We start from the raw sequence: 72,089 nt of genomic DNA, 5'->3' as shown, positions 1-72,089 counted from the left end.
GGCTAAGAGAAAAATGAGAGGAAGCAGCTTAGCAACTAAATCGAAAAATATCTTTCAGCGCTGTGGAAACAATCATTCTTCTAGCAATTGGCAATTTTAAAAAGTAGAATTTTATTTTTGCCACAGAAGTGGACACACAATGAGACATCGTAAAGTGAGATTTAAACAGGCTTCCAAACCAATGAGGTCTATAGTGTGGAAGAGCCTGAAGCAACCAATTCAGACATTTATTCACCATTCAACATGAAAGTTGGGAAGACAGAGCCAATACTTGTTACAGTGCAGGTGAATGGTAAATCATTAAAAATGGAAGAGAACACATTTTCAGATAGTTAAATAAAGGTGATCAACAATTAAATTTGGAACAAACATCTGCCAAGTTGAAAACGTACACAGGCGTGGAAATCCAAGTAAAAGGTATCACCAGAGCAACTGTTCATTATAGACGCCAGTCAGCACAGCTACCAGTGATGGTGGTAGAAGGTGAAGGGCCAAGCCTTCTAGGGCGTGATTGGTTAAAAGAGATCAAATTAAACTGGTCTGAAATCTTCCAGTTGAGAGCAGGTGGACTACTAGAGCTGCTAAAAAAAACGACACCGTCTTCAAGGATGAACTGGGAAAAATCCAAGGCCTACATACCAAGATTTACGCGGACCCAGAAGCAACCCCTCACTTCTTGAAAGCAAAACGGTGCCATACGCCCTGAGGGTGAAGGTTGGTGCTGAGCTGAACCGGCTAGAGAGGCTGGGTGTCATAAAAGCAGTTCAGTCGGCAGCACCCACAGTCCCTGTCCTTAAGCCAGACCAGATGGTCAGAATTTGCAGGGATTACAAACTAATGGTTAACAGAGCAGCCAATCTGGACAGGTACCCTAGTCCCAAGATTGAAGATCTATGTGTCAAAATAGCAGGAGGGACAACGTATACAAAGCTTGACATGAGTCATGCATATCAGCAACTGGGGCTGGATGGCACCTACTGGGAATTTGTCACTATAAATACCCACAAAGGGTTATATCAATATACACGCCTGCCCTTCAGTGTTTCCTTAGCCTGTGCCATTTTTCAGAGGACAATGGAGAGCTTACTACAGGGACTACCCCAGGTTATGGTCTACCTGGACGATGTACCGATAACTGGATTCACAGAGAAAGAACACTTGACAAACCTAGAGGAAATCCTGAAACAATTTTTACAAGCAGGAGTGCACCTGAAGAAGGGAAAATGCACTTTTCAGGCAGGTGAAGTCATCTGTTTGGGCCACCAGATAGATGCCCAAGGATTCCACCCAGTTGAATAGAATAAAAGAGGCGCCGGCACCCAAGAACACCTCTGAACTAAAATCATTTTTAGGGATGATAAATTATAATGGATAATATCTACCAAATTTATCCACAGCCCTGGCCCCTCTGCTAAGAAATAACTAGCATTGGTTTTGGGAGGCATCCCAAAAAGAGGCCTTCATGAAAGTAAAACAGCTCTTACACTCTTCAAATTTGTTAGTGCCAGACAAAGGAAATGGTGCTAACCTGTGATGGAGTGGGAGCAGTACTATCTCATAAAATGGATGAGGCCAATTGGCCTCACAGAGAGGCCAATAGGCTATGCGTCCAGAATGCTTACCACAGCTGAAAAAGGATATTCTCAGGTTGAAAAGGAAGGTCCGTTGATTATGTTTGGTGTAAAAAAATTTCGCCAATGTGTGCATGGGTGACATTTCATGATCATATCAGACCACAAGCCACTGTCTAGTGAGGAAAAGGCCAAACCTCCTATAGCTTCCACAAGAATACAAAGATGTGCCCTAATTCTGGCAACACATGAATGCACCTTTGTACATGGACCAGGGATTCACATAGCAAATGCCGATGCCCTGAGTCACCTTCCTTTGCAAAAGAATGATGGAAATGTCCCGTTTCCACAGGAACTCGTCTTAGTGATGAATTTTCTAGATTCCTCGCTAGTCTGTGCCAGACTGATAACGTGGCTCCTGATCCAGTCCTGTCTCGAGTGAGAGACCAAGTGTTACATGACTGGTCCCAGGAACTAGTCTCTGATGAAGTCAAGTCATTCTTCAATTGGCAACATGAGATGAGCAGTCAAGATGGTATTTTACTAATGGTGTGGACGGGGAGTAGTTCCTCCATAGGGGAAAGAATCACTTTTAGTAGAGCTACACAGTGCCCATTGTCATGAAAATATCATAATATTTATAATATTATTGTGATTTATTGTAGAAGTGGGTTAACAGCAGGGTTTGGATTAGTTTCTCTGTGTGGATTTGTGTGTTTGGGGGATTTAATTGAAGTTGCTCAATCAAGGACAGACATGCCTGATGTTTCTGTCAGAGTTGAAGACACTGAACTATATGTGCCTAATGAGGTGCCAGATGTTAAAGCGGTTCCAGAGAATGTGTTTCCTGCAAAAGAATCTGAAGTCATGGAGCTGCGACGTTCCACACGGACCAGGAAACAATCTGGAAAGACTGAATTTGTAATTTCATGACCTTTGTAAATGCTGTAATGTCATGAGATAGATATCCTTGTAAATACAAAATGTACAGAAAAGGTAAAGTGGGAGAATGTAGTAATTATAGTTTTGGAAATGTTGGACTGTAGCTTTAAGAATAATCCTGTGATGTAAGATCACATGATTTGTGTAAACCAATGTGTTAGTAGCGCGAGGTACCTCTGCAGTCAGGGTACTTCTTTAGTTATAAGAGCTTGATGCGTACTTGCTGCTGCTGTCTCATAAAAAAAGCCAAATGTTTCCACTAAGTAAAGTTGTCGCAAGATCGACTCTATAACAACGGATTAAATCATCTAACAAATTTGATTGAATTTTTCGAGGAGATGACTAGTTGTGTAGATGAGGGTAGTGCAGTTGATGTAGTCTACATGGTCTTCAGTAAGGCTTTTGACAAGGTCCCGCATGGGAGAATGGTCAAGAAGGTAAGAGCCCATGGGATCCAGGACAATTTGGCAAATTGGATCCAAAATTGACTTCGTGGCAGGAGGCAGAGGGTCATGGTCGAAGGTTGTTTTTGTGATTGGAAGCCTGTGATGAGTGGTGTACCACAGGGATCGGTGCTAGGACCCTTGTTGTTTGTAATGTACATTGATGATTTAGATGTGAATATAGGAGGTATGACCAGTAATTTTGCAGATGACACAAAAATTGGCAATGTTGTAAATAGTGAGAAGGAAAGCCTTTAGATTACAGGACTATATAAGTGGGCTGGTAAGATGGGCAAAGCAGTGGCAAATGGAATTGCATCCTGAGAAATGTGAGGTGATGCACTTTGGGAGGGCTAACACAGAAAGGGAATACATAATGAATGTTAGGACCCTAGAAAGTACAGGGGATCAGATGGATCTTGGTGTACATGTGCATAGATCCCTGAAGGCAGCAATACAGGTAGTTAAGAAGGCATATGGGATACTTGCCTTTATTAGCTGAAGCATAGAATAATAGAGCAGAGAGGTTATGTTGGAGCTGTATAAAACACTAGTTAGGCACAGTTGGTGTACTACGTGCAGTTCTGGTTGCCACACTATAGGAAGGATGTGATTGCACTGGAGAGGGTGCAGAGGAGATTCACCATGATGTTGCCTGGGCTGGAGTGTTTCAGCTATGAAGAGAGACTGGATAGGCTAGGGTTGTTTTCCTTAGAGCAGAGAAGGCTTGGGGGAGGGGGTTCCTGATAGAGGTACACGAAATTATGAGGGGCATAGATAAGGTAGATAGGAAGAAACTTTTCCCCTTAGCGGAGGTGTCATTAACCATGAGGGCATAGATTTAAGGTAAGGGGCAGGAGGTTTAGAGGGGATTTGAGGAAAAGATTTTTCACCCAGAGGGTGGTTGGAACCTGGAACCTGAGGGGTTGTAGAAGCAGGAACCCTCACAACATTTAAGAAGTATTTAGATAAGCACTTGAAACACCATAGTATTCAGGGCTATGGGCTAAGTGCTGGAAAATGGATTAGAATAGTTAAGTGTTTGATGGCTGTGCGGACACAATGGGATAAAGGGCGGCCTGTTTCTGTGCTGTATAGCTCTATGACTTTAAATACTCACAACCCTTTGAGAGAAAAGAGTTCCACATCTCTGTCTTAAACGAGTGACCCCTTATTTTTAAACTATGACCCCTAGTTCCAGATTCTCCCACAAGAGGAAACACCCTCTCCACATCCACCCTGTCAAGACCACTCTGGATAGTGAAGGTTTCAGTTAAGTCACCTCTTTCTTTTCTAAATTCCATAGATACAGGTCTAACCTGTCCAGCCTTTCCTCATAAGACAACCCATCTATTCCTGGTTTCTCTGAACTGCTTCTAACGCATTCACATCTTTCTTTAAATAAGGAGACCAGTACTGTACACAATACTCCAGATGTGGTTTTGTCAATGTCCTGTATAACTGAAGTACAATCTCCTTACTTTTGTAATCAATTCCCCTCACAATAAACGATAACATTCTAATAGTTTTTCTAATTACCTGCTGTACCTACATACTAACCTTCTGTGATTCATGCACTAGGACACCCAGATCCCTCTGAATCTCAGAGCTCTGCAACTTCTCACCATTTAGATAATAAACTTCTTTTTTATTCTTCCTGCCAAAATGAACAATTTCACATTTGCCCACATTATATTCAATTTTCCAGATCTTTGCCCACTTACCTAGCTTATCTATATCACTTTGTACACTTATGTAGTCTTCGCAATTTACTTTCTGACCTAGCTTTGTGTCATCAGCAAATTTAGCAACAATTCCTTCAGCCCCTTCATCCAAGTCATTTATATAAATTGTAAAACGTTGAGACCCCAGCACTGATCCCTGTGACACACCACTCATCACATCCTGCCAACTGGAAAAAGACCCATTTATGCCAACTCTCCGTTTTCTGTTAGCTAGCCGATCTTCTATCTATGCCAATATGTTACCCCCTTACACCATGAGCTTACACCTCTACCTCTGCTCTGGCCGCAAAAAGGACAGCAATATTACCGCTCCTGCTTGGAAAGCGATGGCAGCGGTGGTCAGTGCCAGTGCTGCACAGAAGAGGTTGGCCACCCAATGCAAATAGAGGATAAACGATCTCATCCGTGCTGCCACAGTAAGGCAATCATCTCATCACTCTAAACTCAAACACTCAAGTCCATCGCACATTCCCTGTCCTCTCACTCACTGCCAGCTCAAGGGATATCAGGATATCACCACTCATTCTCTTACACACTCCCTCACATCTCCATCTGACCTCATCTGCTCTGAAGACTGCCTCCTCAGCCCTCACCATCTTGAGGCCACTTGCCCAGATCAACATTTGTCCCCACACACACCCTGGAATACTCCCTTCTGAGTACACTCCTCACCCTGCAGCCTCTTCCCTTGCCAGAGGCCACTTCTCCCCATTCCCCAAGCAGGCGTTGAGAAACCACCCCCGCCTTATGGCTGGTCTGGTAGGTAGAGACCGACCCGGAGAGCCCCTAAAAGTAATGTGGTGCTGCCTGAAGAAGCCTGGCAGCTTGTGAGTGCTGCCCGAAGCAAGGTAGGCAAACAAATATAGAAATCCCAAGCGAAGTGCAGCTCGGCAGGTGCACATCGCTTATGTGCAGTTGTGAAACACATCATTGTGCAATCACGCCAACATGCTCAGATGATTCTGCGTGGCGGGGGGGTGGGTGGGTGGGGGGGTGGGGGTGGGGAGGGGGGGTGGGGGTTGGGGGGGTGTGATTCCAGTGAGCTGAGCTTATCGTGATATTGAGAGGTTCCCAGCATCTGACAGTCGGAAACACAGCCCATCATTGACGGGCTGAGCGGACGATTGCAAGCTGGTTTCACAACGTGGTGAAACCGATTTTTGGCCATCTCGCCATATTGTCAGCTCACACCGTCAAACACGCCCGACTCCAAAGGGCACAGAAAATTCTGTCCAGAGTTCCTACAAGTATTTGAAAAGGAAAATAGTAACTAAGTTAAACATGGGCCCTTTAGAGACCGAGTCTTGGGAATTAATAATGGGAAACAAGGAAATAGCACAAGTGTTGAGCTGATATTTTGTGCCTGTTGTCACTGGAATAGACAAAAATAAAATCTCAAAATACTTATAAATGAAGAATTGAAAAGGAGCGAGGAACTTAAAACAATTACAATCGCCAGGGAAAGGGTACTGAGAAAACTGTAAGATCTAAAGGCTGACAAGTTCCAAGGACCCGATGGATTTTATCCTAGGGTCTTAAAAGAAGTGGTTGCTGAATTAGTCGATACATTGGTTGTGATTTTACAAAATTCCCTAGATTCTGGAAAGGTCCCATCAATTTGGAAGATAGCAAATGTAACTCCAGAAGGGAGGGAGACAGAAAAACAGGAAGCTATAGGCCAGTTAGCCTAACGTCTGTCTTAGGGAAATTGCTAGAATCTATTATTAAGGAGGTTATAGCAGGGCACTTAGAAAATCTTAATGCAATCATACTGAGTAAACATGGTCTTGTGAACTAATTTATTAAAGTTCTTTGAGAAAGTAACAAGCAAGGTGGACAAAGGGGAACCTGTAGATATGGTGTACTTGGATTTCCAAATGGCATTTGATAAGGTGCCACATCAAAGGTTGCTACAGAAATTAATAGTTCATGGTGTTGGGGGTAACATATTAACATGGATAGAGAATTGATTAGCTAACAGGAAGCAGAGAGTAGGGATAAATGGGTCATTTTCAGGTTTGCACACTGTAACTAGTAGAGTGCCGCAGGGATCAGTGCTGGGGCCTCAGATATTTACAATATATATTAATGACTTGAATGAACGGACAAGATGTAAGTTTGCTAAATTTGCTGAGGACCCAAAGATAGCTAAGAGAGTAAGTTGTGAGAGGGACATAAGGAGTCTGCAAAAGAATATCGATAAGTTAAGTGACTGGACAAAAAAATTGGCAGACAGAGTATAATGTGGGCAAATGTGAACTTGTCAGCTTTGGTAAGAAGAATAGGAAAGCAGTATATTATTTAAATGGAGAGATATTGCAGAACTCTGAGGTACAGAGGGATCTGGCTATCCATGAATCACAAAAAGTTAGTATGCAAGTACAGCAAGTGATACAGAGGATAAATGGAATGTTGCTGTTTATTGCAAGGAGAATGGAATATAAAAGTAGAGACATTTTGCTTGAGTTGTACAGGGCATTGGTGAGACTACATCTGGAGTACAGTGTACAGTTTTGGTCTTCTTACTTAAGAGAGGATATAATTGCCTTAGAAGCATCCAGAGAAGGTTCGCTCGACTAATTCCTGGGATGAAGATGTGTCCTGATGAGGAAAGATTGGAAACTTTGGGCTTGTACCCATTGGAACTTAGAACAATGAGAGATAATCTTATTGAAACATAGAATATCTTATTTTTTATTCATTCATGGGATGTGGGCATTGCTGGCTAGGCCAGCATTTATTACCCATCCCTAACTGCCCTTGGTAAGTGGTGGTGAGCTGCCTTCTTGAACCACTGCAATCCAAGTGGTGTAGATACACCCACAGTGCTGTTAGGGAGGGAGTTCCAGAATTTTGACCGAGTGACAGTGAAGGAGCAGTGATATATTTCCAAGTTAGAACTGTGAGTGGTTTTCCCGTATATCTACTGCCCTTGTCCTTCTAGATGGTTGTGGTCGTGGGTTTGGAAGGTACTGTCTCCAGAGCTTTGGTCGGTTTCTGAGTTCCTGCAGTGCGTCGGTGGTGGAGGGAGTGAATGTTTGTAGATGGAGCGCTAATCAAGCGGGCTTTGTCCTGAATGATGACAAGCTCCTTGAGTGTTGTGGGAGCTGCACTCATCCAGGCAAGTGGAGAGCATTCTATCGTGCTCCAAACTTGTGCCTTGTAGATGGTGGACAGGCTTTGGGGAGCGAGTTACTCGCCGCACTATTCCTAGCCTCTGACCTGCTCTTGTGGCCACAGTATTTATAAGGCTAATCCAGATCACTATCTGGCTAATGCTGACCCCCAGGATGTTGAGGGGGCTTGAGGGAGTGGAAGCTAAGAGGATGCTTCCCCTTATGAGAGAGATGAGAACTAGGGGCACAGTTTAAAAATAAGGAGTCTCCATTTAAGACGGAGATGAAGATTTTTTTTCTCCCCAAGAGTCATTAGCCCATGGAATTCTCTTCCCAGAGAGCAGTGGGGGTTGTGTCATTGAACATTTTTCAGACTGAGTTAGATAGATTCCTGATTGGCAAGGGGGTCAACGGGTATGGGGTGGGAGGGTAGAGAGTAAAGGCCACAATCAAAACATGATCTTATGAAATGGTGATGCAGACTCAAGAGGCCAAATGGCCTACTCTTGCTCTTAATTCCTATGTTTGTCTACAACATGGATACAAAATTGGCTGAGCGACAGGAAACAGAAATAAGTGGTGCAAGGTTGTTTTTCAAATTGGAGGAAGGTTATAGTGGAGTTCCCCAGGGGTCAGTGTTGGGACCCCTGGTCTTCTTGATATATATTAATATGTATATTGATATACTAATTAGTGTGCAGGGCACAATTTCAAACTTTGTGGATGACACAAAACTTGGAAGTACTGGTGGTGGAATGGGCAGCAGGTGAAATTTAATGCTGAGAAGTGTGAAGTGATTCATTTTGGTGGGAAGAATGCAGAGAGACAATAGAAAATAAAGGGTATAATTCTAAACAGGGTGCAAGAGCAGAGGGAACTGGGTGTATACATGTATAAATCATTGGAGGTGGCAGGACAGTGTAAGAACATGGTTAAAAACGCATATGGGATCCTAGGCTTTATCAATTGGGGCATAGAGTACAAAAACAAGGAAGTCACCTTAAACCTGTAAAAAGTATTGTTTTGGCCTCAACTGGAGTACTGCATCCAGTTCTGGGCATCACACTTTAGGAAGGATGCGAAGGCACTAGCAATGGTGCAGCAAAGATTCAGGAGAATGGCTCCAGGGATGAGGAACTTCAGTTACGTAGGAAGATTGGAGAAGTTGGGAATGTTGGCCTTGGAGAAGACAAGGTTGAGAGGAGATTTGATAGAGGTGTTCAAAATGTTCTGAGATGGTCCATCTATCTTGGACTCTAGGCGTGGGACTTGGTTAGTAGACATAGTCACATAGTCATACTCTTGTATCTGCTTAATATTTGTTTATTAGTATGATATCTAAACAGGTTACAGAGTAGGCACATTTCTCCTAGGTGTGATTCCAACCTCTCTCTTGAGAGTCAAACTCATGACTGACTGATGTCAGTAGTACATCATCAATGTTCTGACCTCCACTCTACAGGGTAAAAGACTTTCAGCTGGAACTGGAAATATGGGTGCCAATTGACTTTCACCCTTGGAAGGCACTGGCTCTTTAGCAGTGTGATCCTCTATGGACTCTGACTTGGACCCAGGCAAGTCATACTCTCTGGGAGATTTTTCAAGAACAACAAGAGGTAAACTAGACAATACATTGGTAGATGCAGTGGAGGCTTTCAAGAGAGCATTAGATGATAATTTGAATAGAAACAATGTATATAGGTATGGGGAAAAAGCAAGGCAATGGCACTAGGTCATAATGCTCATTGGGACAGCCAGTACAGACACAATGGGCTGAATGGCCTCCTTCTGTGCCATTCAAATTCTGTGATTCTGTGACTCTGTGAACTAAGATCTAAATGCAGCTCAGTCACGAAAAGCACAGCTGATTCCTCTAAAAAGACATACAGACTTCATATGGTGCATCCATCAATGGGAAAGGCTCTTGGACCTCTACCTCCAAGAGGTCACTCAGTGCTGCAAAGGTTTCTTCCTCATCACTCTCTAGGAAGAGTCAACTCAAGTCCAGCAGGTCTTCATGGGGATGACCACTGTGTGCTGCAGTGCCTTTTGTATCTATCACCTCTGGCCTTACTTTATAAAGAACTGAGAGATTCATAGCTTCATCCTTTACCTGGGGTCCAGTTGATGGTGTCTCTGTGAAAGAAAGGAACTTGCTGCTGATTGTGTAAACTTCCTCAGCTTCTGATGGCTGAAGTTCCACTGGTTATAAAGAAAAGGCTGAAGATTGTTGCATGTAAGTCAGTGAGTCATTCAAATGATGAGCATCACCTGGTTTTTCTAAGATTGCTGGAAGTATGCCAACATCGTCACTCAATAAGAATGTACAATAATTGTGAAGAACATAGAGAGAATCAATGATCTGTTGCTCCTTGTTGCGAAGAAAAGCAACAATCCTGCCCTTGATTGGTAGGTTTATACCACCTGGAACTTGCAGTTTGATGTCTGATGGATGAACGGTCAGTGGCTGAAGCCAGTCGAGGTCATCTGCCAATATATTCACAGCAGCTCCAGTATTAATTTTCAAAATAGTATCAAAGTCTTGAACTTGGACTATAGTTTACCAATAGTCTGGATTAAGGCTATCAACCTCCCCTGGGAGCCCAGTAATTTTGTCGTATTCTTGACTTCCCATTTCTTGGATGGAATGTGTTTCATAAATACTCCCTTGTCTTCGGCTTCAATTAAAATTGTTGGATTTTCAGAAATTTGAAGTTTCCAACTTTCCTACACTAGAAGCATTCCGCAGCCCCTCCTGGGCAGTCCTTGTGACTGTGCTGATTTTTCTTTCATGCTCTTTTGTCTGATTTGATGGGCCTTTTGTTGGTGGGGCCGCTGCCCATGGGCCTTACCCAGTCAATGGAGTAATACTGAACTGCTCACTCGATAACGGGGTCCTGTGGCAAGCTAAAATATGTGTTAAGGGCCTTAAGAACAGACTCAAAGTCCATGGTGGACTCCTGCACCCCCTGCCTTAGGAGATCATCTGCTATTGGGCCTACTGCATAAAGAAAAGAACTAACGTGAAGCTTTGTCTCTTTATCATGAAGACCTGATGCTGTGCTCGGTACCGGAGAAACTGGCGTTTCCATATCTCCCAGTGCCGGCCTCTCTGCGGGCACTCATGGCAGTCAAAAGGGCAAGGGCAAGGACCGCTTGCCAGGTACTATTGTTACTGCTCTCCAGTGTGCCTCCTTCTTCCTCTGGTTTCCTATAAGCTGCTATCAAAGTTTTCTTCATTCTGTGGCTCCTTTGATAACACTGATGTATATTTTACACCAATACCTCCACTGCTGCCACCATGTTATGAGATGGTCCATCTATCGTGGACTCTAGGCATGGGACTTGGTTAGTAGACAGACTGTAGACACACTCTGGTATCTGTTTAACACTTGTTTTTTAATACTACATCTAAACAGGTTACAGAGTAGGCATGTTGCTCCTAGGCATGATTCCAACCTCTTTCTCGAGAGAGAGTCTAACACATGACTGACTGATGTCAGTGGTACATCATCATCTATGGCATATATTAGCATGTCCCACCTGTAAAACCTTTATACTACATAACCTTTCTATGATTCAATGGGAGTGAGAATGCTAACTGACTTCAATCATGCTCACCCAGGGACACTGAGGTCAATTAGACTTCTAACTCAGCACCAGATTGAAACTAGGCCTTGCTGGTGTGTTTACCTCAGTACCATACCAGGTACTGTACTTAACTGCTAGAAAGCATCAGGGAAAGCTGACTGTGAGAATTTAGTGTTATCTTTTTCTAACGGGTATTGGCAGAATGATTAATGTTAACTGATATATTGCTGATACTGAGCAACCCTCATTTGTAAAGTCAGGATTCCCATTTTGGTGTATCTGAGATCTAGTGTTTAATCTGCACATGTTCATCCCGAGCAAAACTAAATCTCCTCAACCAGCAAGTAGCTCCCTGCAAAAATGAGATGACATTCTCTGTCTCCTTCAACCTTGAAAGATGAACAATGAGAAGGTGACAATTAAAGTTATCAGCAGGATCCCCATCAAGCCCGTGAATTTTTTTAGGCAGAAATAATTTTTGGCTTTGGCCCCCACCCATTGCTCTCATCTCCCTCTTAAGCAGGAGTCATCAAAGGGCTTAGCTAATAGAACAATGGATACAGTGCCAGTCAACAATTATTTGAGGTTATTGACACCTGAAGACAGCTTGACAGCATCGTTGCTAGTTTGTTGTTGCTATCTTCTTACACTCAAAGCCATTTTAGGTTTAGAAGCTTTATTCCTACAGTGATAGGTCACGTACTGGAGTTCAACAATAGTTCAGTGAAACCGTCCAAACACTTTGGATTTTCAGATCAATGGAAAGTTTTTATTCCACTATCTTGCCCGTTGGTTTATTTTTAGAGCTGTCACCAAGCAGCAGGGGTGTCTGATCAAATCCCAGAGACCTAACGCGGGGAGTTTGAGTATAAAACATGACTGTAAATTGAGCATTGGAACAGTCACGGAGGCACACAAAGATTTCACTTGGTCGGTGGTCTTCTTCAGACTGTACGTGTAAAATCTGAGGTATATGTCGAGTATTCCTTGTGATCACTACTGGCTTCTACCGACCAGATTCCTCATGGCATTGCTCACGGTGGGTCAATCATAGGATACAATTGTTTATAATGATGTGAGCATTATACCACGGAGTGCACAATGTGCTGCTCTGCTGCTGATGTGACTGCTGTGTACATTTGATCATAATGCATAATTGTTGCACTTTTGTGGGTCACTTAGAAGCTAAATTATTCAGAGCTTTTCATAATTTGGTGCATCTGTTTTTAAAAATATTACTGTCCAGGTAAACAAAAGTGAATTTTTGTATCAGTTAGAAAAAATTGTGCGTTGGGATATGACTGTCTTTTTGCTGTTTTTAAAGTGTGACAGGAAAATGGGCGTGCCACTTGATAGTACAGAACTTGAATGCTGATGAAAAGAGAGACATGTTGTCAAGTTTTTCATCTTGTACTCAGCATGACAAATGCAAGAATGCCAAATTTCAAACAATCACAACAAACTATACAGCAGGAGAAAAGGAATGAAGTTGATCCTGATTGGCCGAGGCCAACTTGCTGCTGTAGTATAAATTGCTGTGATCATTTGAAATTTGGCATTCTTGCATTTGTCCTGAAGAGTGGAAGATAAGAAGTTTCAGCAACATGTCTCTCTTTTCAGCAATATTCAAATTTACATGTGTGCGACGCCTTAACTGTGACAGTTGAAACTTTTGCATATAGATTTATATTATGAAAAGCTCTTGCAGAAGGTATCTTAAAAATACCAGGAGGCTTTTAACTCCTGGGAAGCCCAGTCAAGACTGGTAACAGGCGCCCCGGCAAATTTTAACATGTTACTTCCCGCCGGTCAAATGCCTACCCACAGTGGCAGAAGGAGGCAATTGGTTGGGTGCAGGCAGTTTGAAAGTCAAGTGGTGCTCTGTTCTCCCACGACACTTGGCTGCAAACTATGGGTTGGGTTGTGGGAGGTGGGGTTTGACAGGGTCCTGCAGATGGCATAACTTGGGCAGGTGGGAGTTAGGATGAGTGGGGGGTGGGGGTGGAGTGGGGAGCAACAGGAACCAAGGATTTCCTCGTCTAAGTCCAGGAGAACACTGCTGCTCCTCCAGGCCTTATAAGGGAAAGTTTAAAACCGACCTGATAGGGCCTCTTCATCTTTCAGGCCAGGTTTTATTGAACAAGGCAGCCAGGGTGCACTCACTATTCAGTTAAAAGTTAAAATTGTCCTACATATATCATAGGTCGCCAATTTGCACCAGTGTCTGAGGTTCCTGTCTGATTTAGCTGCATGAAAAATGACTGTGTTGAAATCACTGGTAGGGAGCGTGAATGGCACAGTAAATTAACCCACTCTATTTTAATTCCTTCCATAACCCAGTTTCTGCCAGTACAGTGTGAGAGAGAAGGGTAAGCCCCACCAGTGCCCCCCCCCGCCCGTATACTTTTTCTTAAATTGAGACATTCAGAAGTCTAAATTTCCTGTAAAGTTAGATGTTGTGTGAGTAACATGGCTTCATACTGATGATCTTAACTTAGTTGTTAGCAGAATTTTTAGCACACTCAGGATTGTTCAGCAAGTGGTGTCCAATTGCAGAATCACATCTAACACTAGACACTATATTCTGAGTCGCCTTGCCAACTAATTGGCACCCTTTTCTCATGCAGTATAAATTGTTGCTCTATTTGAAATTTGGCATTCTTGCATCTGTCCTGGTGAATACAAGACAAAAAGCTTCGATGGCATGTCTCTCTTTTCAGCAATACTCAAGTCCTGGGGTAAAATGAATTAGGTTGCTAATTGTGACACAGAGAGGATGCAGTGAAATGGTACAGTTTAGAGGACCAGTGACCATTGATATATTGGAATATGTGCAATTCTCCCGGAAAGAGGAACCCAATCTCTACCTTCATGTAAACCTCACTCTCTGCTTCAGTAAAGAAATAAGGGCAAAGGGGCATTGAAGACTTACCCCAGAGATTTTAAAAAGTGAGATCATCTTACTGAGGTACTTTGTAGGTAAGAACTTGTCAGCCACAACACTTCCCCAGGGAGTTATTTTCTCCTATAAAACACGATCTGTATTTCACGTGTAAGTAAAGTACTGAAATTATTGCCTAAAAAATAGCCTGGTGATTACAGGTGACCTTCCAGTCCATATTGAATTGCACACACCGGTCTACGCTATCTCGTCCAGAAAGAAATTAGGCTGTGAAAATGTGCCCCAGTTCCTCTGGGTTGGAGAGGCAAACAATCCATCAGGGTTCCTGTGGCCGATGTCTATCTGTTAAATGCATGCGCTCGTGTCATACTAGAGTAACAAAAAAAATCCAAAATGTGAAGCTCTCCAAGGTTGCTGGTAAGCTTTTTGATCAACAATAGCCACCTGACCAGAGCACTGGAACACTGTTGCAGCCCAGGTAACTTTGCTCCAATCAGAGCAGGAGTAAGATCTGCAGCGCGAAAGTTGCCAAATAAACAGGTAAGAAATGAATGGAAGACGTAAATTACTGTAAAGATAAAATGGATTATATCTATAGCAGTATTCATGACCTCAGGACATCTCAAAGCAATTCACAGCCAATTAAGTTTTTCTTCCAGTTGCTGTCGTAGGAAATGCTGCAGCCAATTTGCACAAGGAAGATTTGAGGAATCAGCAACTTTCTGATGACTAGTGACTAGTTAGTTTGTTTTTAGTGATGTTGATTGAGGGATAGAAATTGGTGAGGACACTGGTGAGAAATCCCCTGCTCTTCTTCAATTAACAGCATGGGGTTTCTTATGTCCACCTGAGAGAGATCAAATGGAGCCTAGGTTTAATGTCTGATCTGAAAGGAGCACTTCCAACAGTGCTGCGCTCCCTCAGTACTGCACTGCAGTGTCAACCGGGATTTGTGTTCAAATGTCTGGTATGGGACTTGAACTCACATGTTTCTGACCCTGAAGTGAAAGTTCTACCCATGAAGACACGTATGACATGAGTTATGCTGGCTAGAAGAACACACAGCAGCTTACTGAGAGACTTTACATGAGCAACGATATATTTTTTTCAAAGCGCTGCGATGGGATTCCAAAGAGCGGCCTGCATGTCATTACGGACACTGCCAGCTTTGACAGTTGTGTCCTGTAAGTAAATCAGCCAAGTTATAAATAATACAACTAAATGCTCAAACTCTGCCAAATTCAAAGGAACTCTTGTGATGCTGAAAAGGAGACCTGAAAATTCCCCAGGGCTTTCCCAATTTCCACTGTAACTTTGGCAAAAGATCACTAGAAACTCCAGCACAAGTGGCAAAAAATGGCCAATTGTACCACTCATACAGGGTTTTTATTGAGGTTTGCATAGAATGTACAGCACAGAAACAGGTCATTCATCCCACCTGGTCAATGCAGGAGTTTACGCTCGACATAACCGTCCTCTTACTTTCCGATATCCCACCAGCATACTCTTCCATTCTTGTTTCATGTGCTTATCCAGCTTCCTTTTAAATGCTTCTATGCTGCTCATCTCAACTTTTCCATGAGGTAGCAAGTTCCCCTTCTTGCTGTTACCTGAGTAAAGAATCCCATATTGCATTTATTGGTAACTTATCTTGTCTGAGTCTTAGATCTTGGGCCTGAACTTCCTCAGATGGCAATCACCATCCTATCGCTACTCCGCTCCTAGTTCTTTATCTTAATCTTCTTCCCAGCCTGTCTGGTCCGACATTCTGACTCAGGTCGGGCAAGGAGTGAAGTGCACCCGCAAGGCCGAGTGTCAAAGGGCAGATCAGTCGAAGGGTGAGGGAGTCAGCTGAGAGGGTCAGATGGGGGGTTGGGGGTTGGGAGATCGGGGTGGTGGATTTTGGGGTGGGGGGGGTCAGGTGGGGTGCTCGGGTGGGGTCAGGGGGTCAGAAGAATTGGTGGGAGAGTTGGGGAGGGTCAGGGGGGATAGGGCCCCAGACCTTGGGGTGTGAGGAGGTAGGACCTCAGACCTCTGTGTGTCAGGCATTGCCGGTGGGGGGGGGCATTGTTAGGTCGGGTCAAGTCAGACCAGGGTTGCGGGATAGGGTGGTGAACGTCGGGCCTGGCAGGCGGGGGGGAAGAGTACTCGGGGGAGGGGGAATCCCAAGGTTTGGAGAGTTCCTGTGGCGGGGGGGGGGGGGGTGTCTAGTCCCTTGGGGTAGAGGGAGTGCCATTGGGGGAGTATTTTAGTGATAGAACAAAGAACAAAGCAAAGTACAGCCCAGGAACAGGCCCTTCGGCCCTCCAAGCCTGCGCGATCATATTGCCTGTCAAACTAAAATATTTTGCCCTTCCGGGGTCCGTATCCCTCTACTCCCATCCTATTCATGTATTTGTCAAGCTGCCTCTTAAACACCACTATCGTACCTGCTTCCACCACCTCCTCTGGCAGCAAATTCCAGACACTCACTACCCTCTGCGTAAAAATCTTGCCCCGCACATTGCCTCTAATCTTAAATCTATGTCCCCTAGTAATTGACTCTTCCACCCTGGGAAAAAGCTTCTGACTATCTACTCTGTTCATGCCACTCATAATTTTGTAAACTTCTATCAAGTCGCCCCACAATCTCCGTCGCTCTAGTGAGAACAATCCGAGTTTCTCCAACCTCTCCTTATAGCTAATAACCTCCAGACCAGGCAGCATCCTGGTAAACCTCCTCTGCACCCTCTCCAACGCCTCCGTATCCTTCTGGTAATGTGGCGACCAGAATTGCACGCAATATTCCAAGTGTGGCCTAACCAAGGTTCTATACAGCTGCAGCATGACTTCCCAGCTTTTATGCTCAATATCCCTGCTGATAAAGGTAAGCATGCCATTTGCCTTCCTAACTACCTTATCCACCTGCGTTGCCACTTTCAGTGACCTGTGGAACTGTACACCCAGATTTCTCTGCCCGTTGATGCACTTAAGGGTTCTGCCATTTACTGTGTAATTCCTGCCCGTATTAGACCTTACAAAATGCAATACCTCGCATTTGTCTGGATTAAACTCCATCTGCCATTTCTCCGCCCAAGTCTCCAACTGATCTATATCCCATTGTATCCTTTGACAATCCTCTTCACTATCTGCAACTCCTCCAACTTTAGTATCATCTGCAAACTTACTAATTAGCCCAGTTACATTTTCCTCCAAATCATTTATGTATACCACAAACAACTAAGATCCCAGCACTAATCCCTGTGGAACTCCACTAGTCACAGCTCTCCATTCAGAAAAGCACCCTTCCTCTGTCTTCTATGACCAAGCCAATTCTGTATCCATCTTACCAGTTCTCCTCTGATCCCATGCGACTTTACCTTCTGTACCAGTCTGCCATGAGGGACCTTGTCAAAAGCCTTACTGAAATCCATGTAGATAACATCCACTGCCCTTCCATCGTCAATCATCTTTGTCACTTCCTCGAAAAACTGGATCAAGTTAGTGAGACACGACCTCCCCTTCACAAAACCATGCTGCCTCTCACTAATATGCCCATTTGCTTCCAAATGGTAGTAAATCCTGTCACTAAGAATCTTCTCCAAAAGTTTCCCTACCACTGACGTAACACTCACCGGCCTGTAATTTCTTGCATTATCGCTGCTACCCTTCTTAAACAATGGAACAACATTGGCCATTCTCCAGTCCTCTGGGACCTCACCTGTAGCCAGTGAGGATACAAAGATTTCTGTCAAGGCCCCAGCAATCTCCTCCCTTGCATCCCTCAGTACTCTGGGGTAGATCCCATCTGGCCCAGGAGACTTATCCACCTTAATATTCTTCAAAACATCTAACACCTCCTATTTTTTGATCTCAACATGATCCAGGCTATCTACACACTCTTCCCTAGACAAATCGACCGCTAAGTCCTTCTCTTTGAGAATACTGATGAGAAGTATTCAATTAGTATCTCTCCCATTTCTTCTGGCTCCACTCACAGATTCCCACCTTTGTCCCTGAGTGGGCCTACCCTTTCCCTGGATACCCTCTTGCTTTACATATGTATAAAAGCCCTTGGGATTTTCCTTAATCCTAGCGACCACAACATGGCAAAATTTAAGTTTGTTATGGACAAAGAAATACACAAGTTGCAAAAAATGTTTTGGATTGGGGGAGAGTGGATTTTAGTAAAATAAGGCAGGATCTGGCCAAGGTGGACTGGGAACAGTTACTAGCGGGGAAATCTACGGAGGAGCAGTGGGGGTTGTTCAAAAAGGAAATGGGGAGAGTACAGGCTCAACATGTTCCCTCTAGGGTGATAGGAAGGACTAACAGGCCCAGAGAACCATGGATGACCAGATATATTCAGGATACGATCAGAAGGGAAAGAGAAGCTTTTAGCAGGTACAAGGGAAGCAAATCAGTGGAGGTATTAGTGGAGTACAGACATTGCAGGGTGGAGCTTAAGAAAGCAATTAGGAGAGCAAAGAGGGGATCTGAGAAAGCTCTGGCTGGTAAAAGTAGGGAAAATCCCAAGATATTCTATAAGCATATCAATGGGAAGAGGATAGCCAGGGAAAGAGTAGGGCCGATTAGGGACCAAAGGGTGGAGCCAGAGGACATCGGTAGAGTGTTGAATGAATACCTCACATCTGTCTTCAACCAAGAGAATGAGGACGAAGGTATCAATCTTGGGAAGAGAGACTGCGAGGTTTTTGAGCAAATTGATATAGAGAATGACAAGATATTGGAGGTGTTGGCAGGCTTAAAAGTGGACAAATCTCCAGGTCCGGATGATTTGTGTCCCAGACTGCTGAGGGAGGCAAGGGAGGAGATCGCAGGGGCTGGGACCCAAATTTTTAATTCCTCTCTGGCCACAAGGGAGGTGCCAGAGGACTGGAGAACAGCTAATGTGGTTCCACTATTTCACAAGGGTTGTAGAGATAAGCCAGAGAACTACACACCAGTGAGTCTCACGTCAGTGGTAGGGAAACTATTGGAGAAAATTCTGAAGGAGACAACCTATCTCCACTTGAAGAGGCAAGGTTTGATCAGGGACAGTCAGCATGGCTTTGTCAGATGGTGGTCATTCCTAACAAATTTGATTGAATTTTTTGAGGATGTGACCAGGTGTGTAGATGAGGGCAGTGCAGTTGATGTAGTTTATATGGATTTCAGCAAAGCCTTTGACAAGGTCCCACATGGGAGACTTATACAGAAGACAAATTCACATGGGATACAGGGTAATTTGATAAGGTAGGTTCAAAATTGGCTTAGCTGTAGGAGAAAGAGGGTGATGACAGAAGGATGCTTTAGTGACTGGAAGCCAGTGTCCAGTGGCATACCACAGGGATCTGTGCTAGGTCCCCTATTATTTATCATTTATATAAACACCATAGATGACTATGTGGGGGGTAGGATTAGTAAATTTGCAGATGGCACAAAGATTGGCCGGGTGGTTAACAGTGAGTTTGAGTGTCTTGGGCTACAGGAAGATATAGACGGGATGGTCAAATGGGCAGATAAGTGGCAGATGGAATTTAACCCTGAAAAGTGTAAGGTGATACACTTTGGAAGGAGTAATTTGACGAGGAAGTTTTCAATGAATGGCAAGACACTAGGAAGTTCTGAGCAACAAAGGGACCTCGGCGTATGTGTCCATAGATCTCTGAAGGCAGAGGGGCACGTTAGTGGGGTGGTGAAAAAGACAGATGGTACACTTGCCTTTATCAATCGAGGCATAGATTACAAAAGTAGGGAAATCATGTTAGAGTTGTATAGAACCTTGGTGAGGCCACATCTGGAGTACTGTGTGCAGTTCTGGTCACCACATTATAGAAAGGATGTGATTGCACTGGAGGGTGTGCAGAGGAGATTCACCAGGATGTTGCCTGGGATGAAACATTTAAGTTATGTAGAGAGGTTGGATAGACTTGGGTTGTTTTCATTGGAGCAGAGGAGACTGAGGGGTGACCTGATCGAGGTGTACAAGATTATGAGGGGCATGGACAGGGTGGATAGGGAGCAGCTGTTCCCCTTAGTTGAAGGGTCAGTCACGAGGGGACATAAGTTCAAGGTGAGGGGCAAGAGGTTTAGGGGGATGTGAGGACAAACCATTTTACCCAGAGGGTGGTGACGGTCTGGAATGCACTGCCTGGGAGGGTGATGGAGGTGGGTTGCCTCACATCCTTTAAAAAGTACCTGGCACTTGGCACGTCATAACATTCAAGGTTATGGGCCAAGTGCTGGTAAAGGGGATTAGGCAGGTAGGTCAGGTGTATCTTACGTGTCGGTGCAGACTCGATGGGCCGAAGGGCCTCTTCTGTACTGTGTGATTATGTGATTCTGTGAGTAGTTGAGAGTTGGAGGAAGACCCCTAGGGGTGGGGGGAGGGGCGGGGGGAGGTGGTGGTGGTGGTTAGTGGGTTGGGCCTGTACAATCACTACCCAGAAGTTAGCAGAAGTTTTAATTCTTCTTACTTTTTCTGGGTAACTATTGATGTAAGACAGTAAGAAATTGCAAGTTTTGAAATTTAAACCGTATTTTCGGATGGTTTCCCATGCAGGGCAATTGCCCAGGGGAAGTTTGCACTTCTGGGCAATTGCCATGCAAATCTTTACCTGGGACCATCTGAAGGGTTTTCCCTGGACCATCTTTGGGTAATATCCTCCCAATATGACACACTGGAGCTCGGAAGCTATGACCCATTATATTTATGACTTTTAGTTTTAGACTTCACACAAACAGAGATATCTTCTCTATATCTACCCTATCCAAACCCTTCAGAATTTTAAAGACCTCTTTCATGTCACCTCTCAGCCTTCATTCTTCAAGCGAAGGAGACCCAGCCTGTTCAATCTTTTCTGTTGTAAGCTCTCTGTTTGGGTATTATCTTTGTAAATACATTTTTGCACTTTCTCCACTGGTTATGTAATTTTTTTTACAAAACAGAGACTAGAACTGTGAGCTATAATCTAGTTTTGGTCAGATCAACGATCCATGTACTTTTACCATCACTTCTTAAAATTAGCTGCATTGCTGTAACAGTGATATTAATCTATGAAAATGAACACGCAAGGTAAATTTTATCAGTAAACCTGTTTGCTCAGTTTCTTTCTGTTGACTGTTTCCTCCTATTCTCTCTTTGCTCTTTAACAATTCTAAATTTAACATTACTAGTTTTCTAACTAATGCACTCCATTTTACATATTCAAATTCACTAATCTATCTTTGTTAATCATTTCCCCTCTCCCTCTGTCGGGATATTCCTAGCACTTGGTCAGTGTTATCTTGGAGCTGGAGAACGGGCAATTCTAAGCTAGAGTGAAGACCAACTGGTTTTCTCTGACAGTAGGGGAATTTTAGGCCCGTTTTATGTGGCTCAGTGTCATGCTTAATTTTATAATACTCCTGCGGAGCACCTTGTGATGATTTATCACAGTAAAGGCGCTATGTAAATATGTTGTTGTAGTTGGTATTGCTTTACACATTCCCAGAATGCTTCAGGAACGTAGGCTGGCTGTCCAATGTGATACTGAGGAAATGCTGCATTGCTGGAGGTGCCATCCTTCAGCGCAGGCCCCATCTGCCAGTGGCTCTATTGAATATTAAGGATTCATATAGCACCATTCAGAGAAGAGTAAGAACTTTCCTCATCCTTCAGCCCCTACTAATTTCAACAACAGGCTAATTACTCATTAAGTTCAATGCTGGTTTTTAGAACATTAGCAAGTTACTGCATTTTCCTGTTTAACAACAGTCATTATGCTTGTGTGAAGACCTTTGAGATGACCCAAAGTTGAATACCTCACAATTCGTGTCTTTCTTGCTTGTGTCTTAATAAGAACATAAATTTCTTCCATCTTTTACCACCTTGCAGAGGTTTTCCTATTTCTTTCCGCAGGTTTTGTTGGGAACAAAGGAGGTCATACCATGACATGATTTGTGGAAACGCTGATAACCTGGTAATGGGTGGGGAGCTTTCTGACAATGCCAACAGCAATCACCATTACAAAGAAGCCATTGGAGGACAGGGAACCTCCAGAAAAAATGAGGACAACCTGTGCCAGAGTGATCAGAAATCCTTCAAGACCTCTAACCATAACCACAAAACTATCCACAGCAGCAGCACAAATCCCAAGCACTTCTCTGACAACTCTTCAGAAAGAATAGAGATCAAAGAGAGCAACTTCCAGCTCATCATGCAGAAGAGAAGCTCGAGGGACAATGGCAGTATTATTCGAAACTGCAGAGAAGATCAAACCACACAGGGGAGTTCTTGTTCCAAACGATTGTATTCTGCCAGTGAAATGTTTGCGTTTTGGGAGCTTAAGCAATCTGAGAGAACACAAAACATCTCCAATCTTAATGTGTCCCAAAACAGCAACTTTTCCGGCAGGGTGCAATCCATTAAATTGACCAAGAAGTCATTTGATCAAGATCATGTGATACAGAAGGATTTTCGCCCACAAGCTAGTGGTTCCAACATTGATGAGGATGAGGTCAATGAAGAACAGCGGACCTATACAAGGACTGTTACCATGCAGAGAACACGTAAAAGAGACCTCTTTTCAGATTCAAGGATTTTCTTTCAAATAGATAGGCACGTCCTCCGTGTGAGTCAGAAGGTAGGTCAACTCTAAGAGGAATGTTTGATTTTTGTAATACACGAGTAATAATACCTATTTTTCATAATTACTTAGAAACCTGAAGCAAAGCCATTCAGGCCAATTCTTACATGTGAAATATTGTGAAATGGGGATGGAACAGTTATGTTGTAAGGTCGTATGTTGCCTCATGAGGAGGTCTAGAGTCTCGTATGGTTGAGCAATAACTTTTTTAATAGCACATAACCGGATACACATATACAGGATACAATCCTGACTAGATGCTGTCTCCATGCTAGCTTCTCCCAGATTCACCACGACACTCCAGCACTCCCATGTGACTCTCTGCATCATAATGTGGCCAGTACTGTTTCCCCAGTCCCACATTAACTCTTACTGTCCCAAACACCCAAATGCCACAGGTTATAATGCTATGCTTTCACCTCTGAGACCAGGGTTCCAATCCAGCTCTGGCTGAAATTGCCCTCTGTGTGTAAAATGGATTTGGATTGTCTTGAACCCATTTTGCAAAATTGTCTACAAACTGCCCCGATTAAATAGGTAATCTCACTCAACTGTCCCCACAAGGAAAAGAGGCATGAGAGATGGAAATATCACTTTTGTGCAGTGATGTTGGCAGAAAAAAAATCATTTAATTCCCACAACCTCTGACATTGTTCACTTTGGGGAACACAGCAGTTGACAGACGCCAACAAATATTAAAAGTAAAACCAAAGTCTGCTGTTGATATCACCCCAAACAATAACAACAGGAATAAAATATTCTTCATCGCTGTTTCTAGTCAGGAGAGAAACTATAGCTTGCATGTAACAAAATGTCCCAAGGTGCTTCATGGAATGGTTCGCATGGAAAAGTTGACACTGAGCCACATGGAAGCGTTATTGTGACATGTGAACAAAATCCAGGTCAAAGAGGTAAGCTTTTAAGAAGTACCTTAAAGGAGGAGAGAGAGGTAGAGGGATTTAGGGGAGGAATTACAAAACTTAAGACCTAGGCAGCTCAAGGCACATAAGAAAAAACATAATTGGAGCAGGAGTGCGTCACATGGCCCTTCAAGTGTGCTCCACCACTTAATAAGATCATGACAAATTTACCTCAGTTCCAATTTCATGCCCTATCCCATACCCCTTGATCCCCTTGACTGGTATGGCCAATGGACTGTAGGAAACTGGAGATGGACAAGAGACCAGAGTTGAAGGGGGGAGAGCCCTTGGGGCTTATGGGGCTTACTTACATGTAGGCAACTCTTTCATAATAAAGAACATTTTGAAGTACTTTGTAAAGGTAAGAGGATGGCCCCAAGCAAAAGTTTTGAAGGGAATGGGCAAGAGAGTTACTTGAAACTATGATTGAAGGATGATTCTGAAGAAAGAAAGACAACAAAGAAAAGTGATTTGTGGCGCTAGTTGTGGGAGATGGTGCAAGGGGATAATGGAAGAATTTCTGGGTAAACTATACAGCGCCCTGGTCAGACTATAGTTGTGGGGCAGGGAATGAGGGGCCATCAAAATACAAGATGAGATAAAGGAGATTTTTAAAAGTACGCAAGGGAAATGTTAGTGAGCTGTGAGGATGTAAAACCCATTTTCAGAGTTAATGATTGAGGCACAAGCTATGACAATATTTAGTATTAGATTGGATAGGTGGTCAAAGGAAATGTGGATTATGGGAACAAGATGGCTAACTGTATTAGGGCTATAGGAGGCGGTAAGTGCTGGTGTGGGTTTGTTGGACTAAATAGTTTGTTTCTGCGCAGTAACCATGATAAGTTGCTCTAAAACAAAATCAAATACGCCACAATAGTAAGGCAGGGGTTCAAAATAAAAAATCACAAATTTTGAACTAATATCAAGAAGTTCTTCACATAAAAATTGACCCACAAGTTGAATGCATATTCCAACAGGGTAAGGTAGGCAGGACTTAAGGAAGAATGAGGCAGTAACGTCTCGATGGATGAGCCAGGCTATATTGAATGGCCTTCCTCATCCAGCATTGATCTTCTGATCTCCAAATTGACAACTTTATTTTCAAAAGCTCTCCTTTTAGTGTTTCCAGACCTCAACCTCGATTGAAGTCGCTCCCACCTTACATTTATCAAAAGTTCATTTAAAACATTCTGACAATGACTCTTGGAATTTCTGATATTCTATTCTTTTCAAACCTGAAGCAGACCTTGCCCGCACACAGTAAGACCTGGACAAAATTCTGGTTTGCATTCATAAATGTCAAGTTATATTCATACCACACAAGTGCCAGGCAATGACCATCTTCGACAAGAGAGAATCTAACCACCTCCCCTTGCCCTTCCACAGCATTACTATCACTAAATCCCTCACTATCAACATCCTGGGGGTTACCATTGACCAGAAACAGAACTGGACTAGTCATATAAATACTGTGGCTACAAGAGCAGGTCAGAGGCTAGGAATCCTGCAATGAGTAACTCACCTCCTGACTCCCCAAAGCCTGTCCACCATCTACAAGGCACAAGTCAGGAGTGTGATGGAATACTCCTCACTTGCCTGGATGAGTGCAGCTCCCACAACACTCAAGAAGCTTGACACCATCCAGGACAAAGCAGCCCACTTGACTGGCATCACATCCACCATCTTAAACATTCAGTCACCCCATCATCGTCGCACAGTGGCAGCAGTGTGTACCATCTACAGGGTACACTGTAACAATGTACCAAGGCTCCTTTGACAGCACCTTCCAAACCCTTGACTTCCACCACCTGGAAGAACAAGGGCAGCAGCAGATGCATGGGAACACCACAACCTGCAAAGTCCCCTCCAAGGCACTCACCATCATGACTTGGAATTAAATCATCATTCCTTCACGTGGGTGTACCTACAGCACATGGATTGCAGTGGTGATCCACCTGCTCAAGGCCACTTATAGGGATGGGCTATAAATGCTCACCTTGCCAGTGATGCTAACATCCCAAGATCAAATTTCAAAAAACTAGGAAAGCATTGTCTGTGTTAAGCTGTGCATTGTTGATTACTTGTTCTGTTCTTGTTGTTAATCAAGCTTTTATAAACATTAGAATTACCAGCTTTAGCCTAAACATTATGGTTTCAATAGGGTTTCTCACCTAATGAATGTACAGGATGCAAGGTGGATTCCAAACATCATGATGAAAATATAATTGTCCTTCCTTTTGCATGTTGGTCCCAGTACACACACAAGTTTCCAAAAGGGAATTTAGATGAAACTTCTTTACTCAAAGAGTGGTGAGAATGTGGAACTTGCTACCACAGGACATGGTTGAAGCAAATCATATACATGCATTTAAGGGGAAGCTAGCCTAGAACATGAGGGGGAAGGGAATATAGATGGTTATGATGATAGATTTAGATTTTACAATGAATACCACTGTACCAGGGTGGGAAAGAGTACAAATTGCATCAATAGAATCAGATGAAGATGGCATTTTGTCCAATTTGACTTCCACTTTTCCAAATACCAAACCTACCACATTCCCAATACAACATCTAGCTGTTTCTTCAGTCAGTCTTGATGGCCTGGTCTTAATTAATAGCTCACAGTCATTCGTATTGACCTTTAAACTTCTTCCATCAGATTAAATCAGACAGCGAATTGTCAGTCCAGCAGATTGTCCACCAGATCCTGAACGTAGCTCAAACTGAGTTGGAGAAAATTCGAGCCATTTGGATCTGGCTGTGCAACAATATAGGTTTGTGTATCACTCACTATATTTTATATTTAATAATGCTCTCTGCTTGTGGCCAAATTCTGAGTTAACTTGTCATACAAGTAAACCAGTGTGTCGCTCATTTTATGTTAGGCCAAGTTTTTTTATGATGTTGTGTGCTATCGAGGACAACTGAACCTTTCAAGGCTGAGATGTATACACTTCTGTCAGGTAAGGGTATTAAAGAATACAGAAAAAAGGTGGGAAAATGGAATTGACGTGCAGATAATCCATGGCCTAATTGAATGGCAGAGCGGGCTTGAGGGGCTGAATGGGCCACTCATATACCTAGTGTGCCTATGTTTTAGGGTGGAGACCATGCCGAAAGCTTAAATCACAACGTTCTGTTATTTCAAGTTACGGGGCTGGGGGAGTAGGGGTGGGGGGTGTTGTAGAATGTGCTAGAATGGATCCTAACAAAGAAGAGCTGTAGATGTATCAAGGTATTTACTTAAAAACAAGGGGGAGGCAGTGGCATAGTGATATTATCACTGGAGTTGTACTCCAGATACCCAGGGTAATTCTCCACGGACCTGGCTTTGAATCCCACCACGGCAGATGGTAAAATTTGAATTCGATGAAAAATCTGGAATTGAAAGTCTGATGATGACCATAAAACCATTGTCGATTATCAGAAAAACCACCTGGTTCACTAATATCCTTTAGGGAAAGAAATCTGCCGTCCTTACCTGGTCTGGCCTACATGTGACTCTAGACCCACAGCAATGTGGTTGACTCTTAAATGCCCTCTGAAATGGCCTAGCAATCCACTCAGTTCTCAAGGGCAATCAGGGATGGGCAATAAATGCTGGCCCAGCCAGCGACATCCACATCCCATGAATGAATGGAAAAAAACACTTTTTGCAGTAGGTACATAGTGGGTTACAGGGAAGGCACATCACCCCTCAGAGTTACCTGTCTGCTGCCTAGAGTACCTAGCGCATGACTGCCTGATGTCAATGCTACATCATCCTTATAGAGTAGAATATCCATTCTGTTAACCCTTTATACTACAGGGTGTGCTAACAAATCTCAGAGTTCCAGACTTGTCCACCAGTGAACCAGCAAGTAGAAGAAGTAAGTGAACATAGAAAATGAGATGGTCTGTGTTTCATGGGCAGGACTACCAGGATTTGTGGGCCACAAGTGGCCCGGTGTTAGGCATGTAGGGGGTGAAGTAATACGCAAGCTCTCCCACTTACTGCTGTAATTTTAGACAAAGCAGCAGACAGAGATGCTGGGAGATGCCATGAATGCTCCTTTCTCATGAGATTCCTCTGCTGAAGTTATGGTGAGCGATCTGGAAAATGCCACCCCAACCCATCCGCCCCCTCCCCCCACATAAGCCCCTGCAGAAATTTCCCCCTTTAGTGGAGTAAGGTTACCAGTGGTGATTTTTTTTTACCAATTCTGTATATTCCTTTTTCCCCCAGAATATGATGTCAGTGGATATTTGGGTTTCTCAAAGAAGATGCACACTCCTCAACAGGTGCTGCAGTCAGGGAAGGGTGTCTGCTCTGGCTACTCCAGCCTTTGCCAAGAAATGTGTAGGTAAGTCACTGAAAATGGATATTTAAGTACATGTGGGCAGGACTTTGCACCATGGTTTCCATTAATTAAATGGTAGAGTACAGTTGACTTTACTCGAAGGAACATCTAATAGACATTAGCTGTTTGGTAAAAATAAATGGTATGTGCCGGTGTCATTCTCAAGGGTGCTAGTCCTTGACCTCAATTATTAATCCAATCTGGAGGAGCCTCTTATTTTTCCAATGTAGACTTGAGAGAAAGATGAAATGAGTTGTGTTACCTTTTGAAGCTATACTTCCTTGAGGCATGGAAATAGCATGGAGAGGTGATAATGCCTCTTGTCTAATGGAAATTACTGATGTTGTGGGCAAAGGATTTCACAGGTTCCAAATTAATAAGCCTCCAGCAATCTTGGAAAAAATTATACTTTCCTGTCAAGTAACACTTACGTGGAGCAAGAACATTTGATGATGTGTTGAGTAACCCTTTCCAAAAAAAAGAGCTGGTCAGAAGTGAGATCGAAGCCTGTAGGGATAAGGGTGGCAACAACTTTCAAAAAGAGAATTGGACATATACCTGAAAAGGGAAAATCTCAACGGTTATGGTGGAAGAGCAGGGGTGTGGGACTAAGTAGATAACTCATTCAAAGAACCAGCACAGGAAGATGGGATGAATGGCCTCCTACAGGGCTGTAACGTTCTCTACTATTGAAATCCACTTGATGCATTAGATACCTTGAGAGAAATAGAACCGAAGAACCATAGAAAAGTCACAGTGCCGAAAGAGGCCTTTCAGCCCATCATGTCTGCACCGGCCATAAAATGTAATAATAAAAATAAATGTTTCCAGAAAGAGGGAAAGGAAGAAAGAGGGAAAGATAGAAAGAAAGATGGAAAGAAAGAAAGAGGGAAAGAAAGAGTGAAAGAGGGCAGGAAAGAGTGAAAGAAAGAAAGAAAGCGGGAAGAAAGCAAGAAAGAGAGAAAGAAAGTGAGAAAGAAAGAAAGAGAGAAAGAGATGTTTGCAGTTCACAACCTCATTTTCTTAGAAGTTGTTCTGAAAAAGCCATTGCTCATGAGGGAACAGTTGTCACTTCACTCAAGCAACAACACCACACGGCCTTACAGGTATTTTTCTATACTTTTTGCAGACAGGCTGGGATAACATGTACTGAGGTTTCAGGACACGGAAAGGGAATTGGATATAATCTCGGACAAAGCTACCAGCACAAGAAGTCAAGCCATATGTGGAATGCTGTGCAGGTGGACAAGCAGTGGTACCTACTGGATGCATGCTGGGCCGCAGGCGTAGTCGACATGGAGCGTGGAGTCTTTATTCAGAGGTAGTAACTGTCATGAGTCAGATAACAAAGCACTGAATTGCACTTTGGTGCAAGCTCATTAAGATTGGTCTGAGCAGTTGGCTGTGGCTAAACAAACTAATTGGCCACATTCATGCTCTCCCCCTCTCTCTCTCTCTCACACAGTGCACACACATTCACTTTCCCTTACGGTCTCTCTTTCTCTCTCTCTCATCCACACACGCACACTCGCCCTTTCTCTCTCTCATCACTGGGAATGAAATCATTTGGCTTCTTCACCAAATGGATACTTTGGTATTGGAGAGTAGAGGCAGAAAGGGGAGAAGAGGGTGAGGGGGAATGAAGGACAGGGTGAAGAAAAGTAAAATACCTGTCCCTCCTGACTCTTTATCCTGAAATTCCCTAAAGAGAGCAATTCCTTTGCACAGGAATAAGTCATTCAACCTCTTGAGCCTGTTTTGCCATTCAGTTAGCTCTTGAGTGACCTGTACCTCAACTCCGCTTACGCATCTTTGAACTATATTCCTTGATACCTCTTATCCAACAAAAATCTATTGACCTTTGTCTTTAAAGCTCCAATTGACCCAATATCCACAGCCATTTTTAAAATTCATTCATTGGATGTGGATGTCGCTGGCTAGGCCAAAATTTATTGCTCATCCCTAATGACCCATGAGCAGGCGGTGGTGAGCTGCCTTCTTGGACAGCTGCAGTCCATGTGGCGTAAGTACACCCACAGTGCTGTTAGGGAGGGAGTTCCAGGATCTTGACCCAGAGACAGTGGAGGAACGGTGATATATTTCCAAGTCAGGATGGTGAGTGACTTAGAGGGCTTCCACCACCACCTCCAAGTTTGGTATCCATGTTCCCCCATGCGAAAAATTGCTTCCTGATTTCACTGCTAAATGGTTTCACTCTAATTTTAAGATTGTGCCACCTTGTTTTGGATTTTCTTCATCTGTGGAAATAAGTTGTCTATCTCTTGTACTGAATCCCTTTATCACATTCAATGATTTAATTGGATTCCCCTGAACCACAAAATCTAGAAGGAACTTAAGCCAAGTTGATGCAACCTTAAAGATTCACTCGCTCCACCACCGACTCACAGTGGCAGCAGTGTGTACCATCTACAAGATGCTCTACAGCAACTCACCGAGGCCCCTTCAGCAGCACCATCCAAACCTGTGACCTCTCCCACCTAGAAGGAGAAGGGACAAGAACAACCATCACCTGCAAGTTCCCCTCCAAGTCGTACACCAGATGGGCAATAAATGCTGGCCTAGCCAGCGAAGCCTCCATCCGGTGAACCAATTAAAATAGCAAATTGTTTTCACAATTTAACCTTCTAAATCCCGGTATAATCCTGGCAAATTCCAAGAAGCAATTTGCAGTTCATTACTGAATGATGGGACATACTTTGTTTTGTCAATCTTCTACTCACAAGTTGTTGTAACCAGCTTCTGTTGCCTGCTGCATTATCCATTTTGAATTTTCTTTTTTTTTATTCTTTTATTCCAAGTTAAGTTTCTAGTCAATGGTAATGTTGATAGTGGGGGGATTCAGCAATGGTAATGCCAATGAATGCCAAGGGGAAATGGTTAGATTCACTCTTGTTGGAGATGATCATTGCTTGGCACTTTAGTGGTACAAATGTTTATCAGTCCAAACCTGAATATTATCCAGGTCTATGGACACAGACTACTTCAGTATCTGGGTTAAAATGAACTGAAAGGTTATTAACTCTGTTTCTCTCCACAGATGCCGCCTGACCTGCTGAGTATTTCCAGCATTTTTTGTTTTTAATTTTAAATTTCCAGCATTCTCAAAGTATTTTATTTCTGCATTTGCCATGATCCGATTGAATGCTTTGAGGGGCTGAATGGCCTACTCCTGCTCTTAAGTTCCTATTGGCATGTTATATTAACAAAGATAACCATAGTGACAGGTGAATGGAAGCTAAATCTTTTTTCCATGATGCACTGATAATTTGAACATGGCCTGAGAGATGAGAAAATGAGAAAGCTCTTTGGCGGCAGTGAAACTGAAATATTAGTAATCTCGTGTGTGTGCGGTTTTTTTTTGCTCAGATATGATGATCACTATTTCCTAGCGGACCCGGAAGAATTTATAGAGTCCCATTGGCCAGATGATCCAAAATGGCAGCTAATGGATTCTGTGATCTCATTGGAAGACTTTGAACAACAGGTTTTTAAAACATCTGCATTCTATAGACTTGGGCTTTCACTTGTCTCCCCAAAGAAGTTCCTACTCCAAACAGGTAATAATAGTCAAATTAAGTGACTCTCAGCTGCCTAAGTTGTAATCAGATAACGTCCTCTGAAGTTACCATTTTCTGAACATGCTGGGCACTTACAAACAGTAAGAGTTGAGAGTTTATTTTCTATATTTAGTTAAACACAACATTAAATGTGTTACTGTGTCTTGGCGCACATACAAATTAATTAATAATCCAGCATAATGCAACCAGCATAATCCAGCATGATACAAAGGGGAGGCAGTGGCATAGTGGTGTTGTCACTGGACTAGTGTACCCACGACCCAGGGTAATTCTCTGGGGATCTGGGTTTGAACCCCATCACAGCAAATGGTGAAATTTGAATTCAATAAAAATCTGGAATGAAAAGCCTGATGATGTCCATTAAATGATTGTTGTAAAAGCCCTTCTGGTTCCTGAATGTCCTTTAGGGCCCATGCTGGCTGGCCAATTAAGGTCTATTACCTGGCCTGGTCTACATGTGACTCCAATGGGGCTGACTCTTAACTACCCTCTGAACAAGGCCAATTAGGAATGGTTGGGCAATAAATGCTGATCCAGCCAGTGAACTTACCGGGAACAAATTTTTAAAAAAACAGCTATTTTCCACAATCCATGTTCTTTGTTTTAAAAGCTCCCACTTGCTGATTCCCTCCCCTGAAGCCTCACTGTGAGCGAGGCAGGAGCAGCTTCAACAGTCATTTTAAAAAAGACATGGATTGTAGCAGCCCCAGCTCGGTACTTCTGCACCACCGGGACTCGTACTTCCACTTCCACAAACATCGAAGCCCTGGCTTCAGATTTGATCTGGATCTTGAATGGGAACGCAGGTCCAGGACAGGGAAGTGGTGAGTCAGGGAGCGGTAGGTTTGGCGAGAGGGTGGGTCGGGGACGGGGAAGAAACTGCAACTCAGAAGTTGGGGAGGGGGGCAGGCCGCAATTCAGAGGTCATCCTCATTGCCAATTTGTTGGATCCTAGTCATCAGTTTGTTGGATCCTGTTTGCACGCTTGTTGTAAGTGGTGGCCGAGTTGGGACTATTAATAGAGTGGAGTAGCAGACTCTTCTTAGGTGGAAACTCTTAGTTTATTTACAAAGGTATTCAGCAGCAATTAAACATGGGCTTTCACTTCAAACTTTATCTCTAAACTACTCCAACTACTAACTACAGAGGTAGCCCATGCTTCTATGCAACTGGATACTAAGATGATGTAATCTTCCTTAATAACATTCGTTTTAAAGATGTATTACACATCAGATTACCACATTCCGCCCCCTTTACTCAGAAATACATTTTATATTTACAATTACAATTTTCTCAAAATGGCGAAATATTTACACTGATAAGTAATTTATAAATTCAGAATTTCTGGGGGTTTCCTTATGCGTGTAGCACATCTCAGCTCTACAACTTCAGATGCCTTGTCAGAAACCTCCTTTTCCAGAGTTGCCTGAACATTAGGTAACTTGGTGGGCTCCTGCACATCTGTATTCTCCACCCTTGAAGGAACAACAGATGTGTCTGTACTGGGTTCAGTTCTCTCAACAGGAAATGCTGACCCAGCCGTGAACACAGGTGGAATCAATTCTTGGTGCATAGTTTCTCTCTTCCTTAGATGATTCATGTGTCTCCGTATGACTCGGCCTTCCATCTTCACAAGGTAAGATGGAGGTCCAGTCATCGCAGTTATTTCACCCGGTAACCACTGCGGTCCTTCTCCAAAGTTCTTCACGTATACCATTTCTCCCATGATAAATTTCCTCTCCCGACTATGCCAGTCATGAATAGTTTTCTGACTTCCCTGACTCCTTTCCACCTTTTCTCCTAAATTTGGCATTATTAAGCTCAGTCTGGTCATGAGACAGTGTTTCATCAATAATTCCGCAAGTGTGACACCTGTTGTTGTGTGAGGGGTGGTCCTATAATGGAAAAGAAAGCCTGCTAGCTTGGTTGTTAAAGAATCTCCTGTTACCTTCTTCAAACCTGTCCTGAATGTTTGAACCGGCCTTTCGGCCAGTCCATTTGAGGAAGGGTGGTACGATGGAGATTTTACATTAGTAATACCATTGAGGCTGCGCCATGCCGTTATCAGATACAATCACTTCAGGTTGTCCGTTAATGTCAAAACTTTGATGTAACTTCTCAATTGTAGCAGAAGATGTTGGTGGTTTCACCTCATATATGCCCATCCTTTTTGAGTGGGCATCAACAATGAGCAGAAACATTGTTCCCATGAAAGGTCACACATGGTCAATGTGCAACCACACCCAGGGTCTTCCTGGCCACTCCCAAGGGTGTAGCGGAGCTGTTGAAGGTAACTTTTGCAGTTGCTGACATTGCACACAATTCTTCACTAAACTATCTATTTCACCATCCATCCCAGGCCACCATAGGTAGCTGTGAGCTATGGTCTTCATTCGGGATATTCCAGGATGTGCGCTGTGTAGTTCAATTAACTCTGGCTCCCTTCCCTTTGGAGGAACTATAACTCTTGCTCTCCACCATAAGATACCAACCTCGCTGGTTATTTAATGTCTTCGGTTAAAGTACAGTTTCATTTTGTCAGATACAGGATCTCGTGACCAACCATGAAGTATTTGTTCTCATACTTGAGATAGGACTGGGTCCCGACTTGTCCAGTCTCTGATCTGTTGAGCACATACCGGCAAGGAATCTAAGAAATCCAACAAAGTGAGTTCTTGTGGAACTGGGACTTCCACATCTTTTTCTTGTAAAGGCAAATGACTAAGTGCATTGGTGTTTGCAATTTGACTACCAGGCCTATGTATACTCATATAGAAAGTATACTCATATGCTGCCAGGATTATTTGTGTTTCTGTGTCTTTTTGCTACATGCTTTCTTCTTTCTAGCGCTGACTTTAATCTCGCTCTTCTTTTCGGTTTCAATATTGGCCAGACAAACCTCAGATGCCAGCTCGACTTGAGTGAACTCAGTGGTTGAGTTCTCCAGAATTTCATCATCGGTCTGCTTCTGAGAAAATTCAGCGATTTTTTTTCCTCCAAAGCCTCTTTGGCTTTCTGTAGTTGATTCTTCGGCTCTTCTGTCCCTTTTTTGTATTTGTTTGCTGCTTCCTGGGAAATTAAGCATTGTTTTGTCTTCTCTGACAACTCATCCTTCAGTTTGTTCAGGGAGGTGCTGAGTTTTTTCTGTTTCTCTTCGTTCTTTTCCTGAAGGAATCTTGTAGTGTGTGAAGGTCTTTCAGCAAGTTTTCCTTTTCCTTTTGAAGGTTGCTCACCTTGTGTAGACCTTTGTCCTTAAGCAGGATCTCTTCGAGTTCCTTCTGCTGTTCTTCCAGGTTTTAGCTTAAGACAGCCTGCATTCCTTCAAGTTGTTGAGTCTTTACACATCCCTTTTCCAAAACAGAAACACTTCCTGCTTCCTTTTGGAATCTCAGTGGTCCCTCAAGATTGATTTCCCTTAGCCAGTTTCACACTATGGGGCTTGGTCCTCTCAATACCAGCACTGGTAGCTTTGCCGATTGGCTTCCACAAAGAACAGTTACTTTACACATGCCTTTGACTTGGATATTTTCACCCGTGTATGTTTTTAATTGGGCAGTTGTTTCTTCCAAAATTAATTGACGTTCCCCATTATTCAGATATCCGAAGGTATGTTTTCCGATTATTGTAATGGAAGCTCCTGTGTTCACTTCCATTCAAACTGGTCTACCATTCACTTTCACTGTTACATAGATTGGTTCTGTTCTTCCAACCTTCAAGTTATACAATGAATAAATATTTCAACCTATTGCTTCAGGCTTTTCTATCTTGTAGATCTCACTGTTTTCTTTCTTTTGTTTAAAAGTTTGCTTGACTTTTTCCTTACATTGTCTCATTATGTGTCCATTTTTATCACAATAAAAACATTGTATTTTTTTAAAGTGCTAATCGTTAAAAGATTGTTTGTTTCCACCTCTGTTAATATTACTCTTTGTTTTCGCTGCTGAGTCGTTTTTTCTCATTTTCCTGCTAGTGGTGGCTGTTTCCCACCTCTCAGTAGAGTCTTGCACTTAGGTGCCCTTTTTGAATATTTTGTCCCCGTGTTTACAAAGGAAAGGGAGGATGAAATATGGTAGGCCAGGAGGAACACTGTGAGATATTGGACGGGATAGTCATAAAGAGAGAGGTAGTACTCAAAGGGTTGAAATCCTTGAAATTTGATAAGTCACCAGGGCCAGATGGATTGTTTTCGAGGCTGCTGAAGGATGATTTTCTAATCTTCACTAGATACAGGGGAGGTACGGGGAGAAATGCAAACATAGTTCCATTGTTTAAAAAGGGATCAAAGGAAATGCCAAACAATTATAGGCCAGTTAGTCTTACACCAGTGGTGAGCAAATTAGTAGAATCAATCCTGAGAGATAGGATTACCTGTCATGTGGAAAGGCATGGATTAGTCAGGGATGGTCAGCATGGATTTGTTAAAGGAAGGTCTTGCCTCACAAATTTGATTGAATTCTTTGAGGAAGTGACAAGAAGGGTTGATGAAGGTAGTGCAGTGGATGTTGTGTACATGGATTTTAGCAAGGCATTTGACAAGGTCCCACATGGCAGATTGGTCAGGAAAGTAAAAGCCCATGGGATTCAGGGTAATGTGGCAAACTGGATAAAAGATTGGCTTTGTAACAGGAAACAAAGAGTAATGGTCGATGGATGCCCTTGCAAATGGAAAGTTGTCTCAAGTGGTGTTCCACAGGGCTCAGTGTTCGGACCCTTGTTGTTTGTGTTATATATTAACGATTTGGATGTGAACGTGGGGGGCACGATTGGGAAATTTGCAGATGACACAAAGATTGGCCGAGTAGTGGATAGTGTAGAGGATAGCCATAATCTCCAAGATGATATAGATGGGTTGGTAGAGTGGGCGGTAAAATGGCAGATGGATTTTAACATAGACAAGTGTGAGGTCATACATTTAGGGAGGTCAAACACTTACAGGGATTACATAATAAATGGGAATATACTAAGAGGGGTAGGTGAAGTGAGAGATCTTGACATACAAGTACACAGGTCCCTGAAGGTAGCAGCTCAAGTAGACAAGGTTGTAAAGAAGGCATAAGGAATGCTCTCCTTCATTGGCAGAGGTATAGAATATAAAAGTAAGGATATAATGTTGGAATTGTATAAAACACTGGTGAGGCCACAACTGGAATATTGTGTGCAGTTCTGTTCACCACATTACAGGATAGATGTAATAGCTCTGGAGAGAGTGCAGAGGAGGTTTACAAGAATGTTGCCAGGGTTAGAAAAGTGTAGCTACAGGGAGAGATTGGATAGGTTGGGGTTATTTTCCTTAGGACAAAGAAGGCTGAAAGGTGACTTGATTGAGGTGTACAAAATTATGAGGGGAATAGATAGAGTGGTCAGGATAAAAACTGCTCCCCTTGTTGGAGAATTCTAGAACCAGGGGACATAGATTCAAGATAAGTAGCAGAAGGTGTAGGGGGAACATGAGGAAGAACTTTTTTACGCAAAGAGTAGTGGGTGTCTGGAATTCGCTGCCCAAGTTGGTGGTAGAGGCAGAAACTCTAAACTCTTTTAAAAAGTACCTGGATCTGCACCTTAAGTGCTGTAAGCTGCAGGGCTATGGGTTGGGTGCAGGAAGGTGGGATTAGAAAGGGCACCTGGGTGTCCTCGGGCTGGCATGGACAAGATGGGCCGAATGGCCTCTTTCTGTGCTGTAACTTTTCTATGGTTTCTATGGATGTGGAGGACGGTGCCATTCTGCGTGCCTTGTATGACTTTCCAATCTCTAACTGCACGTTCCAGTGCCCGTGCAATCTCTGGAGCCTTCTTAAAATCCAAATTTGTTTTGGATAACAATCACTTCTGAATCGTGTCCTCATTCACACTGCACAATAAACGATCGCTAAGGATGTACCGAACTCACGATGCTTTGTTAATTGCTTCAAGCTTGCCACACAGCTTGCAAATGTCTCCCCCAGGGCTCCAATTCTTGAATTAAACTTGAACCTTTGCATCATTACAAGGGGCTATGGTTGGTAATGGCCCTTCACCAGGTCCACCAATTCACCACCATTTCTCGAGTCTGGGGCACCGGGTGCCATCGCACTTCGAATCAAGAAATAAGTCTTATTCCCAAATGTAGTTAAGAGGATTCCCAACTCTTCTCTTTCCCCATAATCTCGTTTGCTTGGAAAAAGAACAAGAGACACTCAATATCGTGGGACTAATTGTCCATTGCTGGATTGAAAGGATTAATTCTTCCAAATTGCAGCATGCTGTGAGGGAGTTAGATGATATGAACGGAGCTTCTGCTTATGATTACTGTGCAAGGTACAGTGCTGATTTTGCTTCTCTTGCTTGCTTCTGTTTAACTTGTTTAATTCTCTTTGCCAGTTTGTTGGATCCTGTTTGCTGTTTTCTTGTTGTGAGTGGTGACCAAGTTGGTACTATTGGTAGAGTTGAGTAGCAAACACTTCATAGGTGGAAGGTCTTAGTTTATATACAAAGGTATTCAGCAGCAACTAAACATGTGCTTACACTTCAAACTCTACCTGTACACCACAACTACTAACTACAGAGGTAGCCATTGCTACTCTGCTATTGGATACTAAGATCATGTGATCTTCCTTAATAACATTCTTCTTAAAGGTATATTACACATCAGATTACCACAGTGGGGCTGCGCCAAAGTGTCGCCAGTCACATGGGAAGCAACGTTAAAACGATTCTCGCAACACTCAACAAGATTACAGGCCCCATTAGCTTACCAACGTGGAGTCAGAGAGCTGCCTCTGGCTCACAGGCCTTGCAATGTTGTAGAAGGTACACACTGCTGCCACTGAGTGTCGGGGGTGGAGGGAGTGAATGTTTAAGGTTGTGGATGGGGTGCCAATCAAGCAGGCTGCTTTGTCATGGATGATGTCAAGCTTCTTGAGTGTTGTTGTGTCTGCATTCATCCAGGTAAGTGGGGAGTATTCCATCACACTCCTGACTTGTGCCTTGAAAATGGTGGTCAGGCTCTTGGGAGTCAGGAGTTGAGTTACACGCCACATTGCTGGTTAGCACAGACTGCTTCATTATCTGAGGAGTCACGAATGGTGCTGAACATTGTGCAATCATCAGCGAACACCCCCACTCCTGACCTTATGATGGAGGGAAGGTCATTGATGAAGCAGCTGAAGATGCTTGGGCCTAAGACACTACCTTGAGGAACTCCTGGAGCGATGTCCCATGACTGAAATGACTGACCTCCAATAACCACAACCACCTTCCTTTGTGCTAGGTATGACTTCAACCAGCAGAGAGTTTTCCCCCTGATTGCTATTGCCTCCAGTTTTACTAGGGCTCCTTGATGCCAAACTCGGTCAAGTGCTGCCTTGATGTCAAGGGCAGTCACTTTTACCTCACCTCTTGAGTTCAGTTCTTTTGTCCATGTTTGGACTAAAGCTATAATGAGGTCAGGAGCTGAGTGGCCCTGGCGGAACCCAAACTGAGCATCAGTGAGCAGGTGTAAATGCCTCTTAAAAGGACCGTCGACAACACATTCTAACACTTTGCTGGTGATCAAGAGTAGACTGATGCGATGGTAATTGGCTAGGTTGGATTTATCCTCCTTATTTCATGGACAGGACATGCTTTGGGAAATTTTTCACATTGATGGGTAGATGCCAGCATTGTAGCTGTACCCTTACAGCTTGTTTTGTGGCGCAGGTAGTTCTGAAGCTCAAGTCTTCAATACTATTGCCGGAATGTTATCAGGGCCCATTGCCTTTCCAGTATCCAGTGTCTTCAGTTGTTTCTTGATATCACGTGGGGTGAATTGAATTAGCTGAAGACTGGTATCTGTGATGCTGGGGACCTCAGGAGTAGGCCGAGATGGATCATCCACTCAGTACTTTTGGTTCAAGGTGGCTCAAATGCTTCAGTCTTATCTTTTGCACTGATGTGTTGGGTACCTCAGCTCCATTCACCGGCCTTGAATCCATTTCTCTTACTTAATAAGATCTGTCAATCTTTCAGGAAAAGGCCGATTAACCCACTATACACAGCCTTTTGGAGGGAGAGAATTATTAATTTCCACTTTGTGAAAAATGCTACTTCCGGATTTCATTCCTGAATCACCTAGCTCTAATTTTAATGTGTGCTTCACCTTGCTGTGGATTTGCCCATCACTGGAAAAAAACCTCCTCTGTTTCCACTGTATTCAATCCTTTTATTATCTTAAATACATCAATTATATCACCCCTCAACTTTTGAAGTAACGCAATATGCTTCCCATCTGCAAATAGCTACCAGAAAGATGTCAAAAATAGCCTCAAGATGGACCACACCTTCAATTAGATCACCGCTCAACCCTCCAAACCCAAAGTAATACAAGTCAGGTTTATGCAAACTGTCCTCCTAATTTAATCCTATAAGCCCGAGCAAAATTCTGGTGAATCTATGTTACATCTCTTTCAGGGCCTATGTATCCTTCCTCAGGTGTGTTGACCAAAAATGAATGCAGTACTCTGGTTGGTGTTTGATCATGGCTCTATACAACTGAAGCATCACTTCCTCACTTTTGTATTCCAACCTCCTTGAGTTAAAAGCCAATATGCAATTAACCTTTCGATCACTAGCTTTCTGTGATTTGTGCAAATATTTTGTTACAATGAACTCCATCTGTCACTCACTTATTCTGTCCATGTCCTTTTCTAATCTCCCTCTCCAATCTACACAATTCAATATGCCTCCTAATGCAGTATCATCCTCAGATATGGATGTGCAACTCTCTCTATTCCTTAATCCAAATTGTTAGCATGTTCAGTGAAAAGTTGAGGCCCAATCCATATAACTGGGAAATAGCACTTTACACGTCCCACAAAGAAAGAAGCCTTTATCCGCACAATTAGCATCAGAGAATCTTAGAAACTTGGAGCACAGAAGGATGCCATTCGGTACACCCTGTCTGTGCTGGCCAACAAGTAGCAATCAAGCATCATCCCATATTGTCTTCCACTTCTCAACCAATTACCAACAAGGTTAGAACATTGGACAGAATATAAAAAATAGCAAAGAACGGTTAGAAAAATTGAGGAAGAAATGATAGCAGGAGAGAAAGCTAGCTAGAAATATAGATAGTAAGAGTTTCTACAGGTATTTAAATAGGAAAAGAGTAAGTTATGTGAACATTTGTCCTCCACAGAGTGAGCCTGGGGAATTAATAATGGAAAATAAGGAAAAGGTGGATGAATCAAACCAATATTTTGCATCTGTCTTCATGCTAGAGGATACACGTTACTCCCGAGAAATAATTGTGCATCAAGAGGTAAAAGGGAGGGAGGAACTTAAAAAAAATTACAATCACAAAGGAAAGGGACCTGAGAAAATTATTAGAACTAAAACTTAACACGTCCCCAGGTCCTGATGGGCTTCATTTTTTTTAATCGTTCATAGGATGTGGGCATCACTGGTAGGCCAGAATTTATTGCCCATCCCTAATTGCCCCTGTTCAGGGGGCATTTAAGGGTCAACCACATTGCTGTCCTTGTCTGGTCTGGAGTCATATGTAGGCCAGACCAGGTAAGGATGGCAGATTTCCTTCCCTAAAGGATATTAGTGAACCAGATGGGTTTTTACAACAATTGACAATGGTTTCATTGTCGTCATCAGATTTTTAATTTCAGATTTTTATTGAATTCAACTTTCACCATCTGCCATGATGGGATGCAAACCCAGATAGTCAAGGCATTAGACTGGTTCTCCAGATACTAGTCAGTGAAAATACCACTATGCGACCACCTCATCTAGGGTCTCAAAAGAAGTGGCTGCAGAGTTAGAAGATGCACTGGTTTTAATTTTCTGAAATGCATTCTGGGTGGGGGACTTCAATGTCCATCACCAAGAGTGGCTCGGTGGCACCACTACTGACCAAGCTGGCCGAGTCCTAAACGCCATAGCTGCTAGACTGGCTCTGCAGCAGGTGGTGATGGAACCAACAACAGGGAACAACATACTTGACCTCATCCTCACCAACCTGCCTGCCGCAGATGCATCTGTCCATGACAGTATCAGTAGGAGTGACCACTGCACAGTCATTGTGGAGAAGAGGTCCTGCCTTCACATTGAGGATACCCTCCATCATGTTGTGTGGCACTACCACCATGCTAAATGGGATAGATTTCAAACAGATCTAGCAACTCAAGACTGGGCATCCATGAGGCGCTGTGCGCCATCAGCAGGAGCAGAATTGTACTCAAACACAATCTGTAACCTCGTGGCCTGGCATATCCCCCACTCTACCATTACCATCAAGCCAGGGGATCAACCCTGGTTCAATGAAGAGTGCAGGAGTGCATGCCTGGAGCAGAATCACAGATACCTAAAAATGAAGTGTCAACCGGGTGAACTATAACACAGGACTACTTGCCTGCCAAACAGCATAAGCAGCAAGTGATAAACAGGGCTAAGCAATTCCACAACAAACTTATCAGATCTAAGCTCTGCAGTCCTGCCACATCCAGATGTGAATGGTGGTGGACAATTAAACAACTCACTGGAGGAGGATGCTCCACAACTATCCCCATTCCCAATGATGGGGGAGCCCAGCACATTAGTGAAAAAGATAAGGCTGAAGCATTTGCTACAATCTTCAGCCAGAAGTGCCGAGTGGATGATCCATCTCAGCCTCCTCCAGAGGTCCCCAGCATCACAGATGCCAGTCTTCAGCCAATTTGATTAATTCCACATGATATCAAGAAACAGCTGAAGGCACGGGATACTGCAAAGGCAATGGCCCCTGACAATATTCCGTCAATAGTACTGAAGACTTGTGCTCCAGAACCTGTCCCGCCCCTAGCCAAGCTATTCCAACAGAGCTACAACATTGGCATCTACCCAGCAATGAGGAAAATTGCCCAGGTATGTGCTGTACACACAAAGCAGGACAAATCCAACCCAGCCCCATTAACCAACTCTCAATCATCAGTAAAGTAATGGAAGGGGTCATCATCAAGCAGCACTTGCTCACTGACACCTAGTTTGGGTTCCGCCAGGGCCACTCAGCTCCTGACCTCATTACAGCCCTGGTCCAACACGGACAAAAGAGCTGAACTCTCGAGGTGAGAGTGACTGCCCTTGACATCAAGGCCGCATTTGACCGAGTGTGGCATCAAGGAGCCCTAGCAAAACTGAAGTCAATGGGAATCAGAGGGAAAACTCTGCTGGTTAAAGTCATACCTAGCAGAAAGGAAGGTGGCTGTGGTTGTTGCAGGTCAGTCACCTCAGCTCCAGGATATCACTGCAGGAGTTCCTCAGGGTAGTGCCCTCCACCCAACCATCCTCAGCTGTTTCATCAATGGCCTTTCTTCCATTGTGAGATAAGAAGTAGGGATGTTCGCTGATGATTGCACAATGTACAGCACCATTCATGACTCCTCAGTTACCGAAGCAGTCCATGTCCAAATGCAGCAAGACCTGGACAATATCCAGGCTTGGGTTGACAAGTGCCAGGCAATGACCATCTCCAACAAAAGAGAATCTTACTGTCGCCCCTTGATGTTCAATGGCATTACCATCACTGAATTCCCCACCTTCAACATCCTGGGGTTTACCATTGATGAGAAACTAAACTGGTCTAGCCATATAAATATGGCTACAAGAGCAGGTCGGAGGAATTCTGCGACAAGTAACTCACCTCCTGACTCCCCAAAGCCTGTCCACCATCTACAAGGCACAAATTGGGAGTGTGATGGAATACTCCCCACTTGCCTGGATGAGTGCAGCTCCATCAACACTCAAGAAGCTTGACACCGTCCAAGACAAAGCAGGCCACATCCACAAGTATTCACTCCCTCCACCAACGACGCACAATAGCAGCAGTGTGTACCATCTACAAGATGCACTGCAGGAATTCACCAAGGCACCTTAGAAAGCACCTTCTAAACCCATGAACACTACCATCTGGAAGGACAAGGATAGCAGATACATGGGAACACCACCACCTGGAATTGCCCCTCCAAGCCATCCACCATCCTGATTCAGAAATATATCACCATTACTTTACTGTCACTGGGTCAAAATCCTGGAACTCCCTTCCTAACAGTACTGTTAGGATGTACCTACACCACATGGACTGCTGTGGTTCAAGAAAGCAACTCACCACCACCTTCTTAAGGGCAACTGGTGATGGGCAATAAATGCTGGCCCAGCCAGCAAAGCCCACATCCCATGAATGAATTTTTAAAAATGAAGGTTTTGGAGGTGGGGTGTGAGGTTGGGAGGAGGGGACAAAGGTGTCAGGGGGGCTGAGGTTGTATGGGTGGAAGGAGGGAGTATGGGGGGAAGAGGGTGTAATGGTGAAAATGCTGTAGCTGGGCAGGTACATGTAAGGGAGAGAGTGCAGAGGGAGAAAGTGTTCGGGGAGGAGGGCGTAAGAATGAAGGAGGGAGTAAAGGTGGGGGTGAGATGTCCAGGTGAAGGTGCAAGAGAGGGGTCTTTAGAGTCAATGACAGCCTCCTATGGAACGAACTGAGGGTGAGCATGGTAGGTGGGGATGGTGAGTGTGAGAGAGGTCAATTGGAGCTGGTAGGGTGCGAGAGTGAATGCGATGGCAGCAGAAGAAGGGAAAGTGAGGGTAGTTGGTGAGGACTTGGAAGCAGACACGGACACTTGGGGTGGGAAGGTGGTGATTGGGGAGTTCAATGTGGGTGGGGGTGGGAGTCTCAGTAAGGTAGGGAAACATGCCTGTTCACTTGGACATCCCAGAAAGACAAGGCAAAAACAGAATCACCTGGAAAAACTCAGCAGGTCTGGCAGCATCGGCGGAGAAGAAAAGAGTTGATGTTTCGAGTCCTCATGACCCTTCGACAGAACTTGAGTGAGTCCAGGAAAGGGGTGAAATATAAGCTGGTTTAAGGTGTGTGTGGGGGTGGGGGGGGGTTTGGGTGGGGGGAGAGAGAGAGAAGTGGAGGGGGTTGGTGTGGTTGTAGGGACAAACAAGCAGTGATAGAAGCAGATCATCAAAAGATGTCACAAACAACAGAACAAAAGAACACATAGGTGTTAAAGTTGGTGATATTATCTAAACGAATGTGCTAATTAAGAATGGATGGTAGGGCACTCAAGGTATAGCTCTAGTGGGGGTGGGGGGAGCATAAAAGATTTAAAAATATTTAAAAATAATGGAAATAGGTGGGAAAAGAAAAATCTATATAATTTATTGGAAAAAACAAAAGGAAGGGGGAAACAGAAAGGGGGTGGGGATGGAGGAGGGAGCTCAAGACCTAAAGTTGAATTCAATATTCAGTCCGGAAGGCTGTAAAATGCCTAGTCGGAAGATGAGGTGTTGTTCCTCCAGTTTGCGTTGGGCTTCACTGGAACAATGCAGCAAGCCAAGGACAGACATGTGGGCAAGAGAGCAGGGTGGAGTGTTAAAATGGCAAGCGACAGGGAGGTTTGGGTCATTCTTGCGGACAGACCACAGGTGTTCTGCAAAGCGGTCGCCCAGTTTACGTTTGGTCTCTCCAATGTAGAGGAGACCACATTGGGAGCAACGAATGCAGTAGACTAAGTTGGGGGAAATGCAAGTGAAATGCTGCTTCACTTGAAAGGAGTGTTTGGGCCCTTGGACGGTGAGGAGAGAGGAAGTGACGGGGCAGGTGTTGCATCTTTTGCGTGGGCATGGGTAGGTGCCATAGGAGGGGGTTGAGGAGTAGGGGGTGATGGAGGAGTGGACCAGGCTTTCCGTAGGGATCGTTCCCTCCGGGACCCCTGACATCCACAGCAGGGATGGACACAGCCTGTGCAATGGTTGGCCCTGCTGCCACTGATGACTTCGGTGTGCATCACCTGGGAAGTCGAGGCCTTGAGGGCCCTTGGTTTCTTTGGCACTCCTCCTGTGGTCCAGCTGCTCCCTCTGCAGTGACAGAAGATGAGGTTGAGAGGGTCACAGGCAAAAAGGGCTCAGAGGGAGAGGACAGCCTCCGAGATTCTTAAATGGAAGGCCCAGGGGTGTCCAGCTGCTGCTCCTCCTCGCTTTGAGTGCCCAAGGGCCCCTTCCCGATTATGTGAGGGGAAGTAGCACCTGAAAGGACTTTGAGGTGCCCTGTTTCCTTCTTGCGTTGCCACTGCAGGAAGTCACCCATGGATACCATGATGGAGTGCAGGTCTGTGCGTATCTCCATGTTCTGCTGGACCAGGGTCTCAATGGCATCCACCCTCCTACCCATGGAAACCTCCATACGCACACATGTGGGCACCGCTTTATCAAAGAGCAGGCGAACGTACTCCTCCAACTCACCTGCCTCTCTGTTGAGGGCTTCCAATAACTCTGTGTGATGTTCCCCCACCTGCAGCTGCTGATGAGTTGGAAGGCCTAATCCAGAGGTTTGTCATCTGCCTCGGACCTCACAGATGCATCTTCTCCAGCAGTCCTTTGAGTGCCGGGGAGCTTGGCTGAACCTGTCTCCTCGTGCTGCGGATATGTGTCCATGTGGTGACCACCAGATTATGAACTCAAGCCTGCTCTAGATCTAGGTCCCACTGAGGTGTGTGTCTCTGCACTGGTGGAGGGTGACAGGCTTTCTGGGCTGCTTATTTAGAGCTGTTCAATGGATGAGGTGTCCCCTTCTCTGGAGTAAGGATGTGGATGGAGCTGCGGGACTGGCTGGCTGAGGGTGTCGGTCGCTTGGCAGAGCTCCCTATGAACCTAGGTAGAGATAATTAGTGCATGGCAGCAAAGTCAAAAACAGGAGTGGGAGCATTCACAGTTGCATGGAGAGAGGGATGATGTGGTGCAGGATTCTCACGAGGGTGTTTGCCACTGACCTCACTGTCACTGAAGGCACGGTCCACATCCTCACCAGTCAGCACGATGGCACACTCCTCAAAGTGAGTGAGAGGCCTAAAGAGGGCCAATCCTCCCTTTGTCTGTGATTCCTCCCTCCAGCTGCGAGCCAGCTTCTCCTGCATGAAAACAGTTGGAGAGAGTGTGAGCAGGACGCATGGCACTGCGTGGAATGTCTGTGTGGTGAGCCATGGATGGGATGAGGACATGGGCTGGGGAGGATATGAGCCTGATGGAGATGTGAGGGTGACTGTGAGAGTTAGTGATATTGCCCCTTGAGATGTGAGATCCCTGTGGATGTATGATGGGTTTGTCAGTGTGTGGGTTGAAAGTAATGAGGTGGAGTAGGCCATTCAGCCCATTCAACCTGCTCTGCCATTCAATAAGATCATGGCTGACCTGACTGTGGCCTCAACTCCACTTTACTTCCTATCCCTATACACTTTGACTCCATTATCTAATTCAGCCATAAAAATATTCAATGACCCTGCCTCCACCATTCTCTAAGGAAGAGAGTTCCACAGATTTACAACCCTCTGAGAGAAAAAATTCTCTTCTCTGTTTTAAATGTTTAAACTGTGACCTTTAGTTCTATTCTCCCTCTCAAGAGGGTCCATCATTTCAACATCTATGCTGTCAAGTCCCCTCAGGATCTTATATGTATCAATCAAATCACCCCTCAGTCTTCTAAACTCCAATGGATACAGGCCCAACCTTTCCTCATAGGGTTTTTTGAAAATTAATTCATGGCATCTGGATCTCACTGGCTAGCACAGCATTTATTGTCCATCGAAAGGTGGTCGTGAGCTGCCTTCATGAATTGTGCAGTCCAGGTGATATAGGTACACCCACAGTGCTGTTAGGGAGGGAGTTCCAGGATTTTGACCCAGCGGCAGTAAAGGAACGGCAATATATTTCCAAGTCAGGATGGTGAGTGGCTTGGAAGGGAACTTCTAGGTGGTGGTGTTCCCATCTGTCGGTTGCCCTTATCCTTCTAGATGGTGGCGGTCGTGGGTTTGGAAGGTGCTGTCTAAGGAGCCTCAGTGAATTCCTGCAGTGTATCTTGTAGATGGTACACACTGCTGCCACCGTGCATCAGTATTGGAAGGAATGAATGTTTGTAGATGTGGTGCCAATCAATCGGGCTGCTTTGTTCAGGGCAGTGTCAAGCTTCTTGAGTGTTGTGGGAGCTGCACTCATCCAGGCAAGTGGAGAGTATTCCATCACGCTCCTGACTTGCACCTTATAGATGATGGACAAGCTTTAGTTTGTCAAAGGCTTTGCTGAAATCCATATAAACTACATCCACTGCACTACCCTCATCTACACACCTGGTCAGCTCCTCAAAAAATTCAATCAAATTTGTTAGGCATGAGCTCCCTCTGAGAAAGCCATGCTGACTATTCCTGATTAAGCCTTGCCTCTCCAAGTGGAGATAGATTCTCTCCTTCAGAATTTTCTCCAATAGTTTCCCTACCACTGATGTAAGACTCACTGGTCTGTAGTTCCCTGGCTTCTCTCTACAACCCTTCTTAAATAGCAGAATCACATTAGCTATTCTCAAATCCTCTGGCACCTCCCCCGTGGCCAGAGAGGAATTAAAAATTTGGGTCAGAGCCCCTGCGATCTCCTCCCTTGCCTCCCTCAGCAGTCTAAGACACAAATCATCCAGACCTGGAGATTTGTCCACTTTCAAGCCTGCCAACACCTCCAATACCTTGTCACTCCCTATTTCAGTGTGCTCAAGAACCTCGCAGTCTCTCTCTCCAAGTTCCATACCTTCATCCTCATTCTCTTGGGTGAAGACGGATGTGAAGTATTCATTCAACACTCTAGTGATGTCCTCTGGCTCCACTTATAGATTTCCCCCCTTGGTCCCTTATGGGACCTACTCTTTCCCTGGTTATCCTCTTCCCATTGATATACTTATAGAATATCTTGGGATTTTCCCTACTTTTACCAGCCAGAGATTTCTCATATCCTCTCTTTGCTCCCTTAATTGCTTTTTTAAGCTCCACCCTGCACTGTCTGTACTCCACTAATGCCTCCGTTGATTTGCTTCCCTTGTACCTGCTAAAGGCCTCTCTTTTCCTTCTCATCGTATCCTGAATATCTCTGGTCATCCATGGTTCTCTGGGCTTGTTACGCCTTCCTATTACCTGAGAAGGAACATGTTGAGCCTGTACCTTCCCCATTTCCTTTTTGAACATCCCCCACTGCTCCTCTGTAGATTTCCCCACAAGTAACTGTTCCCAGTCTACCTTAGCCAGATCCTGCCTTAATTTACTAAAATACACTCTCCCCCAATCCAAAACATTTTTTTGCAACTTGCCTATTTCTTTGTCCATAACAAGCTTAAATTGTACCATGTTGTAGTCGCTATCACTAAGATGCTCCCCCACCACCACCTCAGCCACCTGTCCGGCTTCATTCCCCAGAATTAGGTCCAGCACTGCGCCGTCCCTTGTTGGACCCTCTACATATTGACCTAAAAAGTTCTCCTGCACACATTTCAAGAAATCCACTCCATCCAAGCCCTTAACACTGTGTCTATCCCAATTATTGTTGGGAAAGTTGAAATTACCTAATATAATTACCCTATTATTATTGTTTTTACACACCTCCGCAAATTGTGCACATATTTGCTCCTCAATTTCCCGCTGACTACCTGGGGATCTATAATAAACACCTAACAGTGTGGCTGCCCTTTTTTTATTCCTAAGCTCTACCCACAAAGTTTCATTTGATGCCCCTTCAAGATATCATCTCTCCTTACTGCAGACTCCTTAACTAATATTGCAACATCCCCTCCTCTTTTACCCCATCCCTTGTCTCACCTGAAGATTCTATATCTCAGAATGTTGAGCTGCCAATCCTGCCCCTCCCTCAACCAGGTCTCTGTGATGGCTACTATATCCCAATTCTACATGTCAATCCTCATCCTTAACTCATCCATTTTACCTGTAATACTCCTAGCATTAAAGTAGAGGCCATCCAGCTTTGCCTTACTCCCTTGAAGCTTATTGCAGCTGTACTTCCTCTGACTTGATTTTTTTTAACTATATTATGATGTGTTCCTATTCTGCTAACATTCTGTGTCCCCTCCCCCTGCGGAATTAGTTTTAACTCCTCCCAACAGCACGAGCAAACCCGCCCACAAGGATGTTAGTCCCACTCTGGTTCAGGTGTAGACTGTCCCCCTTGTATAGGTCCCACCTTCCCCAGAAACAGTCCCAGTGATCCAAGAATCTAAAACCCTCCCTCCTGCACCAACTCTTAAGCCACTTATTCATCTGCGCTATTCTCCTATTTCTAAGCTCGCTAGCACGTGGCACTGGGAGTAATCCAGAGATTACAACCCGAGAGGTCCTGATTTTTTGTCTACAGCCTAACTCCCTGAATTCTTGATGCAAGACCTCATCCCTCTTTCTACCTATGTCATTGGTACTAACATGTACAGTGACCTCTGCCTTATCACTCTCCCCCTTCAGGATGCCCTGCAGCCGTTCAGTGACATCCCAGACCCTGGCACCAGGGAGACAACATACCATCCTGGAGTCACACTGATGGCCACAGCAGCGCCTATCTGTTTCCCTGACTATAAAATCCCCTATTACTATTGCTCTTCCTCCCCTCCTGTACAGATAGGCCTCTTGTGGTGCCAGAAGCTTGGCTCTGTCTGCATTCCCTGGAGGAATCAGCTCCCTCATCAGCTTCCAAAACGGAATACCAATTTGCAAGCAGGACCCCAGAGGACTCCTGAACTATCTGCCTGTTTCTCTTGGACTGCCTGGTGATCGCCCATTCCCTTCTTTCCTCAAGTCTCTTCAACTGTGGTGTGACCACCTCTCTAAATGTGCTATCCACGATGCTCTCAGACTCGTGGATGCTCCACAGTGTCCCCAGCTGCCGTTCCAGCTCTGAAACCCAAGCTTCCAGGAGCTGCAGCTGGACACACTTCCTGCACACATGCTGGCTCCTGGCACTGGAAATGTCCCCAGCTTCCCACATGGAGCACGATGAGCACACCACGGCTTTGAGCTCTCCTGCCATGACTTATCCCTTTAAATTAAACCTTTAAAATCAATTACTCCAGGGCCCTTCTTTCCTGATCCTCAGAATATACAAACTAAAAGCCACATAAAGACCTTAAACTATAAGCGATTAAAGTAGTAAATATTTACCTGACCTTACCCATTACTTACCAGTCATTCCTTTCCCTTGTAGCCTCTATGGCTGCAGCAGGGAAAGACCACTCTCTGAAGATTTAGGAAGTTGGTTAGCAAAGAAAAAATGCAAAGTGTTCCACTTCTCCTCTGCACCGAATTCCCACTGTGCACCAGATTGCCAATACCCACACTCACTCTGGCTGTGTCTCACTCAGGATCAATCCTGGCTCAGTGAAGAGTGCAAGAGGGCATGCCAGGAGCAGCACAAGGCATACTTAAAAAAGTGTCAACCTGGTGAAGCTATAACACAGGACTACTTGCGTGCCAAACAGCATAAGCAGCAAGTGATAGACAGAGCTAAACGAGCCCAAGACCAACAGATCAGATCCTGTCACATCCAGTTGTGAATGGTGGTGGACAATTAAACAATGCATGGAGGAGGAGGATCCACAAATATCCCCATCCTCAATGATAGAGGAGCCCAGCACATCAGTGCAAAAGATAAGGCCGTAGCATTTGCTACGATCTTCAGTCAAAAGTGGATGTTCCATCTCAGCCTCCTCCAGAGGTCCCAGCATCACAGATGCCAGTCTTCAGCCAATTCGATTCCCTAGACGTGATATCGAGAAACGGCTGAAGGCACTGGATACTGAAAAGGCTATGGGCCCTGGCAATATTCTGGCAATAGTACTGAAAACTTGTGCTCCAGGACTTGTCATGCCCCTAGCCAAGCTGTTCCAGTACAGCTACAACGCTGGCACCTGCCAGGCTATGTGGAAAATTGCCCAGATATGTCCTGTACACAAAAAGCAGGACAAATCCAATCCAGCCAATTACCACCTCAGTCTACTCTCAATTATCAGTAAAGTAATGGAGGGGGTCATCAACAGTGCTATCAAGCAGCACTTGCTTAGCAATAACTTGCTCACTGATGCCCAGATTGGGTTCTGCCAGAGCCACTCAGCTCCTGACCTCATTACAGCCTTGAAATCCCAAGGTGAGGTGAGACTGCATGCCCTTGACATCGAGGCCACATTTGACAGAGCGTGGCATCAAGGAGTGCCAGCAAAACTGGAGTCAATGGGAATCAGGGGAGGATAATTTTCTCTGGCTGGAGGAATCAACAGTGAAGGGGTCATCCTTTCAAATTTATTGTGAGAAGAGAGGTTAGGAGAAATTACTTTATGCAGAGGGTTGCTGAAATATATAGCCTAATTAATCCAATAGCAGCCTAACCAATGCAAAAAATCAAGGGGATTATGCCCATCGCAAACTGAGTACCTGTGATCTTTCCTGCTAATTTAAAAGGAATTGCACTGGAAGATGACCCTGCCCACAAAACTGGCCAATCCCCCAAATCGAATAAATCACCATGGTGAGTTCCACTAATTGCAGCCAATTGTAGGTCTTTGGGCTGAAGGGCACCTTTTGAAAGCTTTTAAATTTTTTTTGACATACTAAGAAGCTGACCACTACACTGTATAACGAAACTAGTAAGTGGTTCTGTATAACTTCTTTTTTAAGTCATTTTTCAGTTATCTAAAATTGGGTTACTCACAGATGGTGAGCTAGTGGACTGTGTTGTGATATTGCATCATGCCATTGCAGACTATAACATGTACCTTTAAGAAGATGTATAGTGACATCACCATGTGTAAGGCTGGATAAAAGGTATAGCCTCCATGTTAGATGCTCACCATTGCCTGTGATCTCTACTGCAGATGCTCACTACTGTCTGTGACTCAGTATCAGTAAGACTTCATGTGAACCTTACGAGTCAGGCATATAGTTAAGTAATCAACCTATGTAAGTAACTGTCAGGCTGTCAGACTAAATCAAGGCCTCTGCAGAGCTGTGTATAGTTGTTGCTAGTAATAAACTTCATGAAATTATGTTCAACCAGAACCTTCGCCAGTCTCAACATCTTGCTTAGCAGAGATAGCATAGAGACAGATCCCTTGAGGTCTGCATCAAGACCCTCAACATATATGGTGGCAACAGATTGTAAGAGACCATGACAGACTCCTTCTTGTGATAAACACTCATTCGGCTGTATTAGGCAGACTTCACCAGGTTGTCACTTTTAAATATGACAAGAAATATTAATTATTACAAGTTTTTTCAAACAATAACTACCTTACAAAACTCTGCCAATTGCACTGGTTCACAGGGGGTTTTATCTTTGACGATATGTAAATAAGTTTAAATGGAAACTTGCGCAAAAAAATCACTTTGCAAAACCAACTCAATTTTGAGTGGAATTTGCACTCAGAACACCGATTGCACCCAAAGCAAAAACTCTTGGCCTCAATGTTCAGAAACCGATTATTTGTCCATCAGGTCTCATTTGGTTCTTTGTTAGAACAAACTAGGATTATTTCACCCTCTTGTTCTTTCCTTGTCTCCCTGTATCCTCTTCTGTTTCAAATATTTGCTCATTTTTCCTAGATGCAGTGATGCTCGTCTCAACCACTCCCTCTATGGTACATCATTGTACTAACATCTGGTAGCAGAGCAGCAATTACATTCATTCATCACTCCTGTGCTCCCTACCTTACATTGGCACCCAGTTCAGCCTCGGAGCATTATGGGGCTGAAGGAGGCTACAAAGATAGGGAGAGGAGAGGCCATGGAGGAGTTTCAGTACAAGGGTAAGATTTTAAAATGGAGGAGTTGCTGGACCAGGAGCCAATATAGGTCAGCGAGCACAAGGGTGATGGGTGGACTGGACTGTTCCTCCATTACTACACATTAATAACAAGTTCTACATCGTAGCAATTCCACTTTCCAGAAGCAGATAGGAGTGAAGTGCATCATGTTGAGATTTGCGTCTGATCTCTTCCCCTCTCTATCCCATTTTTCCCTTTCATGCAGTAAATGGTGAAGCTGCAGTGAGCTTGGGAAGTGCTCACACAGTGGAATTCAGCTACAGTATAACTGAGCTCGGTAAGAGCCACCTGGGGAACATTGACACCTCTTGTGGAATAATGAGGGTGACGCCAAACGGGATGGAGCTCAGAGTCATACCACCATCGCGGGGCAAGTATGACCTTAAGATTTTTGGGAAGCCACTGGACTCCAAAGAGAGCTATACCTGGATCTGTTCTTATCAGGTCGACTGCCCTGTGACAAAGGTTCATGAAAGACTCCCAGCCAATCCGTTCACTTTCTGGGGACTGCACTGGAGTGCCAAGTGCGTTGGCATCAGCAGCTGTAGCTGCTCAGAAGGTTTTATTAACGCACCAGATGGCTGTGCACTGTTGCATTTCCAAACTTCAAGACCATTATCAGCAACATACAAATTGATTCACGGAGACTTAGATAATGATGTGACCAAGAGGTGCATTGTGTCTCAAATAGGGGAAGGAAAGTTGGTTTGCAAAGTTGCATTACTGGCTAAAGGCTACTGCAGGCTCTCTGTCTTTGTTAAGCCATATTACCGAGAAAGTTCTTATCAGAACATCTGCAACTGTCTTATCGATTGTCCAAACCCTGTCAATCAAAATGAACTATTTCCTGAAAACTTGAGTAACCACTGTGGCCCTGGGATAAGAACAAAAGAAATTGGTTTTAGCAAAGCCAGTCACCCCGAACCTGTTATAAACACACCACATGGCAAGTGCAATATTACTTTCCAGACTGCCAAGGATGTGGAAGTTACTGCAAAGTTAACCAGGGATGAGGCAAGCACTGAGGACTGTCCTTTGCAAAGGCATACCTTATGTACTCATACAAAAAACAAAGTGAGCATTGGCGTTAGCCTTCCTGCTTCCGGAGTATACAAGCTAGGGATATTTGTCAGGCCGGAAGATGAAGAGGATTTTGGACACGTTTGCGATTATGTTATCCGGTGCTATGCTGAATCACAGTGGCCTCCATTCCCTCAGACTTACAACATGTGGAAGAAGGGGTGTGTCCTCTTTGAACCCAAGTCTGGTGTGCTCCCTTCCGACAAGTGGGTCAGGTTCCGAGTCCATATTCCTGGAGCTCATCGAGTTTTCCTCATTGGCGAGTCCATGAACGAACTGCACCTCAGCAAGTCCCGAGTGTGGGAGGGCAACGTGTTCACGGGTTCGGCGGGATCTCAGCTGAAGCTGTCCGCAAAACTCGACTGATTGTCACCTGTGGTGGGCGTCATCTCCTCTTTTGATGTGAGGGAACCATCTCACACAAGATTCATAAATACGCTGCCCTTAAGTGACTCTCCACTGCAGTAACAGGAATCGACCTCCGCTTCCCCTAGCACACAGGAATTTCCTGGAAACCTGCATTCTTCACCACAATCCACCCTCAGAGCTGGCTTCATTTTCCAGCACGTGATTTGGAGGAAATTATGGCATAAGTGAGCTCCTATTTTTGCTGCACAATAATTTCCTGTGACTTTTACATTGGCCCGCCAAAGCCCTCAGCAATAATTGGAAAACCTAGAGGCCGAGGCACTTGGATTGAAAGGTAGTAGTGCGAGTTTTGAAGTTTTATGTCTCCTAATCTGGTTCCGATCTCTCAGATTCTCCTTGCTTCTCCACCACTGGGACCTTCCGTTTTTGCCACCCGGAGCTCCACTGAGGGCCTGAAAGGAATACTTCCGGAACCCTTACCCCTCTCAGTGTGTTTGCAAGGCGAAAAGATCGCAGTGGCCTTTCTGCTGGGCATCCCTCCATTCTACATTTTCGTGGGGGAGGAGGAGCAAGGGACAAGAGACAAGGCTAGTCCAGCGACTCCACCAAACTCGCCACCGCTTCCTCTTCCTGAAAGAGAGAGCTGAGGAAACAGATGTCACGATAGCAGCTGCGCGTATGCCGGCGTGTTCCTCACCGAGGAAGCTACTGACCACCTCTGTGTAATGCTGAAGGAAGACACGAAGCTGCTTCCTGCAAATGCCTATCAGATGCAACAAAGGGTAAGGAGGCCAGAGCCCTTGATTGCTACAGATCCAATCCCTTCCAGAAATTCACTGGAGATATCTGCAGCAGGAGGGTGATTGGGCTGTAAATATGGACTAAAATGACTGAACTGGTAATGTAGTTATCAATTTTCAGCTGCATAACCTGTAACGCTGTGAGAATATATATAAAAGCATGATATATTAAGTCGAAAGAGCCACTGTTGAACATGCTAGCTCGATCATTGTGGGAACACAAGAGTTCAATGATTGGAAAATAATAATGGTCAATTCACCAGTGCAAGCAAGCACTTAACAGAAATGTCCTGCGTTCTGTATTCCTAAGACAGGATATAGGCAATAAGATGACCAAAAGCCTGCAATTTCATGTAGTGGGTATGGAGTCTGTTATTGTTGCAAACATTCCAATGATACAAGTACCTATCAAGGGAATCTTATACTTCTGGTTCCAGGGTCATTATAGTGGTCGGGGAAGTGAGGAACCTTGAAACAGTATGAAGGAAGGTACCTGGGTGGCGCTTATCAAACATGTGGAATGCTAGGACTCTTTGAGAGTTTTGTAACAGTCAAAGGGGGCATTTTTAAACAGTTCACAGGGATTCTGCCCATGTGGGGTGACATCACCCTTGACCATTCACAGAGCTGACCATGCAAGGAGTAACCAATCACTGATCACCACAAGTTCTGAACACATGTAAAGGGAAGCATAAGGAAGGTGTTCCATCCTTTGTTCTTGGTTGCATAGCCAGACATTGGCCAACATGTCAGAAGTTACATCTTTTCCCCCGGCAATCTGACCATCACTCCAGGTGTGGACAGAGACTAGGGGAAACCAGCTGGGCTGGGTAAGAGAAAAGCTTGTGAGTGTTGTTCAGGGAACGTGGAACCCTTTAGTCTCCTGGTTGGGGTAAAGTGGGGAGCTAGGGGGGGATATGTCAGTTTTCTGCAGTTGAGTTAAGGTCAGAATGTCTGGGAGAATGAGACCAGTTTTTCTGTGGGTTAAACTAACAAGATTGAAGGGAAAAGCTGGGGACTGAGTGGATGATACAATTTTGTGGGTATCATCCGGACAACTGTATGAGTAAACCTTTGACCTTATAGTTTAAAGTAAGACAGGGAACTGGATGAGAGAGGCCAGTAGTTGTCCTGTAGTTCAAAAGGTAAACCACAAATTGGATTGGGAGGATTCAGTTTCAGTGAAGTATTTATAAAAGGACACAACTGAATTAAAAGAAATTGGTTTGTAAGTTTTGTTTTTCATTGATAGGTCCTGCACGATGTTATTCACCTGTTCATCAGCTATCAGTGTGCTGTTCATATCCCTTTGAATTTGAAACATAGTTCAGTAAAATTAATTCAAGAATTTTGCCAGCATCATTATTTATTCTATTCAAATCTGAATCCTTCTAACAGTTCACATATAACAGGGCTGACGTTCAGGAGGTGACAGATGGCCTCGCCCACAGGGTGACTGACTTCACCAGATACAACAAGTCCTCTGTGGAGTAGAAGTGACTGGGTCGCCAATCCCACAGGCATTCCCAGGGTGCAGGAGGTTGTTTGTGGGATCCGTGTGGCGCTGAAGGCACTTATCAACAGTGAGGGGTTCCACTGGCGCAAATGTGCAAATTGTCTGCAAAGCCCAACTTGGAGCATTGGACAAGCTGTCACCACTTCTTCAACCTTTTCCATTCAGCTATCAGCAGAGAGGGACAAGGAAGTGATCAATGACACCATTATACATCACAAGAAGAAAAGAAATACTTGCATTTCGATAGGATCTTTCACAACCCCAGGCTGTCCCAAATGAAGCTTTTGAAGTGTCGCCCCTGTTGCAATGTAGGAAACATGGCAGCCAATTTGCACACAGCAAACTCCCACAAACAGTGAGGTGATAATGATTGAATAATCTGCTTTAAATGCCGTCTGAGGGATAAATATTGGCCGGGATACTGGCCATAATATTTCTGCTCTTCTTTGAAACTGAGCCATGGGATTTTTAATGTAAGAGGGCAGGATTAATGTCTTATCCACAGGAAGGTAAGGTACACACGCGATGACCTGGCAATTAGTGGGAAGGAGCTGAGGCATTTTCAGAGCTCGCTTCAGTGTGAGAACAGTTCAGATGAGGGCTCCTACTGTACAGCCCCAGTAAAGTGGCAAGCTACACACTGCACAAATTCACCCGGCAGGAAAGGCTCAGCCAGAATTTGACAGATGAGAAGTTTGTGGAACTGGAGTATTCCATCCGCCATTATGTACTTGCCCACACCCAGGGTCCTTCTGCAGAATCTATGTTCACATAACCAGGGTACCAGAGAGAAGTTGATGGCACACGAGGTTGACGACCGCTGATAACTCATTTACCTGGATGAGCACAACTCCTACAGCATTCAAGAAGCTCATCAACCTCCAAAACAAAGCAGCCCATTTGATCCACCACCTTGAACATTTACTCCCTCCACCACAGGCACAGAGTGGTTGCAGTGTGTACCATCTACAAGATTCATTGCCGCAACTCACTAAGGCTCCTTCAACAAACCTTCCAAACCCATGACCTCTACCATCTAGAAGGCAAGGGCAGCAGATGGATGGGAACACCACCAGCTGCAAGATCCATCCCCGCCCCCTCAACCAAGGCATACACCATTCTGACTGGGAAATATATTGCCATTCCTACAGTGTCACTGGAGAAAAATCCTGGAATTCCTCACTAACAGCACTGTGGGTGTACTTACACCAGATGGACTGCAGCAGTTCAAGGAGGCGGCTCATTACCACCTTCTCAAGGACAATTAGAGATGGAAAATAAATGTTGGCCTTACAAAGGACACACACATCTCATGAATGAATTAAAAACTGTGCAACCCTCATTACTACACTACCCACTGCAACCACCAACATCAAACCCATTGAACCATGTGACACAAGGAAGTCTAAAGTCATAAGATTTAATGCCAAGGCTTGATTCCCCCATGAGAGTACAAGCTCAAGGAATAAGAGTGAGGTAATGCAACAAATATCTATAATGTGGGAAAAAATGCTGAAAAATGAGCTAGTGATCTTTTATTCCTGTCTAATGACAGCAAAAACTTTCATTCAGGAAGGAAGAAGAGAAGATTGAAGAGTATTGGAATTCGTAGCTGGGGATGATAAGCCCAACCTTCTAAAAGTGAAGTAATGAAACACTTCTACACAAAAAAGGGTAGGAGCAGCTTGGAACTCTCTTCAGCAATCAACAATTACTACTAGATCAACTGTTCATTTCAAATCTGAGACTGATGGATTTTTGTTAATCAAAGCTATTAAAGGAAATGAGGTATATGGAGTTCACTGCAGATGTGAGTGCATGAAGCAATTGTGATGCTGAGTTCAGTTAATTACCCAAGCTTGGAATAAAAAGTTAGCATCAGTAGTGGTGTCCAGGAAATTACCGAGTTGTCATTAAAATAAATCTGGTTCAGTGATATCCATACAAACATAAGAACTTAAGAATTAGGAGCAGGAGTAGGCCATTCGGCCCCTCAAGCTTGCCCTGGTATTTAATAAGATCATGGCTGATCTGCCCCAGGCCTCGACTCCTCTTTCATGCCAGCTCCTCATAACCCTCAACTCCCCAATATTTCAAAAATCTAGCTACCTCCTCTTTAAATACTTTCAGGATATGACGAGAACAGCAGTCCAAGGAGCGTTGTATGTCCCGGAAACACCTGTAATCCTGGGTGGATTTGAAACATGAAGGATGGAACTTCATTTGGAATCCATGTAGGGTAAGTCAGAGACAGAGACAGTCACTGAGGAAGGGAATATGGCTGTGAAACCGAGTTTTAGTAAACACCTTGTCAAACACCAGGAGGGAAATGGAAAGCCTCCACGACCTTCTGGGGTAGAGAGTTCCAGAAGGCACTCTAAGAGAAGAAATTCCTTCACATCTCAGTTTTAAATGAGTGTTCCCTTATTCTGTAACTGTGCCCCCTAGTTCGAGATTCCCCCACTAAGGAAATCATCTTTTCAATATCTACCCAGTCAAGCCCCTTCAGAATCCTATACGTTTCAATAAGATCAAGAAGTAAGTAAATAATAAGAAATAAAAATGAATAAGAAAAAAGGGGGAGATCAAAAAGAGGGTGGGGATGGAGGAGAGAGTTTATGGATTGAAGTTGTTGAACTCAATGTTAAGTCCAGAAGGCTGTAAAGTGCCTTTATTTATTTTTTATTTCATTTTTCATTATTTATTTTATTTCATTTTTCATTATTTATTTTATTTTCATTACTATTATTTTTTAAATTTGTTTCCATTTTTATTTATTGTTTTATCCCCAGCTTTTGGCCTTTTTAATCTTTTTTCCCACCACCGTCCCCTTCCCCCACCAGGGCCATCTGTCACTTTCCAGAGTGCTTACCCTAGTCCAGCCATTATCACATTCTGCTTTCTTAATGTCACCATTAGCACTTCCTTTAGCCAGTACCACCACTATTAATAACCCTTTGACCTTTTGTTTATGACATCTTTCGCAATCTCTCCTTTGCCTCCACCTATCGTTGACCTTATATCCAGCTTCACTGTTCCACTCTACCTAAACATTATATATTTCACCACATTTCTACTTCTCTATAGCTCTGAAGAAGAGTCATACAGGCTTGAAACCTTAAATCTGTCTTTCTGTTCACAGATGCTGTCAGACCTGTTTTTTTGTTTTTGTTTCAGGTTTCCAGCATTCACAGTATTTTGCCTTTATCTGAGTGTTTAATTTACTACCATTTCTCTTCCAGGAAGGCCTACCTTGAAGAAGTACTGCTCTTCTCTCTGACAGGATTTCCGCTTGTTTCTTTTGCCCTGTTCACCTTCATTGCTTTCCATTTCCGTCCTGGTGTTTGACAAGGTGTTTAATAAAACTCGCTTTCACAGCCATATTCCCTTCCTTAGATAATATCACCAACTTTAACTTTAACACCTATGTGTTCTATTGTACTATTGTCGTTGACCTCTTTTGATGATCTGCTTCTATCACTGCTTGTTTGTCCCTACAACCACACCACCCCCCCCCCTCTATCTCTCCGCCCCCCACACACACACCTTAAACCAGCTTATATTTCAACTCTTTCTTGGACTAGAACTCAATTTCTGTCGAAGGGTCATGAGGACTCGAAACGTCAACTCTTTTCTTCTCCGCCGATGCTGCCAGACCTGCTGAGTTTTTCCAGGTAATTCTGTTTTTGTTTTGGATTTCCAGCATCCGCAGTTTTTTTGTTTTTATTCCCTTCCTCAGTGACTGTCTCTGTATCTGAATTACCCTACATGGATTTCAGCTGAAGTTCCATCCCTCATGTTTCAAATCCACCCAGGATTACAGGTATTTCCGGGACATACAACACTCCTCGGACTGCTGTTCTCATCATATCCTGAGATCCACACTCAGTTCCATGCATCGCCATATGAACACACTTGACCTCTCCCTCCAGCAACACCGACTCACCCTAATTCAAAGCTGTCCTTGCCCCCAGTTTCATTTTATTCTTCGTCTCATCCGACACCTTAGCAAGAAACTTTGTCTCCTTTTTTCAGGTGCTAAGGAACACAAGCTTCAACAACTCATTGATACCAACGCCCATCCAGGACCCTCCACCCCTTCCCGTCCCTCTGACCCCATCCTGTCTTCCAAAGCCAGCCCTTGCCATGTATTCACCAGACCCCCTGACCTTCCCCTCTCTGATGCTGAACATTCAGTACTCAGCAAAGGACTCAGTTTCATACCCTTACGCCCTCACCTCAATGAATTACGGGCTCGGCACGATGCTGAACTCTTCTTCCGCCACCTTCGTCTCCTGCTCACTTCTTTGGGCAGGAGTCCTCTCCCCATTCAACGGATCCTTTCACCCCCTCCAATATTCTCCCTCCACCTGGACCCCTCCCACTGACCTCTTAACTGACCTTGATCTTTTCACTGATAACTGTCGGTGTGACACCGGCCGTCTCAATTTCACTGCTGCTCCCACCCACTCTAACCTGTCTCTCTCTGAACTTACTGCACTCCGTTCTCTCAGGTCCAACCCTGACATTGTCATCAAACCCGCTGACAAGGGTGGTGCTGTTGTTGTCTGGCGCACTGACCTCTACCTCGCGGAGGCTGAGCGCCAGCCCTCAGACACTTCCTCCTACCTCCCCCTGGACCATGACCCCACCACTGAACATCAAGCCATTGTTTCCAGGACTGTCACTGACCTCATCTCCTCTGGAGATCTTCTCTCCACAGCTTCCAACCTCATAGTCTCCCAACCTCGGACAGCCCATTTTTACCTCCTCCCCAAAATCCACAAACATGACTGTCCTGGTAGACCAATCGTGTCAGCCTCACGGAACTAATTTCTTCCTATCTTGACTCCATTCTCTCTTTCCTTGTCCAGTCTCTTCCTACCTACATCTGCGATTCCTCTGATGCCCTACATCATATCAACAATTTCCAGTTCCTTGATGCCCCTAATATCCAAAGAAAATAGCTAATTTATTTCTTGAATATACTGTGACCTGACCTCCACAGCCCTCTGTGGTAGAGAATTCCACAGATTGACCTCCCTCTGAGAGAAGAAAGTTTTCCTCATCTCAGTCCTAAATGGCCCGCCCCATATGCTGAGATGGTGGCCCCTGGTTCTAGACTTGCCAACCAGGGGAACATCCTCCCTGCATCAAGCTTGTCTAGCCCTGTTAGAATTTTATACGTTTCAATCAGATCCCCTCTCATTCTTCTAAACTCTAGTGAATACAGGTCCAGTCGAACCAATTTCTTCTCATACGACAGTCCTGCCATCCCCGGTATCAGCCTAGTGAACCGTCACTGCACTCCCTCTATGACAAGTATATCCTTTCTTGGGTAAGGAGACCAAAACTTCATGCAATACTCCAGGTGTGGTCTCACCAAGGCCCAGTATAACTGCAGTATGATACACTAGACAAGTATGGCATAGTCACACTCACAGAATCATACTTATCAACCAACATTCCATCATTGCCCTTGACACCAAGGGTGCATTTGACAGTGTGGCATCAAGGAGCCCCAGCAAAACTGGAGTCAATGGGAATCAGGGGGAAAACTCTCTGTTGGTTGAAGTGTTACCTAGCACAAAGGAAGATGGTTGTGGTTGTTGGAGGTCAATCATTTCAGTCCCAGGACATCACTGCAGGAGTTCCTCAGGGTAGGCCTAACTGTCTTCAGCTGCTTCATCAATGATCTTTGCTCCATCATAAGGTCAGAAGTGGGGATGTTCGCTGATGGATGATTGCACAATGTTCAGCACTATTCACCAATCTCAGATATTGAAGCAGTCTGTGTCCATTTGCAGACAGTAACTCACCTCATGACATTCCAAAGCCTGTCCACCATCTACAAGGCACAAGTCAGGAGTGTGATGGAATACTCTCCACTTGCCTGGATGAGTGCAGCTCCAACAACACTCAAGAAGCTTGACACCATCCAGGACAAAGCAGCTCACTTGATTGGCACCCCATCCACCACCTTCAATATCCACTCCCTTCACCACTGCCAGTGGCAGCAGTGTGTACCATCTACAAGATGCACTGCAGCAACTCACCAAGGCTCCTTTAACAGCGCCTTCCAAATCCCTGACCTCTGCCACCTAGAAGGACAAGCGCAGCAGATACATGAAAACACCACCACCTGCAAGTTTCCCTCCAAACCACTTACCATCCTGATTTGGAAACATATTGCCATTCCTTCACTGTCACTGGGTCAAAATCGTTCAACTTGTTCCCTAACAGCACCGTGGGTGTACCCACACCACATGGACTACAGCGGTTCAAGAAGGCAGCTCACCACCACCTTCTCAAGGGCAACTAGGGATGCACAATAAATGTTGGCCCAACCAGTGACACCCATATCCCATGGAAAGATTTTTAAAAACCATCTCTGGGTATATTCTCCCCCACCAGCAGGATGGGCCTACCAGATATGGTGCCACTGTGACATACAGTCAGGAGTTTAAAACTGAAATGTTGGAGCTGTCATGTTGTTACAATGATATAAGCACCAATCACTCCTAAGAGATTGTATAAACACATTGTGGATTAATTTATTTAGACGAGGCACATCAGAACAAATATAAATAGATAGAAAGCTTGAAGACATCAGGAGCAGAGCTGTGTGTGTGTGTGTGTGTGCTTGTGTGTGTGTGTATGCTTCACGCAAAAGCAAAAGTGAAACCAAGACAGGATTGCATGACACACTTCCCACCTAGTGATGCCCTTAAAGGGCATCATCCTTTTCTTTAAAAGATACTTTCCCCTCTTCCAAAGAAGTATAACTGTCTGCCATACATATTCACGTTTAGTTACCATTGCACAAAGTGTATAGGACTGGTGGATCGATGAGTCTCTAAAGGTAAACTGCTGAAATGCGCAGATCTTGTAACAGTAAACTTGTCTGAAGGTTTCTTTAATTGCTCACAGTGATCTATTGGATTGTCATTCTTGGATTCTTTTCCTGGTTGCAATTGGGATTGTGTCCTCAATGCAATAGGACTGCAGGGTGGTTGAGGAGCTGAATGGATCTGATTTGTCCTCGGTTACACCTCACCACTGTGCCTTCATAGGGCCTTGGTTCTGAACAAATCCTTGTCACCTCAGCTGGTTGCCACGTACCTTCTGTGAGATCCTGGGTGCAAACTTGCTGTTCCAACTGTAAACTTGACAATTCTGTACCCATATTTTTATTGTGCATGTCACCTTGGATCTATGGAAATTGCATATGGAATGATAGGTGTTGCCAATGCTTCCCATGTCTGTGGATACATGTCTTGTAGACTCCGCAAAGATGGTATGTTGGCACCTGCCCCTTGTCAATTTTGGCCAGTAACGAGCAGTTACCAACTTGCTCAGGGCTGATAATTTGAACCTTGGCAAACACTTCGGACGGTGTGACAGCACTAAAGCTTTCCACAGGATTGACAATGTGTTGACCGCTCTTAAGTCATGTCCTGCACATCATTGCCATTTTCTAGTTGGTCAATCACCTCATATATATATTTCTGTTGGGATACCGGATGGTCATGCTTCTTGCCTGAGTGTACCACTTGTGTCCAGTCTGTTTGGATCAGTGCACGGCTCTTTGTAGCTGCATCAGCCTTTGCTCTAGTGCACTGCAGCTGCCAATGGCCCTTCCTGCAACATGACTTGCAGAATTGACAGAAAGCTGGGCATCTCCTTGGTGCATGAAGAAGGCCACACTTTCCAAATCTCTTGCTAGGCTTGGGTATTCTAGTGAGTACGCCAACAATTGGGGTGGTACTCAGGACCTGTAAGCTTTGTTGAACTGCAAGGATCGCTTTGTACTTACATTCATCTTTTGAGTAGATCTTCAATGTTATATGTTTTGGGCTTGTCCTGCTGGAATGTTTCCATGGGAGGGGATACGATCACTAACTCAATAATTCTGCCTGCTCACTCTGTTTCTGAAAAATCACAGTATGTGCCCTTTTCTCTGCATCTGCTGACTAGGTGGTCTATGGATCCTGTAGGCTATTGTCAGAATGACACAAACTCTTGTCAATGAATACAGAAGTCGAACCTGATACTGAAATTGTCTTCTATCGCCGCCCATATCTTTTGGGGATCCTTTAGCTCTTCTGTTAATCCTGACGAATTGAGCCTGTGCAGACCTTCATTCCCAGTTGCTAGGTGAATTTTTATGGCTTGCTTATCACACCTGAGTCAATAAAGCATAGCTCTGTAGGCTGTTTAAACATTTTAAATCCAGATAGTAGGTCAACTGCATCCCAATTCAAACTAAAGAATTATGTGGACATTTTGACACTATCCCTTTGATCTTGCTTCTCCTATAGCACCTGGGATGAGTGTTGCTGCAGACGCCTTCACATGCTTTTCCACAGCTTCGCCCATTATAATAGCAACCTTCTCTGGCTCAATTTTTTTGTTATTTTTGTGTTTTTTTTGATTGACTTCCCCTCACTTGCTACTCATCCGGCCCACACCTTGGTCACTCACCTTTCCCGACTGAGCTAACCTAATGCTGATCCTTTCGATGAGCTGTCCCACTCACTGAACTGACGGGCTCTACGCTGCAATCACACCACGAGGGGTCCATCTGCCTACCAGCTCTTTATTTGAGCACGAGCTGGGCACTGCGTCTTCAAAGCTTTTCTCTGCAGTCACCACACTGTGTTCTCAACACCCCCTGACACTGCAGCTTCCTAGCGGTCTGACCAAAACATTGAGTATCTTCTCATATTATGTAGCACAATCTAAGGCTGTTCACTATGTCACACTTGTACGTAATCTTGTTGCCGCCCTGTTTGACCACTGATGAGCATCATGCCATGATTTATAATGATATAAGTACCAATCACTGATCAGGGATTGCAGGTTTGTTTATTTGGACTAGGTACGTGAGGACATATACACATGGATAGAAAGTTTGAAGACATCAGCAGCAGAACTCAAAAGCAAAAGTGAAATGAAGACTGGATCACGTGACACACTTCCCTTCTGATGATGTCATGCTGCTATCCTTTAAAGCAGGTTTGTCTAACCAGCGACTCATGAAGACCCTCTATGTGGCCCCTGGAGCCACTGATCAAAATGGTTTGTGAAATTGAAGATTTTTGCAAGTGGCTGCCTCTCCAATCACAGCCCTGTTTGCTGCTGATAGACCCACTATGCTGATAGGCTGTGATTGGAGGAGCAGCAAACAATGGCAGCTGTGAATATGTGGAGATAGAGAGAGAGAGAGAGAGAGAGAGAGAGAGAGCCTGTGGGTCTTGCAGGGCCAAGCCTCCCCACAGCCCCTGGTCCCCCAGCTTCCAACACGCTACCCGCTACCGCCCCATTCCCCGCCCCCCCCCCACCTCCCAGCTCCCCAACCCCCCGCTCTCCCCACACATTCCCCTTCGGCTCTCTCCACACTTCCCCCTGGCTCTCTCCTCACTTCCCTGGCTTGCACCACATTCCTCCGGCTCCCACTGCTTTCCCACGGCCCTCAGAGTGCATCCTCTTCCCCTCTAGTTGCACCCCCTCCCCTGCCGATTTAGTTAGTGAGGGTAGGTGGGTGAGTGAAGATGAGTAGGGGTGAGTGGGGTTGAGGGTGTGTATGTGGGTAGAAGGCTTACACACAATGTCCCTGGACCATTCAATAGGTGGATCTTCAACTAAGATTCTGTTGTAGCATGATGCAATTTGTCTTAGCAAAACTGAAGCGTTGAACACCCATCCATATGGATTAATGACATCATTTTACTGCAAATATCCAATCCAGATAACTGACTGACCTAGTTATTCCCCATCTAAATACAGGACTGACCACTCTTATAATGTTAATTATAATTGTGAGAGAAGGGTGCTTGAGTGTGTGTGTGTGAAATGGAGGGGTGAGTGTGTGAGAGGGAGGGGTGAGTGTGAGAGTCTGAGGGGTGAGTGTGTGTGTGTGTATGTGTGTATGTGTGTGTGTATATGTGTGTGCGTGTGTAGGTGTGTGTGTATATGTGTGTGTGTATGTGTGAGTGTGTATATGTGTGTGTGTATGTATGTGTGTGTATATGTGTATATGTGAGAGTGTATGTGTGTATGTGTGTGTGTATATGTGTGTGTGTATGTGTGTGTGTATATGTGCATGTGTGTATGTGTGTGTATATGTGCATGTGTATATGTGCGTGTGTGTGTGTGTGTGAGTGTAAGTGCGTGTATATGTGTGTGAGTGTGTGTGTGTGTGTGTGTGTATGTGTGTGTGAGTGTGTGTGTGTGCACGTATGTTTAACTGCTGAGAAGGAGGGGTTTGTTTGTGTCAGGCTCACTCCCAGTCTAAGGGTTCTCATTCACCCACTCTCACAGTGAGTGAGGATAAGTGAGTGAGCACCCGAGACTGAGTGTGAGCTGGTCACACACACCTACACACTCTCACCCTCTCACACTCTAATGGTCAACTTTATTTATTATTCATTTTTCTTTGTTACCGATTTATTGTTTCGACATTTTTTGCTCAACAAGTTGTTTCTTTTCATAAATCAGCTTTATTTTTTCAAAATTCATGTTTAATGTTGTGCCAAACCTTGGGTGGAATTTTCCGTGCCCGCTGGCATGGTGTGAGCGGGCAGTATGGCACGATTGGTTTCACAACAGCGGGAACGCAGTCCACGAGTGTCTGCTCAGCCCGCCAACAGCAGGCCGCGTTTCCCACCATCGGTGGTCAGGAACCTCATTGTAATACATCAGCGTATCATCAGCAGGCCGTCCTGCCAGGCTCTTGCACCCCCGCTGGATTGTCCGTCCACATTGGCGGGAAAGCACACCGGCATGTTTCACAACAGCACAGAGTGCACTTGGCGGCCTGCACTTTGGGTGAACTGGAGCCGAGTGCACAGCCACATCCTGCAGAGCTCACCAGGGTCGCCTGTTGCTTTGCTGGCTTCAGGGGCACCAGAAGGGTTGGGGTTAAATGCCGTCCTGCCTCGGAGGCGACTTTTGAGGGGGAGCGGGGAGCAGGGGTTAAGTGCAGCCCTGCCTCTGAGCCGACTTGTGAGGTGGGTGCAGGTGCAGCCCTGTCCCTGAGGCGATTGGTGGCAGGGGTGGGGGCAAGGGCAGCCCTGCAGTTGAATCTAGTGCACAAGTACTCAGGGTGGGGGTGGGTGGGGTAGGGTGGGCGAGGGGAGTGGCCACTCATTCGGGAAACCCGTAGAAAGTGACCATTCCTCAGCAACTCAGAGAGTTCAAGCGCAGCCACATGGATAAGATTGGGGTTGGACCTTTAGCTTATCTGCCCACTCAGCAACAGAGAGGCATCAAAGTGCCCCCAAAGCTTCCCCACCGCACCCCCACCCCTGACTTCCTCTCACCGCTTCCCCCCCACACCCCCCCCGTCCTCTGCGGCACAGACTGCAAATTCACGAGCACTTTAGTGGACCGCAGAGCAGTTGGACTGCACAAGTTGTACAATCTCCTCGCCAATGCTGGCCATGGAGCAGTCACTGCTGGAGGTGATCACAGCCCCTTGCAATCTCAGCATCCCAGTTTGGACCGGTCTCCCCCATGGTTCAAGCTAACCGTGTAGCCATGTAGTCCACTAATCTCTGACCATCCAAATGGTGGCCAGCACTCTCCGCGAAGAATTAAGGGGCCGTCACATTTAACCAGGACAGGTACTTAGTACACCCATGCTAACCACGTGCCTCTCTCCAACCTGCAGGAGGAGCACGTCAAGGTCATGGAGCATATGGTGAATTAGCTGCATGCCTATTGGGCCTAATAAAAGCAAAGACAATGGAGGAGAGAGCGACTGAGGCTCTTGGCTGCGCAGATGAAGGAGCAGAAACCTCAGGAAGAAGGGGGCAGCTGGGGCTCCTGCACACGCCTCCCTAGAGCCACAGTGAACCATCGCTGGTCGGCGCCTAGTGACACCCAGGGTTTACAGACGCCATCTTTCATTCCTGCAGATGATCGAGAACCAGTGTTGTCGAAGACTGCGAATGTTTAAGGAACTGGTCGCTCACATTTGCCACCTGCTCCAGGGTTTGGTGCCCCAAGGACATGGAGTCCACCCACTGCCAGTGGTCGTGAAAGTGACCACAGTGCTCAATTTCACCGCCGGTGGCTCCTTTCAGGGCTCCACAGGTGACCTCTGTGGGATCTCTCAAGCCTCCGCCCACAAATGCATCCATGAGGTCACAGATGTGATCTTCATAAGAGCACACAACTCCATGTGTTTCGCCCGGGACCAGGACAGCCAGGATGCAAGAGCAATTGGATTCGTAGAAACATAGAAACATAGAAACTAGGAGCATGAGTAGGACATACAGCCCATCGAGCCTGCTCTGCCATTCAATATGATCATGGCAGATCCTCTATCTCAACACCGTATTCCCACTTTCTCTCCATACCCCATGATGCCTCTAATATCCAAAGAATTATCAATTTCTTTCTTGAATATACTCAGTGACCCAGCCTCCCCAGCCTTCTGTGGTAGAGAATTCCACAGGTTGACCACCCTCTGAGTGAAAATATTTTTCCTCATCTCAGTCCTAAATGGCCTGCCCCATATCCTGAGACTGTGGCCCCTGATTCTAGACTCCACAACCAGGGGAATCATCCTCCCTGCATCCAGTCTGTCTAGCCCTGTTAGAATTTTATACGTTTCAATCAGATCCCCCTCATTCTTCTAAACTCTAGTGCATACAGGCCCAGTCGAACCAATTGACAGTCCTGCCATCCCCAGTATCAGCCAAGTGAACCTTCGCTGCACTCCCTCTGTGGCAAGTATATCCTTTCTTAGGTAGGGAGACCAAAAATGCATGCAATACTCCAGGTGTGATCTCACCAAGGCCCCCATAACTGCCTTAAGACATCCCTACTTCTGAACTCAAATCCTCTTGCAATGAAGGCCAACATACCATTTGCCTTCCTAATTGCTTGCTGCACCAGCCTGTTTACTTTCATTGACTGGTGTACAAGGACACCCAGATCCCTTTGTACATCCACATTTCCCAATATATCACCATTTAAATAATACTCTGCCTTTCTGTTTTTCACACCAAAGCGTATAACTTCACAGTTATCCACATTATACTGCATCTGCCACATGTTTGCCCACACACACAACTTGTCTAAATCGCCCTGAAGCCTCCTTGCATCTTCTTCACAACTCACAACCCCGCCCAGATTTTTGTCATCAGCAAACTTGGAAATATTGCATTTGGTTCCCTCATCCAAGTCATTTATATATATCGTGAATAGCTGGGGCCCAAGCACTGATCCCTGTGGTGCACACTAGTCACCGCCTGCCACCCAGAAAAAGACCTATTTATTCCCACTCCCTGTTTCTGGTTTGTCAACCAATTCTCAATCCATGCCAGTATATTACCCCCAATCCCATGTGCTTTAATTTTGCCCACTAGCCTCTTTTGTGGGACCTTATCAAAAGCCTTCTTGAAATCCAATTAGACCACATCCACTGGTTCCCCCTTATCAGTTGTACTAGTTACATCCTCAAAAAACTCCAGCAGATGAGTTAAGCATAATTTCGCTTTCATAAACCCATGCTGGCTTTGTCTAATCCCGTTAATGCTTTTATATCACGTCTTTCGTAGTAGACTCTAGCATTTTTTCCCCACTACTGACGTTAGGCTAACTGGTCTGTAATTCTCTGTTATTTCTCTCCCTCCTTTTTTAAATAGCGGAGTTCCATTTGCCGCCCTCCAATCTGTAGGAACTGCTCCAGAGTCTATAGAATTTTGGAAGATGACCACCAATGCATCCAATATTTCCAGGACCATTTCCTTTAGTACTCTGGGGTGTAGATTACAAGGCCCTGGGGAATTTTCAGCCTTTAACCCTATTAAATTCTCTAGCACCATTTTTTTACTAATACTGATTTTCTTCAATTCCTCCCTCCCACTAGACCCTTGGTTCCCTAACATTTCTGGGAAATTATTTGTGTCCTTTTTTGTGAAGGCAGAACAAAATTATGTGTTCAATTCTTCTGCCATTTCTTTGTTCCCCATTATAATTTCCCCCGTTTCTGACTGTAAGGGACCTACTTTCGTCTTTGCTAACCTTTTCCTCTTCACGTATTTATAGAAACTTTTATAGTCAGTTTTTATGTTCCTTGCAAGTTTATTCTCATACTCCATTTTCCCCTTCTTGATTAATCTTTGTGTCCACTTTTGCTGAATTCTAAACCGTTCCCAATCCTCAGGCTTGCTGCTTTTTCTGGCAATTGTATATGTCTCTTTTTTGGATCTAATACTATCTCTAATTTCTTTAGTAATCCATGGTTGAGTGACCTTTCCTGTTTCATTTTTGTGCCAGACAGGAATGAATAGTTGTTGTAATTCATGCATATGTTCCTTAAATATTAGCCATTGCCTATCCACTGTCAACCCTTTTAGTAAGGTTCCCCAATCCATCATTGCCAACTCGTACCTCATACCCTTGTTGTTCCCTTTATTTAGATTCAGGACCCTAGTTTCAGATTCAACTTCTTCACTCTCCATCCTAATGAACAATTCTATCATTTAATGGTCACTTTTCCACAAGATTGTTAATCAATTTTTTCTCATTGCACAAGGCCCAGTCTAGGATAGCCTCCTCTCTAGCTGCTTCTAATTGGTCTAAAAAACCATCACGTGCACACTCCATGAAATCCTCCTTCACGGTATTATTGCTAGTTTTGGTTTGTCCATAGATTAAAGTCACTCATGATTACAGTTGTACCTTTAATGCATGTGTTTCTAATTTCCTGCTCAACGTCTTCCCTTACATCTCCTTTAGTATTTGGGGGACTATAGACAGCCCTTATCAACGTTCCCTGCCCCTTGGTGTTTCTTATCCCCACCCAAACAGATTCCACGTCATGATTTTCCAAGCCAATTTCCTTCCTCCCTATTGCATTGATTTCCTCCTTTACTAACAACGCTACCCCACCCCTGGT

The 72,089-nt window shown here is 44.6% G+C and overlaps 1 protein-coding gene across 1 annotated transcript; it reads left to right on the top strand.

Annotated features, from left to right (window-relative positions):
* Positions 1-12,314: 12,314 nt before the first annotated feature.
* On the top strand, positions 12,315-54,856 carry ky (kyphoscoliosis peptidase). The gene is made up of 7 exons (XM_041183695.1): positions 12,315-12,447; positions 22,193-22,916; positions 26,502-26,616; positions 28,068-28,185; positions 29,312-29,503; positions 31,570-31,760; positions 53,616-54,856. The coding sequence occupies exons 2-7, from the start codon at positions 22,227-22,229 to the stop codon at positions 54,854-54,856; spliced, it is 2,547 nt and encodes an 848-aa protein (XP_041039629.1). The 5' UTR covers positions 12,315-12,447; positions 22,193-22,226.
* The last annotated feature ends 17,233 nt before the right edge of the window (positions 54,857-72,089 follow it).

This window comes from Carcharodon carcharias, chromosome 1 (genome assembly GCF_017639515.1).
Source record: "Carcharodon carcharias isolate sCarCar2 chromosome 1, sCarCar2.pri, whole genome shotgun sequence".
NCBI lineage: Eukaryota > Metazoa > Chordata > Chondrichthyes > Lamniformes > Lamnidae > Carcharodon > Carcharodon carcharias.
This window is presented reverse-complemented; position numbering and strand designations above follow the sequence as displayed.

Excerpts from the sequence above, each read along its gene's own strand:
- ky (XM_041183695.1), top strand. The coding sequence starts at position 22,227 with ATGATTTGTGGAAACGCTGATAACCTGGTAATGGGTGGGGAGCTTTCT. Across the intron at positions 26,617-28,067 it reads CTGGCTGTGCAACAATATAG|AATATGATGTCAGTGGATAT; the intron begins GTTTGTGTATCA and ends TTTTTCCCCCAG. Across the intron at positions 28,186-29,311 it reads CTTTGCCAAGAAATGTGTAG|ACAGGCTGGGATAACATGTA; the intron begins GTAAGTCACTGA and ends TACTTTTTGCAG.